The 72089-nt window shown below is 39.4% G+C and overlaps 2 protein-coding genes across 9 annotated transcripts; one reads left to right on the forward strand and one right to left on the reverse strand.

Annotated features, from left to right (window-relative positions):
- The first annotated feature begins 403 nt into the window (after nucleotides 1–403).
- Nucleotides 404–49564, forward strand: LOC148871559 (uncharacterized). Of its 8 annotated transcripts, none has more exons than XM_088967435.1 (10): nucleotides 535–725; nucleotides 804–914; nucleotides 6255–6306; nucleotides 6465–6516; nucleotides 9536–9631; nucleotides 24884–24937; nucleotides 25012–25077; nucleotides 33946–34024; nucleotides 34137–34240; nucleotides 48989–49564. In XM_088967435.1, exons 1-9 carry the CDS (start codon nucleotides 597–599, stop codon nucleotides 34212–34214), a joined length of 717 nt encoding a protein of 238 aa, XP_088823561.1. In that variant the 5' UTR covers nucleotides 535–596; the 3' UTR covers nucleotides 34215–34240; nucleotides 48989–49564. The 8 variants fall into 8 exon arrangements, with proteins under 8 accessions (XP_088823566.1, XP_088823561.1, XP_088823562.1 ...); XM_088967436.1 differs by lacking the exon at nucleotides 48989–49564 and adding an exon at nucleotides 48220–48817; XM_088967437.1 differs by lacking the exon at nucleotides 48989–49564 and adding an exon at nucleotides 48194–48710.
- LOC148871560 (uncharacterized) lies at nucleotides 48811–49747 on the reverse strand. Its single transcript, XM_088967442.1, has 3 exons — nucleotides 49518–49747; nucleotides 49143–49311; nucleotides 48811–49060 (listed from the first exon to the last, which is right to left on the reverse strand). The coding sequence occupies exons 1-3, from the start codon at nucleotides 49622–49624 to the stop codon at nucleotides 48977–48979; spliced, it is 360 nt and encodes a 119-aa protein (XP_088823568.1). The 5' UTR covers nucleotides 49625–49747; the 3' UTR covers nucleotides 48811–48976.
- Between the last annotated feature and the right edge of the window lie 22342 nt (nucleotides 49748–72089).

The raw sequence follows: 72089 nt of genomic DNA on the forward strand, positions 1-72089 counted from the left end.
GAATAACCCTATATCAGATTTTTGGATCTTATTGGATTGAATAATAGGATTTGATTGAAAATACATTTATATATTTATAAACATGTTTATTTATAAAAATATATGTATATATTAATATATTTATATTGCATTCTTGTAAATTTTTATAAAAATAATTAAAAAAGTACTTAGTTTTTGTTTTTCTTTTTATATAAACTATTACTTTTTCTTTTAATAATTTATTAACATTGTTCAGAATTTAAATCAGATAGAATCATATTCAGATATCCAGCATCATTAGCGCATTCGGATTCGAATCACCCCTTGTGAGACCCGACCGGATTTTTGGATTGAATCTTAGATTACGTACTATCGGATCGGTTTCGGATATACTATAGTTCGAAATCCTACCCGGTCCGTTTGCATCCCAACCTGGGTTGGCCCAAATTATGAGAATGGTGTAAAGTTGGTACGGCCATACGGGCATTGTAATCGGGTACGGGTATATCCGTAGGCCAATTGGATATCCATTGCCACCCGGAAGTCCGGCACCTCATTACTGGCAAGTTTGAACCTTGCAGACTCCAGAGTTCTGATACAGTTGATAACTGATACCGATGGCATTCACGCCACTATTTTGTTTGTCCAGTAACCGCTTTCCTCTTCTCGTCTTCCGTGTTCCGGCCACGCTAATGTCTTTCCCTCTAAGAATCTCCGGAAGGCAGATTCCGGCATCTCACCAAGAGGTAAGTCAATGCCACTTCTAGGTTTTTCGCCCTCTTACTCCACTCGTGTATCTGATTCTGACGAATCTGTTATCTCAGTGTCTCAAAATGTCTAGGGTTTTCACGCGCTTTTACTTTCTGCATCCGAGAAGTGCTTCAAATAAGCAGTACATACCTCAACGTCTTTGCTCAACCACCGGCAATGGCGACGTGAGTTTACTGTTTTCATTGTAAAGTTGCAAATCTTGCTCTGTAGTTTTACTTTCATTGTTAGAAAATTCTTCATTTTCGTTTGCCTGTCAGTAGTTCAATATTCGTTTCTTTTATAATGGCATATGTTCTTATAAATTAAAAGGGATTTCTGTATGAAGAGTAGCACCTGAAGTCGTTTGCTCCAATCAATACTATGGCCTATCATGAGGTGATGGCATACAAGTTACAAAAAGTGAATTATTTTGTTTTTAAATATCTTCTCTTTCTACAATTTCTCTTTTTTTCTGAGAAGTTAAAGTTGAGGTTTCATCAATCAAAATGCTATCAAGGAAAACCCATTTCATTTTATTTTATTAAAAAATATTATGATTACAATTCAGTGAACTCATATATCGATCAAAAAAAAAAAAAGGCTTTTGCAGCCCATGGATTAATAGCGGAAAACCTTGCATTTTTTTTTGCTTTCAACATAGAATTAATTCAGTAAAAGATGTCGAATACAACTAGGAGGGGAGGAAATCCATTCCCCTTCAAGACCTGAATGATAACACCAAGCAGCTAATTCATGTGGTAATATATTAAACTGCCTACGAATAAAAGAAAATGAAATTGTCCCAATTTCTGAAACTAAAGCATTTGCCACAGCCTATATTTTGCTGTATTTTTGTCTCTGTAATACCATATTTTCACATCATTCATTTAAAATAACAAGTAATCTTTCTTCATTGAAGTGCTATGCAGTCAAGACAAAGGTTCTTACATATACAATATATTAGATAGAAACATTTCTTAAGTTAGGTAAATGGCTTTCTTGCTGACCCCATATGGTTGGGACAAAGCTTATCTGGAACTGCACATGGGCTTCTGCTTTCACGAATCAACCCCTTTGCAATCAGGTCATCCCCTTCTCTTCACTTCAGCCCTAGAAGTAGGTGGCATATGGTAGGTAGGAAGATTTGGCAAGGTTGCACCTGGTACCAAATCTATAGCATGCTGCACATTGCGCAATGGAGGTAGACCACTTGATAACTCCCCAATTAACAAGCTCATCAAATTGTTCTAGTAATGGCTGCACTTCCGTAGGGATTTTTATCAACTCTTCCAGCTGGTTAGCCATTAAACTCCTAACAACCAGCATATATATCACGCCTGACTTCTTGCATTCCTCCTCAATTTACAGGCTGAAAGGTAACTTGCAACCTTGCTGTCCTTAGAAGGATTTGTAGCTTCCTCCTTCATAGGATGCAAAGTGATCTTCTTCCTCCTTCTGGTTGGTGTAATTATTGGCATCCGTAAGATGCACCATTTTGTGATCATATAACCAAGGTCTTCACAAAAGTAAATGACAAACATCCATAGGATCCACATTGCCATGCTTCATCATATATATATATATATATTTGATCCGTAACAAATGGCTTTCCATCAATAGAATTATGGATTTGGTACATGAAAGGGGAGATAAACTTTCTTAACTCTCCCATCCAAGAAGTCCACCCAACAGGTGGGAAAAACAATTACAATTAAGCCTAGAAAATGTTTCATCATCATATTTATCACCAAAAGTAAATCTTACAAGGCAATGTGAAATAATGGGAAACTCCATACCTTTTTGGAACCAAGCAACCTTGTAAGGTTGTGGATGTTTCTCCATAGGCAGCTTTATTATTTTATTATTAATTTAATAACATTTTATTATTTTATTAATGTTAAGGTTTGGGGTTTTTTGTCACGAGTTCTTTACTTCTTGACAGACTTTGGAATGGAAATTACATTCCCTAGGGGGGCCTGGAATGACCATTCCCCCATATGAGGGAATGTCGTTCCACCCAGAATGGGAATCGAAATCCCATTCCTGCCAAACAAACAATTGGAATTGGAACAGGCCATTCCGATTCTGGTTCCAGGCACCTATTCCAGGAAACAAATGGACTGTAAATCTATTTATTGTTTAATTTAAGTAAGTTGATCATGTTGATTTCATGTTAATTCAGGTTATATGCATGGTTTAGTATAGAATTGAACAAGTTAATCGTGCTAATTTGGATTATGCAGGTCATGTCATGTTATGTGTGTAATAAACAAGCCATGTTCATGTTTGAAAATTTGACATGATTAATTAATCGTGTTGTGTTGTATTAACCCCATATATTTGAATACCCCTATCTTGACACAATACGTACACAACACGGGAACACGAATTGCCCTAACAGTAATAATTTTGGTTAAAAAAACTTGTCTTACCAACATATAAACAGTTTACCATTTACTTTAAGTTTTTATTAAGGTTATATTATCAAAAATGAAGTTCCAAGTTGTTATTATTGTAGGCAATCATAGTTGTCAAGCATTGTAGGGTCAAGACTGATTATCCTGACCAATAACTGACTTCGTTTTTAGGTCTATATTATAGGACCGCTTAACAATTGGTTTGGGATTGGTCCACCCTGTCCCAAAACAGACTCGAACCATTGGCAGCTATAAGTTGTAGGATCTGCATATAGAATACTTGCTTTTGTACATTCATTTGCATAGACATGGTGTTGCGAATGGTATTTCTCTAAAGGAGTGAGTCTTGCAGATGTCAGCTGACTGCAACTATGGAAACACTACAACAGTTGTTAAATTGAAGCAGCAAAATAACACTAATCTCTAGCTTTTGCAGTGCGTCAAGGTAGTGACTTATGTCTTTACTCAAGTAGACAATGTAGGATTTTGGGGTTCTTTGTGGCTCTAAAACAAGTCCACCAAGAGAGGGAGGGAAAGAGATCGAATGCTTGAAGGCAGATAAGCATATTTGGGCTCCTCACCCTAAGGGTTTGTTTTCATGTGTTTTTTTTTTCTTCAAATATCTTTGTAATTCTTTGCCCTATCCTTTGTTTCCCTTAGTTGTAGAAGACCCCTGTAATAATTCAGAAAAGAAAAGAAAAGAGAAGAAAAGAAAAGAAGTTTCAGCAGATGGTTGTGGAAGAAGATGAGCGAAGAAGAGAAGGGAAGAGAGTAGAGAAGAGAGAAGAGAAGAGAGAAGAGGGGAGAGAAGAAAAGAGAGAAGAGAAGAGTTTGATCCCTCTCTCCACCCCCCAAAGATATCTTTTATTTCTTTAATTCTAATCTGAGTACAATTCCATGAATACCCTTAATAGGGCGGCCGGCACTAAAGAAATAATAAAAAAACAAAACAGTCCATAACTAAGGTCCACTACTTAAAAGAACATAAGCATAAACATAACTGAAATAAAAGAAAGGAACTAAGGTCCATTCTGCCCATTCTTATTACACCCTTGAAAGAGCTCTGGTGCAAACCCATTCCCCCTAAATTAAGAGCTTTTTGTTGGGAAATAGTTTATGGGAAGATTAATACTTTGGAAATGCTACAAAAGAGGAGACCCAATTTATGTCTCTCTCCAAACTGGTGTGTTTTGTGCAGATCTGATAATGAGAGTTGCTTTCACTTACTGATATCTTGTGCCTTTCTTGCAAATATTTGGAATTGGTTTTTTTCCTTGTTTGGGTGCAGGTAGTCTTTACCAACAGAGGATAACATGCTGTTTGGTCCTTCTATGTTTACATAATAAAAAAGAGGGGAACAATAATGTGGAGGTATGTAGAGCAGCCCTGGTTTGGACCATTTGGGAAGAGAGGAATGTCAGAATATTCTCTGAGAAGGAAAAAAGCAAGGAAGAGATGGGGGATTGTGTGTTGATTAGGGTGATTCACTAGATCAAATCTTTGGACCTGTTTTCAGTTTTTTCCTTGATAATATTTGGAGGAATTGGGAAGTAGTTGCAAGAAGTTCTTCAAGAAAGGAAAGAGCAAGTGTTGTATGGCTACCTCCACTTGAAGGCTATGTGAAGTTGAATTTTGATGGGAGTAGCAGGGGTAATCCAGGACCTGATGGTATAGGAGGGGTTTTGCGAGATATGGAAGGTAAACTGATAAAATTGTTTTCTCCAGTGGGGTTTGGGGACTCTCTGAAGGCAGAACTGCTTGCAGCTTTCCAAGGAGTACAAATTGTTAGTGAATTGAATATAGCCCAGTGTGGTGATTGAAGAGGACTAAGAGTTGGTGGTGGGTTGGCTAAATGATCCAGTCTGTAATATGGTGCTATAGGGGTGAGAAAATAATTTAAATGGATCATCGAGAATATGAACTTGAGGATACAATGGGTGAGGAAATCAGCAAATGGGTTAGCGGATACTCTAGCTAAGCAAGGGGTGGATAGGCTGTCTTTTCTTTGGGCTCACTTATAATGTTTTTGTTTTGGTTATAGAGAGGTAGCATCGTGTGCCTGTCTAAGGGATGCTTGTAATGGTTATACTTTTCAGCCTTAATAAAATTTAAAGTCATTTATAGAAAAAAGAATGCTTGAGGGAAAAACTCAAGCAACTGTATTCAAGAGTGATAACTAACGTACAAGTATTTGGACAGCCTTTTATACTGCTAAGCTTGAAAAGGGTTGCAACTTTTGGTGCTAAAACATCATACAAAAATGGCTAAACAACAGGTAGATAAACTTGTGATTGGTAAGTAGGTTTGGTCGGCAGGATCTGCGCTGAGGACAGAAGACCATGATCAATGTTCACTGTGCATGCTGGGTTGCTGCCGAAGCTCTCATGCGGCAAGATTGCAAAATGGAGGGATGCGATCTCACAAGCAGGCTCTGGGTAATGTTGTGGTTGTCACGAGTTTGAAATCGGTGAGATCAGGGTAGGTGGGACTGGGACCTGTGTTTGCAATCTCAGTAATGCGGGTCAACAGAGCAGCGAGTAGCGATAGGCATGCTTGTTTGATGGTTCCCGTAGCCTTATGGTGATCTAAAAGCTTCATGTGGTGGGTCCTTCTTCTTCACTGATTCTGGAGTCATGGTCTTGGATCGTGTGGGCTGCATCACATGGCAACCCCATAAATTGAGTGAAGGGTAGGGCATGGAATTTATACTAAAATTGAAGTTCCCAACATGGAAATGACACCTATTTATGAAGGCATCATGCAATGTGTGTTTTAGATGCTTTGATGCTGGCATGATGAGTTAACTTACTATCATTTTGGTTTTCTTTGTACCATGCATATATAACATTATAACTTATCTTAAATATTTATTTGGGTTGGATCTGTTCTGTTTTACCACTGCATATCTTTCTGCGTATGTATGACCCGGGTTTTTATTTCAAAGTGATTTCTTGTTTTCTTTTGCTTTTAATTTTCTTAGCTCTAAGAGTTTTTGTCATGGGAGCAATGAATTGATTTATCCATCTTATTATCCACATTAGTTTTCCTAGTTTTAAATTTATATGCTAACATCTCATGTTTATGTTCCGTCTTTTGTGTCAAGGTCAGACTTTTGATATTTTAGAAGATGGTCATTGTGGCTCTTCTTCTGATCATGAGGGTAATATTAGCTTCTACAAGTTTTTCTTCACTGCATAAATAGGACATTGCTGAGTTGCAAGCTTAAGCTAAAATCCAATTGTCATGCTCTATCTTACTAATATTTACTTATTGTTTCAGATTTTTTACTCAGAACTGACATTCTTACTTTGTTTTCAGGCATGAAGGAGAAAAGCACAAGCCAGAAAGCTAAAACCTTTACATCCAATGAGTACTTACTATTTGCCTTACCATGTAATTTTTCCAAACTACAGGCTGCTGAATTTCATTTATAATTTGGTGATGGTGAGTCTAATTATTGTCCTTTCAAATGAAGGTAAATTTTGAAACGTAACTATAAGTCTATAACATATTAAGTAGGGTTGATTACTAATAAAGAAATTGTGCTAGAAAAAGAAGAAAATAGAATTCTTGGTTTAGGAATAGCTAGATTCATTAATGCAATGGAACTCAAGATCATGAAGAATTGACCTTAGGTGGAAATAAATATTAAGGTCAGAATGTTTTTGAAGCTGCTATTACTAGCTGACTCCTTGTTGACAGCCAGAGGTTGCTGGGCTAGCTTTGCTTGCCTTTAGCCTAGTTGCCTTCTTTTTGTTCCTTTTTGCATCTTTGGCATAGAATGTGCAAATGGAATGTTGAGTGGTCTGTGTGTGGTGATCAAGAGTAGAAGACAAAGAAGTAAGGTGAAGAAGAAGAAGAGGAAAGCAAGGGCTACTGAAAAACCTTGGGCCAGCCGCTTAGGTCTATATCTCTTATAATATTACTGTACAAGTACAAGGACAAAGCTCCTCTCAGGTAAATATAAGTATACATAAACTCACGACTCTACATTTTATTAACCCCTAAATTAACTACAGGCTACAGGTGGAGGGCCAAACCTCATTTTTCTAAAACAATCCTTGGAGGGGAATGTATTACCCAAACCTATTTTCTGTCAAATCTCTCTATGTATGCTTTTATTTAATATACACAATTTGTAATTTCGGAACTCCCATCCTATCCAAACTGATCAAGTCTCTTGTATCATGTGGTAAGCTTCTCTCTTATATAAACCATCTCTGGCCTTGTTGACCTTGAACTTGGTGGTTTCTTATGAAGCCCAATATCTTTTTTTCCCACTCTAAAGCCAAGTTGTGAAACACACCTGCAGTAAATCAGAAAACTATAGAAAAAAGAAAAGAAAGAAAGAAGAAGAGAAGATTTCAGCAAAAGCTTGTGGAAGAAGAAGAGGAAGGAAGAGAGAAGAGAAGATGTTTTATCCCTTCTCAATCCCCTCAAGATGTCTTTTATTTCTCAATCTAAAACTGAGTACAATTCCTTAGGTTCCCTTAATAGGGCAGCCAGCACTAAGAACTAATAAAACAAACAAAAAGAGGTCCATGACTAAGGCCCATAACTAAAAGAACATAAGCTTAAAACATAACTTAAAAGAAATAAAACCACAAAGGCCCATTCGACCTATTCTCTCTACAGATAAATTGCAAAATTTTGCCTCTTCCAAATCCTTTACTGTACCCCCAGTCTCTCCTTTGTCATACATTTTCCATATTTAGAACAATCCTGTAAAAAATCAATGGAGCTATCTTAGGTTTTATAAGTTAAGAAAACCGAATTGTGGTCTCCTGAGAACTGTTGGAAGTTGTAACTTAGGTTTTATCATGGCACATTTATGCTACTTTATAGTTTAATTAAGAAGTTAAGTTTGATTACACTACAGATGGGGCTTGATCTTATCCCTAGAAATTCATCCATGTGGAGTCATAGTTGTCAAGGTGTCGCCTAGGCGCCCTTGGCTGGGCACCTCGCCCAAAAGCCTTGACTTTTAGCAACTAGGCGCCCTTCTAGGCGACTAGGCGCCCACCTAGGCGACAAAAATGACAAGGCGGGCACCTTTTATAATATCATTTATGTTGCTGTATCTTATTGATGTATGTGTTAATACATTTTATTATATGCTATGTATATATCAATTATACTTTGTTTTAATGTTTTACATTGAAATTTAAAAGATCAAAGGGTTTTGAGAAGAGAAAAAGAAAGAAAGAAAGAAAGAAAAGAAAGAGGAAAGAAAGAATAGAATAATAAAGTTATTTTTTCTATTCTCTCTCTCTCTCTCTAATAAAATAAAACAGAAATTCCATCCTTGTTTTTTTTTCCTATTTTACTTTCCATCTTGAATATTTATCATATAAAGTTGATAACCATCTTTAGCTGCTAATTGATATGAATATTCTCTATTAAATACTTTATTATAGTAGTATTATTTTTGAAAATAATGAAATTAATATATGTAAAAGATTTTTATCTTTTAGATGTGATGATTTGCCACATTTTTAGAGGAAATTTAATGTTCTTAATAAAGAGAATTGCTATTTTTTCAATTAACATACATGCTGAATGGTATATAAAACTAGGAAACTAGCCAAAAGTCAGATTTTTATATTATAAAATTTTTATCGCCTAGGCGCCCCAGTGTCGCCCAGAATCGCCTAGACGCCTTGAAAACTATGATGTGGACTTTTTTCCTTTTCATAGTCCTTTTGCATTTCATATGATTCTATGGCTATATTTTTAAAGGTGGAAAGTTCTGTAGAATAGGGACTTGATTGATGGTATTGGGTTGATCCATTTTCATTTACTTTACATTCAACTTTGAAACTTCACAGTTTTACCAGAATTTTACTTGTAAATACAATACTTTTATGTTATTGATAGAAAAATTGCTGGACATAATATCCTTTTGTGATGTCGGGTTAACCTAGATCTTGTAAATTTACCAAGTTATTTTTTTCTCACTTTTTTGTTCTGTATCATGTTTAATTTTTTTTATTTTATTGTACTATCATTTATGAACCTTCCAAATGTAGTTTGTCAAAACCATTTGCTTTTATTTATCTCTTTTTCTTTCTTTCCTTTGTTTGAGAACCGGAAGTGAATGGCATCCATGCTTAAATTAACTGATTACTCCTGTTTATTTCATTTTTTTTTATTATAAAGGCCATTACCCAATATTCATCCTTGCTATCTGGGGTTTGGGAGTGTGCTGGATATCAACCTAACCTTTATTGTTGACAAAGTAGTTGCTCTTAGACTTGGGCTTGCATTCTCATGTTTGTCATCCCATTGTTTTACTATTACACCAAGCATTAACCCCATGTTGGTGTATTATTATTGTTTATTGGTAAAGTAACTATGCATTAGAATTACATTGAAAACGGTTTTCTTAGGACACTGAAGAAGCTGAGGAGATATGGCATTGCTGGTATTTTGTCATATGGGCTACTGAATACTGTTTATTATCTTACGGCATTTCTCTCTGTCTGGTGAGTTGAAATTGATACCTTTATCTTAATAACTTGGTCCATTTCTTTGGCATAACAATTTGATCTTGTGGTATTTGACAATGCAAAAGAATCTACTGATTTTAGGTTTTCAGCTATGATGCCCAATTTTGGATACGGATACAGTCATGAATACGGGAAACTGGGAAAAAACTCTCCATTTCCTAGAATCCAGGACACAGATATGGGTACCATTACCTCATGTAATGTACTTATATAGTGCTTTTGTATCTCCAATGACAGTTCTGAAATCTCCTATATCATATGCCCATATTTCGAAGCACCCACTTTGTTCTTCTTACCCATGCCATTATAACCTTGGAATCTCTCTCCACCTATAAATCTTTGATATTGGGAGATTTGGCCAGCCTTAGACCCTGCTCCAATGCCTATAATTCTGCTCTCCCCAATCCCCTTTGGACCCGAGTAGATTGCTTGAATGTTTCCTCAAATTCCTTCCTAATTTCTGAAAACACCCTTATACCAGATGGCCCCTGGTTCTTCATTAATCAATATTCAGCTCAAGTCTTAATAGTGGGCAGTCACCATATCTGATTTTGCTTGGGGTTAGCTGATGAAGAGGAGGCCACAATCAACCAATTTCTACATATATCATCCATCATGAAATGGTGAAAGCATCTAAAGTTTTCAAACAATGCTTGTCTTCACCAAAATTTTTCCATAAAAACTTCTTTGGTCTACTTCTCTCTGAAACTTCTTGAGTTTCTTTTGTCCCAAATGCACAAAGAGTGGTAGTTCTGACACATCACATTATTTTGCCTTTGCCTCTTTTTCTAGGAGGCAAGTAAAAGGAGGGTGCAAGAAACTCTGTAGGTCTGAAGGGGGTATTCACCTGCATCCAAATAAAGAGAAGAAAAACTTCTAAGTACTGTTAGCAAATTGATAGTTGATTAGTAAATGGAATGACTTTCACCACTTGCCTTGCAGAAAATGCAAAATGTGTGGGGAGAAAAGGCAATAGGATTTTCTCCTTAGGAGATTCTCATAGGTATTGAGCTTATCATGCAAGACTACACAGCAAAACCTTCTAGTTTTAGGAGGGGGGATGGGACCTCTCCAAATGGGGGAAATAGGGCAAGACAAAATGGGAGAGGGGTAAAAAGTTTGGAAGGCAGTCAGGGCAACAATTGTCTGGACAAATTGGGAAGAATGAAATGAAGGAATATTGAAGGAAAGGTACATGATCCTAGAAGATGTTGTAGACAGCATAAAGACAAAAACAACTCACTTGGTAAAAGGTTTGGAAGCATTTCAAATGTTGACAGTAGCTGATATCATGATGGCGTGGTTTGAAGTAGCAAGCTCTTCCACTGCGAAAGACAAAGTAATAATGGTTTGGAAGTTCCCTCCAATTAAAATCAAACAGAACTTTGGTGGAAGTTCATTGGGAAATATAGGACTGTCAGGTGTTGGAGGTTTATTCAGGGATGCAATGGGAAAAGTGGTGGCTTTATTCTCTGGGCCAATTTGACTGGATGACTCTGTAAGAGCAGAAGTGTTAGCCTTACTCTAAGGCTTGAAGTTAGCTAAGCAATGTGGCTTCTAGCATGTGAAAATTGAGGATAATTTAAAATTGGTAATCCCATGGATGAACGACAGCAGTCCAGGTGTATGGATCCATAGACATGTTAAAGGAATTGGGGCAGCAGTTTTATGGGTAAAGAGAACAGCAAATGGGATGGCTGGTTTGGGCTGTCTAATTTGTAAAGGGGGTAATTATACTTGTAACAAAAATTCATTGTAATATTTGCTAATTCATCTTAATGAAATGAAATTATGATGAAAAAAATAAGGGTTTTGTGAAAAGCTTCAAAGGAGTTTCATATCAGTCTAAACAAGAAAAAATAGAGAAAAAATAGAGAGGGGAGAAGAGGGAAGGAGAAGAATTGATGAACATATCGTGGGTCTCAATGTGAGCCCATTACCTTCTATAGTTTCTAATAATAGTGATGGAATTACAATTCTGCCCCTAGTAGTGTCAGCATTTATAATAGTCAATCAACAAAATAAAAAATGGCCCAACCCACTAATAAAAGGCCCATAACTAATGAAAGATAAAGAACAAACATAATAGCAGCCCAGTAAGAAGTAAAACATGTAGAACATATATATTAATCACACTCAGCTTGTCAAGAGTAAACTGTAAATATGCCTTAGGAACTCCTTTAGTAAAGATATTTGCCCATTATTGATCTCAGTGTTTTAAAGGCGCAAGGCGCAAAAAATGCGCAGGGGTCAATTTGCACCTGAGGCGCAAGGCGCAAGGTAAGGCATGTGCCTTTTTGAAGCAAGGGCGCAAAATTATAAAAAAAATGTCAGAAAATTCAAAAAAATGCCAAAAAATTCAGAAAAAGGTACTAACATAAAGATCTCAACAACAATGCCTTAGACAAACCATGAGCCATGGTACTATACTTTAGCTTAGCATTGGACCTATCTATCACATTTTGGTTCTTGCTTTTCCAAGACACCATATTTCCCAACAAATGCACAATATCTGAGGCAGATCTTCAATCATCAAGTGGTTCAGTTTAGTCAGCATCATTGCAAACTTCTATTTTCATGTGATCATGTTGAGTATATAAAATGCCTCTACTAGGACTCCCTTTAGATAAGCAATGATCCTCTCAACTGTAGCTAAATGTGTAGTATGAGGGATGGACATGTGTTGTTGGCTCACCGCACTAACTGCATAAGATATGCTAGGTCGTGTCATACATAAGTAAGAAATCTTCCAACTAGCCTTTGATACATGGAGCATTCTTCTAGAAGCTCTCCCTTAGTAGCACGTCTTATGTCCTGGGTCAATGGAGAGTATCTATTGGCTTTACCCATAATTTCCTTCTATCCCTCAACAAGTCTAGCACATACTTTCTGAGAGATATACCATGCTTGGATTTGGCAGCCTCAATGCTCAAGAAGTATCTAAGTTCATTGAGATTTTCGATCTCAAACTTTGAGGCTTGGAATTGCTTAAGATGTGTAATACCATGAGCATCACTACTGGTTACTACATAGTTTTCAAGGTGCCAGGGCGAACCTAGGTAATAAAGGAGTGTTTAGTTGCCTAGTCACCCAGGTGCCCGCTTAGGCATTGCTTAATGTTCAAAAAAGGATGGAACAACAAGGGGCTGAATGCCTGAACCCCTGTTTTTGTTGTAGAAATATGAGTCAAAGAAGGGGTGGAGCCCCTGTTATTGTCATAGAAAAAGAAAGCATGAATAAAAACCTCAGAAATGATGGAGAACAAGGGGCAGAGCCCTGGTTTTTGTTCCAGAAGAAGAAGAAAAAGAAGGGGCAGAGGCCCTGTTTTTGTTCCACAAAAGAAAAAAAAAAAAAAGAAGAGGAGCCCCTGTTTTTGCTCCAGTCTTTGAATAGCTATCCTCATTTTCTTTGTTTCTTCAAAGATTTCGAAGGTTTTAATAACTATCCTCATTTCTTCAGTTTTTGAATGGCTATCAAAACCCTATCAACATAAGAAACTTGTAAAAAAATGTATTATTTTATGAAAGAAATAAAAGGAACAATTCAGTATATCATACTTATCTTAATATAATAAGCTCAAAATATTAAAATATAAGAAACATTATAAAACTTGAAGAGTTTGTATGCAAATGCCATGGCGTTTTGGGCGAGGCGAGCCCCAAGAAGTTCCTAGACACCTTGGCACCTAGGTATTGCCTTGACAACTATGAGTCATTATAATATCATCTACATACACAATATGGAAAGTAATCAAGTCACCATTCTTCTTGATAAACAATTTTTGATCACAGTGTGATTGCTTAAAGCCAATCCTTTGTAATATGTTCTCCTAAATCTATTAAACTAGACACGAGGAGATTATTTTAGGGCATATGAAGCCTTTTTAAGTTTATGGACTATACCATATCTCTCTTGATCATAAAACCTTGGAGGCAGTATCATGTAGACCTCTTCATTAAGACCTCTATTTAATTATGCATTTTTGACATCAAACTATAGTTAGGGCCACTCAAAATGCCTAACCAAAGATGATAAAACATACATATTAGGCATGTTAGCAACAGGTGAGAATGCCTTCTCATAATCCACCCTATAGGTCTGTGTGTACTCGTTTACTATTAATCTTGCCTTGTACCTTTCTGTGCTCCCATCTGATCTTTACTTCACTGTAATGACTTATTTATAGCCAACTCAGATCTTTCCTCTATGTAACTCAACCAACTCCCATGTGTTGTTCTTTATTAATGCAACCATCTTTGTTTACATCATCCCTCCATTTAGGTTGGGCCATGGCCTCTGTCAAAGGTTTGGGAATGGAAATAGAAGACAAAAAGGAAACATATGTTGGAGATACTTGATTATATTAAAGGTGGGATGAGATATTATGGATAGTGGAAGAAAAAGACACATGACTTTTTGTACGTACTAAGTGTTATAGATGTCAGGAATGCAGGTTCAGTATATTTTTAAATCCAGCCATTGGGCCGACTGCTTTATCTCTTAAGGTGTGGTTGAGGTTGAGAAGTTTAGGGTTCAGATTTGGGTGAATCAGGTTGAAAATTTGAATGAGAAGTTGAAACTCTTAAATGCTTGTCTCATTGAATCAAGTTGAAGAAAGAGCTGTTTGAAGCATGGACGAAGCTTGAATGGGGTGAAGAAAGAGTTGTGGGTGTTAGAAATCGGGTTAGTGGTCTGCCTCTGTTTATGTTTCAGAGTAGGGAAGATGCGGAGTGCGTGTTGGTTTCAAAATGGGAGAAAACGAGGGAGATTGACTTACGATTAGGTTGGTGGTTCCCAGCAGCAGGGTCGATTCTTAATTGAAGGAGAAAAAGGGTGGTGTGGATAGGCATGGTGGGAATTCCCTTGCATGCTTGGGGTCTGATGACCTTCACAATGATCAGAGAAAGATGTGAAATTTTCTAAGCTTTGATGACAAAAATAGAAGTTGGGAGACGATTGATTTTGCAAGAATCTTAGTGGAACGTGAAGATTTGGACAAAATTCAAACTTCATTGGAGTTGTTCTTTGGAGGGGAAACTTGACTTGCATGTGTTCTTAGAAGGGGAAGACTAGACATTTTGGAGGGCAGCGAAGATCTCTGTCTTGTCCACATGCAGCTTGGAGACTAGGAAAGAGAAGACGGGGGAATGGAAGGATGTTGTCCTCTCTCCTATTGTGGTCTCTGTTGGAGAGGTGAAAAGTCAGCCAGAGGTTGAAGACAATGGTCTTGAAAGGTCAAGCATCAATAAGGTAATTTTGATAGGAGGTATGAGGTCGTTTTATTTGATGATGGCCACGTGGTTGAAAATGTTGAGAGGGGAGAAGTTGAAGAGTCTAATGGGGGTTTTTTGATAGAGGGATGCGATCTTTTATTTCCTTCTCTCAAAGGGATTAGAAGGCGGCAGGTGTGAATTCGGGGTAGCCTTGCTTCTCTTTTGTTTTTTTGTTAGGCAGCAAAAATAGATTAGGGATGGTTTTGTTGAGTCAAGTGGTGGTTGTTCTCAAGGGTTGGAGGAGGGAGGTGGCTGAATTCAGGGATGGGGTGGAGGGAGAAGAGAGGGGTAAGGTAGAAGGAGAAAAGGTGGAGGGCAGGTAGGAATGTTTGGTGGTTTTTTTTTTTTTTTGAAAAATAAAAAAGAAAATCCATTAAATGAGAAGAAAGTACAGGGCATCACCCACAATTCAGCTAACTGGGATAAGACATAAAGAAGAACAAAAGAACGGACAGAAACACAAAGCCTTGCAACAATTAACAAAGACTCAAAAAGTTCAGAAATCCAAGCCAAAGTTTTCTCTCCTTTCATCTCTGAATTCTGGGAGAGTTAACATCCATTCCAATAATTCAGCACAAAGTCGTTCCTTCTCTCTTGCATTGTTGGAGAAAATTCTTCTATTTTTTTCTTTCCACACTCCCAGCACACTGCAAATGGAACACTACTCCACATGATTTAGCCTTCTTCCCCCCATTGATTCTTGGCCACTTTTCAAAGATTTCCTTAGGCGACTGAGGATCCCATCTGCCCTTGTTGAAGAGGCGAAAGTAGAATAACCAAATACAGGTCACATAGACACAGTTGACCAACAAGTGCATTACATCTTCTGAATCCATCTCACATATGAGCTTCTGTTAGCCAAAGACACCTATATTTTTCAACTGATCTTGAGTAAGGAAGCTGTTCATTGCCACCAGCCACACAAAAGCTTCAATTCTGGGGGGAATTGGGTTACCCCACACACCTCCAATGTGATGAATTTCCACCTGATTCCTGACTAAGGCTTTATAGAAAGAATTAACTGAAATCTGTCATTTTTTTTCTCTCAGAACTTTCTGGTTGGATGTTGGAGGCATTTTTTTTTAATCCAAATAATATTTAATAATTTAATAACCCAAATAAGTGGGTTGGCTAGTTTGCTAGCCAAATTATCAAAACTATAAGAAAGTATCCCATATGGGAGTTCCCTCTCTTTAAGTGGGAGGGACAGGTGTCCTTCACCTAGGAGGAGGAGGAGGTAGTTACATAACTACCCCACTCCCTGTTTAAGCTCCTTAAGGGGAAGCTATAGACAGACTCTCCAGAGAAAAATCTCTCGAGATTTTAAAGAAAAACTAAGATACAGAGAGAAGAAAAGAGAAGTGCTCAAGGGAAGGCAAGGAGGGAAAAGTCTCACTAATACAGGTAGAAAAAGGAAAGTACTCTTTGTGAATACTTCCTATATATGTCTTCTACTATGTATCCTTCTTTCTCTCTCTTTTATTTTCACTTTTGAGAAAGGAAATAGAGGGAAATAAACCATCTACAGCCAGGTGCCTCTACTTGGTTGATTATGGTCTCTCTTTCAAGACAAAGTTAGGGATTAAACCATCTACAGTCTAACTCTCAAGGGCTGATTATGGTTCCCTAATGAAAATGAAGAACAGAGGGATAAAAACCGTCTAAATAAAATATTCAGTTTGATTTACTATGGTTTTCTTTTTATATGCAAAAATCCAAGGATTTAGGCTGTCTACAGTCAGAATTTCGTCTGATTGTCTACTTATTGTGAAGAAAGGAGTTAGAATGAAAATTTCTTTGTATCAAAAAGAAAAGAGATAAATTTAATGTTGTATAGTTTCTCAATTGTATTTTCTTTTTCTTTCTTCTCATTCTTGTACACTTGATGTAAATGAAACGCAAATGAAAATTTCTTTTAAGTACCCTATTGTTCCTTTCTTTTGTTCTATGCATTCATTTCTCCAAGTCGGAATCAAAAGGTGTTCTCTACTTTCTTGTGGAGATGTAATTAAGGGGAACAATCCGTATGATTCCCTGAATGGGCTTTAACCAAAATAATAAAAAACTCAATCAAATGTTGCATGAGAATTTATTAAAATTTTCACACCAACACTGGATCTCTGTCTCTTGAAGTCTGGCCAGAAGCACTACACATTATTCCACCTCTCTATCCAGCAGAGGCCTTCTAAAAAGGGGCACCAGCACGCCTTACCCTGCCTCCATTCAAAACAATTAGGAATGGTGATATTTTTCTGCTCAGCCTATATGATCTAAGGCAGACCTCACACAGCTTCCCCACATTTAACCACTCATCCTCCCAAATCTAATAGTAGACCCATCTCCCACCTTCCATGAAACACAAGCTTTTACTGAAGCTTGGAATTTCATGATACCCTTCCAAACACTCACTCCATAAGAAGAAGATATCTCCCTTGGATCCTGACCAAAATTCACTATCCCATATTTGCTTGCAATACCTCCATAATGCCTTCCTCTCCCACCCAAACCTCTACACGCACTTCCCCAACAAGGCTATTAAAAGCTCTCATCCTTCTGATTCTCAAATCCCCTTCTTTCTTTGCCTTACAAATCCAATCCCACCTAACCAAATGAAACCTTTTTTTTGGGTACTTTTATATTACACAGAAAATCTCTTTGCATCCTTTCAATTTTTTGGCTCACTACTGCTGGAATTTTCAATAGAGATAAATAGTAGATGGGTATATTTGACAAGACACTTTTAATGATTGTGATCTTCCTCTCAAATGAGAGATACCTCCCCTTCCAACCTGCCAGTCTCTTAGGGCTGCAAACAGATTGGATCGGATTTGGTATAGGGTATATCTGATCCTATCCGATAAGAAATCTGACTGATCTGAATCCAATAATAACTTGTCGGATTTTCAAGAGTATGATTCGAATTCAAATTCAAATATCTTATCAGATATCTGCTTTGAATCCGATTCAATTTTAATGGTAATTAAAAAAACTGGATGATAGGATATAAATAATATATCATAATATAATGATATATTATAGTAACTAATGGATCGGATTTAATCGGGGTATATTCAAATTTAATCCATTAACTAAATGGGTCGACTTTCTGGATCTGATCTGATTTGTTATGATCAAGGGAGGTATCCAAATCTGGCTTTTACCGGATAAAATTTGGATTTGAATTGGATCTGATCCATTTTATTTGCACCCCTAGAGTCTTTGGTCAATTCTATCTAACACTGGTTGCCAAGTAGAAAGTGCTGAAGCTTTCACACCAATAGGCAAGCCCAAATAAGTGAAAGGAAGCTCCCCTCTTTGGCAATCCAAAGAGGCGTCACACTCTTCTATAACATCTTGCAGCACATTCCCTATTCCAATCATAATACTTTTGTTTAAATTAATCTTCAAGCCTGAAAGCACTTCAAACCCTTTAAGGTTTCCCCTTAAATTCAGTACTTGCACTGATGATGCATAACAAAAATCCAAGTGTCATCTGCGTATTGAAGATGAGAAATCATCAAGATTTCTCTTCCCACCTTAAAGCCTCTAGCTCTAGGCAGTCCATTCTCCACTCCCTTATTAATTAATTTGCTTAGCACCTCCACCATTAAGAAAGGAAATTAAGGGTCCCCCTGTCTAAACCCCCTTGAAGACTCAAAGAATTCAGTAGAGATCCCATTCACCAGCACCAAGAATGACACTGGTGAAATGCATGCAAACACTCTACTCCTCCACTTTTCTCCAAAATCCATTAGTCTCATCACCTCCTCTAGGAATCCCCACTCCACATGATCATAAGCTTTTTCCATGTCTATCTTACAAACCACCCCCAAAAAACCACTCCTCATTCTTGCATTCATACATTCACTTGCAATTACTACTCCATCCAATATTTGTCTCCCTTTTATTGATGCCATTTGTGTTGGACCCAACACCAAATGTAACACCATCTTTAATCTTATGGAAAATGCCTTTGCTAAAATTTTATATGGGCTAGAAATAAGACTTACAGGTTTGAAATCTTTTGCTAAAATTTTATATGGGCTAAAATTTTATGGAAAATACCTTTGCTAAATTTTTTTTTTCCCGATCAATAAAGAGAAATTTTATTGGAATAGGTGGTATGCTTATGCAACAACATCCTATAGCTTTTCACAGTGAAAAGCTTAATGAAGCTAGACAAATATACTCCACATATGACAAGGAATTCTATGCTGTTGTGCAATGTTTTTGACATTGGCGTCATTATTTAATTTCCCAAGAATTTGTTTTGTATTCAGATCATGAGGCATTCGGATATCTCAAATCTCAGAAGCATCTTAGTAGTCAACTTCAGAAATGGGCTGAGAATATAGCTTTGTGATTAAGCATACAGCTGGTGCCGAGAACCAAGTAGTCAATGCATTGAGCCGAGTGGTGTATATACTTCATTCTATGTCTGTACAGGTTGTGGGGTTGAATCAGTTGAAGCAAGACTATGCTAGTTGCAAGGATTTCAGCATCATTTATGGTTCTTTACAGGCTGGACGATATGAATATCCTAGCTTTTCTATTCACGATGGTTATTTATTCAAGGGAACTTGTGTGTGTGTTCCTAACACTTCACTACGTGATTATGTTATTTGGGAGTGTTACATAGGTGGAATTGTTGGGTATTTTAGTTGAGACAAGACCATTGCTATGGTAGAAGATCACTTTTATTGGCCTAGCCTTAGGGCTGATGTTGATCGTGTGATCAAATTATGCAGAATTTGTCAATTGGCAAAAGGGAGAAAGAAAAATACAGGGTTGTACACCCCTTTACCAATTCCACATGAGCCTTGTCAAGACCTTTAACCTCTTTATGGATTTTGTCCTAGGTCTGTCCAAGACAGTAAGGGGTCATGATTCAATTTATGTTGTGGTATGTAGGTTCTAAAAGATGGTCCACTTTATTTCTTGCAGCAGGACATCAGATGCCTTAAATGTGGCAAACCTATTCTTTAGGGAAATTGTTCACTTACATGGTGTTCCTGTTACTATTGTTTCTGGTTGCGATGCTAAGTTCATGAGTTACTTTTGGAAGACACTTTAGAAACTCCTCAGTACAAAACTGAAGTTCTTATCTTTCCATCCTCGGACCAATGGTCAAACTAAAGTAGTTAATACGAGTCTCAGTGATTTGCTATGTTGCTTAGTTGGTGACCATAATTCCAGGTGGGATCTCATCCTATCTATGGCCGAATTTGCTTAAAACAGTTTAGTTAACAGGTCAAATGGAAGAAGTCCCTTTGACATAGTTACTGGAATTCAGCCTATGAGGCTTATTGATTTAATGTCATTGCCACAAGACGTTAGGACCAAGGTTCAAAATATCAATACGCCCGATACGCTGGTAGGGGCATATCGGGCGAATCGATACCCTTTTTTTTACTTTTTTTTTTATTTTTTTTCGAAATTGGTTCAGGGGGCTGGTTTAGGTCTCTTCCACCCCCCTGAACCGGTGGAGGCGAATTGGAGGGGTCCCGGAACGATACGTATCGGCCGATATGGGCTGATACTTTGAACCTTGGTTAGGACTAGCATAGAGGCTGAAGGCTTTGCTCACCATATGAGAGAAATCCATGATGAAGTTCGACGCAAGATTGCTCTTAGCAATGATGCATACAAAGCCAAAGCTGATTTACTTAGGTGCCTAGATGATTTTCAGGAGGGTGATATGGTTATGGTGCGTGTACATCCTGAGCACTTTCCTAAGGGTTATAAGAAGCCTCACTCCAAGAGTGCAGGTCCCTACAAGATCACTAAGAAAATCAGTTCTCTTGCTTATGTCCTAAAGCTGCCAAGCGGCATGGGAATGAGCCCAATCTTCAATGTTGAAGACCTAAGTGCATATTGTGGCCATAGTGATTGTCCCATAGTTCCATTGCCTAAGATGCCATTGGTTCCATCTACTAATGTGCCTGAAGACATCCTTGATGAGAAGTTGATTTCTACAGAAAGTGGAGGTTATCAAGAGTTTCTTGTAAAGAGGAAGAATCTACCTCTTGTAGCATGTTCATGGATTATAGCTGAAGACTTGTATGATCTTAATCCAGAACTTTGTGAGCAATATCATGCCTTTAACCCACCAGGGTCGAGTTCTTTCAAGCCGGGGAGAGATGATGGGGATCGGTCCAGGCATTATAAGACCTATTCTTGTAAAAAGAAGGCCAACAAACAGGTTCTGATTTGGCATGGGGAAGACTCTTGGGACTTGGAGTGGTCTGGTCAGGGGTATATTCGTCATTTTGACCAGTCCCATGTTGGCTTGGGCTATACCATCTTGTTCCACTAGCTTAGTATTACTTTTCTTTCAAATTTCAGTTTATTTGCATTAGTAGGTAGAAAGTTATTATGTTTCTTGATGCACAAGACATGGAGTGGTGTTTTTGAAGCTATTGAAGATTTCCTTAGAACTCTCTTGCAAGTTTTCTGTATGGAGTGATTCTAGGACCCCTTGGAGTGATTCCTTGGGATTTCTCTCTCTCTCTCTCTCTCTCTTTCTCCCTCTCTCTTTCTGTCTTGTGATAGTTTGTTCCAGCCCTACTGCATCACACCTCATGCATGTTCTCCAGCTCAATCCACAACCCCTCCCTTTCACTATCCAGTTTGGTCCATATACAATAGACACTAACGCTCTTCCCCCCCCCCCCCCCCCCCCCAATTAACTCTCTCCAACACCATTGATAAAGAAAAGCTTCCCTTCAAAGTTCCCACCTTCGTCACCACCCCTGTTTCCCAAATTAACAACAAGCTTCCTGAAAGATACTCAGATTCCAAAGCCATCCAATCCCCTTATTTGAACCTCGTATCTCCCACACCAGCTGCTCATTCATCCCTTCTAATTTTGCTTGTTGCAGCAACAGCACCTCTGCTCTGTCGCACCTAACCAAATTCCTAACTGCTTCTCTTTTTCTCCTATCCCCTAAACCTCTTATTTTCCAATAACAGACTCATTGTCACCCTATTACCAGGGGAGCCCCAGAATATTCCTTTATCTATTTTCTTTTTTTCCTTCTTTTTTCTTCCTTTTTTTTCCCAATATATCTTCTGCCACTACTATCTGCCTTTCTTCTCTTCATCCTTCTTTCTGAACTGGGCAATTTTGTTCCCTCTTTCTTCCACTTCTCTTAAAATTCTCCTCGCAAACTCCTTACCCCCAATGAAATAAATTCCCAAAGTTTTTACTAACCTGGACTTCCGTTTCCACCACCTTATCTAGATCAACCTTCCTTTCTACCTTGAATGTCTTGTACTCTTGTCCACTTACACCTCCTCAGAGTCACTTTTTTCCCCCTCAATGTCCCCTTCCTCTCCTTCTATCTATACTACCAAGAATTTTTCCACTGCAATTTTGACTTACCTGAGTCTCTTCCTCTATTTTTCTCACTTGTAAAAATAGGTGTCTGCAGAACCTCTAAAGCTTCAATACCTTTGCTGGCTTCTTGATTAACTAGGGCTCACCTTCCTCTGTCAATTGGTTTTCTTCCCCCTCTTCACTTATCTTTGCATCTGCCTCATTGATGAGTCCCTCTATCGTTTCAATAGAAATGATGGATTCCACATCTCTTCCTAGTTCCTCCTTCCCTTTATTTGGTCCTTGTTTTGCCTTCCCTCGGATCCACAAACAGCCTTCTTTCCTTCAGCTCCAAGTCTATCTGGTCTAGTACCCATTGTGCTTCCATTTTGTCCCTTGTACTTGTATCTTGTTATGCACCAGATGAATCCATCCTTGTCTTTTGTAGTCTCTTGCTAACTCCTGACCATTGAAACCTCCTTTTGATTTTTTTCTTGTGTCTTCTCCCTCATATCGTTGTTTGCCAGTCTTCTGCCGACTCTTCTCCTCCTTTCCTTGAACTCCTTTCCTTTGGCCTTCTGTCTTCCAATCCTTCTAGGTTCCTGGGTTCCTTGCTCCTTTCTTTTGTTGAGACCCACCCCTAAAGTTTGATTGACTGGGCCCCATCCCCCCACGTGATGCTCTTAAATCTCATCTTTTACTTTTTCCTCCCTATTATTTTCTAAATTTACACCACCCCTCACCTGATTCCGCCTCTTTGTCTTCCCAAACTCTATTGTTCACCTTCTTCTCCTCTCTCCTTCATGCCTTCTCCCCACTTTGGATCCTCCTCCAACCATTTTCCTTGATGAATTCTTCCTCCTTCAACTTGTAATCTATTTCCTGTCACTGTCCTGTAACTCTTCTATCTCTACCGACTACCCTAGGTCTTCATCAAATCCAAAATCACAATTAGTGTGTACTGACAGTCAGGTGTTCCCCTTCAATAACCAACCTTAATTCATATACTTATCCTGCAAAAAAGAGATCCAGATTGTATGGAACCAAACAAACCTCTTCAACTTCCTCCAGTATTCTTACAAATTGCAGTTTTTTCCAATGTCTATTTCTAAAGTCATAATGTGTGAGTTTCCCAAATGCCTCTCCAACAGCCCTGAATGTCTGGACACACCAAGAGTGCAACGGTATTGCCTAGATGTGAATCCAGATAAAGTACCGTTCAGGTGAGTTCCTTACCTGTCCAACCAGTGGTGTTCATGGTCCCAATGTTACTTCTGGGTAATGATACTTCGCTTTTGCTTCTTCCCTCAAAATCTTGTCCCTAATTTCACTACTCTTGAACATGAAGATGAACAAACCTGCATTGAGTTTCCTTGCTGCCTAAAAACCCCTCCCCTTCATTCATTCTCCACCCAGCATTCCACATCTCTTTCATTTGGATGTGTCAAAAAATCTTTTGACTAAACTTGCCTGTAATACATACCTCTAACTGATTCTTTAGTTTTCCAACATCCTTTACCACCACTCCTGAAACTGCTTGGGCCATCCTATAATGCCTCTTGGGATAAGTTTATCAACCTCTTTGTCTCTAAGTTCAAACCCAAGGAAGAATCAAATCTGGATTTTTTCTGATTTTTTTCAGACGAAAACCTCAAAAAATATGAACCCTCCCACAAATGAACATGAAATCACCACTAAAAAACATCTAAGCTCAAACCCATTTACAAACTAGGGTTTTCAACAATAGGATGATGCTCCAAGTGTATAGTCTACTAATGTCAACAATTGGCAGTGATGACATTAGTAGTCAACCATGGTTAATGTAGTTAAACCTTCTTTCGCAGGTTCATTTGGTGGTTTCTCTAGAGCTGATTGTGCCTACCCTGCTCTGGACATGATTGAGCCTTAAAAAAGAGGGGATGAGCTTTTAGTTGTTGAAGTGGTTGTGGGGAAGTTAGGTATTGATTTGGGTTGTAGGAGGAAGAACCAGAAGATGTGCGAGTCGGTGGCTTCAACGTCTGATTCGAAGAAGACAAGATTGTCGAACAAAACTTACAGAACCGAAAAATCAGTCATCTTGAACCCTTAGTTTAGGGAACTTCCACTTGTCATATTGAGATGAAAATCTACAAAATTTTTTTAATGAATAAAATCTACAAATTTTAAGTACTATAAATGTGCTCTCATGCTGTCAAATTTCAGCTAAATTGACCAGGATTTAACTGGACAAACAGCCATTCTTTCTTTTCAATGATGCATTCTGCAGCTTTTATAATTCCACCCTTCAATTTTTTTCCTTTCCTTTCAGACATACTCAGAGCCTTCTTTTAACCACTTGCATAATTGGACAGGTTTAGTTGGGTTGTGTGGGTCAATATGAAGTGGTCTAAGAAAGGAAAAAAATCTATGATTATCCTACTCCTACATATTTCTTTTCCTTGGTATTTGGTCATTGCAATTTATTGGTCATATATAAGCAAGGTTTTTGATTTTCACGAAACAAAATAATATTATATGCATCAGCAACTTCCAAGCAGTTTCCACCTAAAAATTTCCTAACCATTATTGGAAGTTTCTTTGCATGCTTATAAATATCAAGGAATTCTCATCACTATAATGCTTTTGTTCTGTTTCTAGGCTCTTTGTTTTGCCATCTAGTGGAAAGATGGGTTATGTTGCAGCTGTTGAAAGGTAATTATTGCATTTTCTTGGGAGGCTGAAGCATCTAAAATATTTCCCTCATTTATTTATTTTTTGAACTGCAGATTTCTCAAAATAATGGCAATGGTGTGGGCAGGGAGCCAAGTTACTAAGGTTGTCAGAGCTGGCGGGTGCGTCATAATCCTTTTTTTTCGCATGCCTGGTTTAGTATTAATAAGTAGTAAAGGTTATAAATCTTCCTACTTTTCTAATTTTAAAACTTCCCAAAATTGCTTCTTACTAGAAACTTATAGTCGTATATATATATGCAGGTGCGTCATAATCCTTTTTTTTCGCATGCCTAGTTTAGTATTAATAAGTAGTAAAGGTTATAAATCTTCCTACTTTTCTAATTTTAAAACTTCCCAAAATTGCTTCTTACTAGAACCTTATAGTTGTATATATATATATATAGTCAATTACTTGCAACAAAGTACATTATTTCAACAAAGAATATATATACACACACACACACACACACACACACACACTAAAATGCAATGTTCCAAGCTGGCACTTTCCTGCTCTATGGTTTACTATTCGATTACTTGCAACAAAGTACATTACATTATATATATACACACACACACTAAAATGCAATGTGCCAAGCTGGCACTTTCCTGCTCTATGGTTTATTCTAAAAGCCACTTATCTCTTTTCTGGTTTCTTCTTAAAGGTATCTATCTTTTTTCCGTTTTTTCTGAATTCTCTAATTTTAAAATTTACTAAAATAACTCAAGTGACCAATCACCTTTAAGAATTTTAACACTCTTCATTAAAACACCATTAACTATCTCTCTCTCTCCCCTCTTTCCCATTAACTCTTTTAATAATCTCCCATTAATTACGCCATTAACTCCTTCAATAACTCATGCCCCTAATTCTCTCTCATCTCCATTACTTCATTAAATTGCATAAAATTCATTAACTTTATCTATATATCATTTCAATTTAACTATATATAAGTACTCAAACTTTAACTATTAGTAAAGATTAATTATATTGAAATTGAGATATTCAAGGATATATTATTGCACTAAATAATCTATTCCTTTTAAAATTATAATTCATTTGAAAATAATAAAAATAAATTATTAAGTTACTTAAAGAAAATAAAAATAATTATTAATTATTGTTAATAATAAAAATATCTTTATTAATATAATAAAAAAAAATTAAATTAATAAAAGGAATAAAATAAATTAAAAATGAAGATCAAATAAAAATTAATATAAAACTAATACAAAATTATCTAACAATTATTAGTTTTATAATTAAATTTTATTAATTTAAAACCAACTATTTTAAATTCCTTATGAAATTTAATTGAATATCTCAATTATTTAAATTTAATTAAATTTAAGTAAATTTATAATTGAATTCATTTAAGTTCCTATCGAAAAAAGTATATTATCTAACAATTATTGAATTTATTAAATTTATTAATTATCAGTAACTTTAATGTCTTTGTTATCGAAGAGTCAAGGGAAAGGAGGTATTTGCACTTTTTTCCCAAAACTATAGGGGAGGCCTTTGCTAGGGTCAAAACATAAAGGTGAATTATAGAATTGTTACAAGATGTTTCTTTTTATAATTTTACCTAAAAATAATACAAAAATAATAATAAACCAATAAAAATAATAAAAAATCTTTTCCAAAAAATTAATAAAAATCAGCATTAAGATACAAATAACCCCAAAAAATAATACTTAAATTGAACTTAGATGGACACCATTTAATTGAAAATGTCATAAAATTCCATCTATGTAGATATAGTTGACTACTTGCAATAAAGTACATTATTTCAACAATAACCAACAAAAATTAATAAAAATTTGCATTAAGATACCAAAAAAAAATACAAATTTATCTAGAGAATAGGAAAATAATACTTGAATTGAACTGAGATGGACTGATCTTCAATTTTGTTTATAAATAAAGCCTGTGCGTTGCACGGGTCCTGGCTAGTTAAAATTAATAAGAAAAGGTGACTCAACCAAAGCTATTGGTTGTTATAATGCCGTTGCAAGCACTTTGTTCTTTGAAATCGATTGCTAAGGCTTAATGGTTGACTCTCACGCACATCTAATCCTTTTCTCTGGTAGTCAACTATGAGATTCTAGTAATCTGGCTACTTAGTGCTACCAGGTCGGCCGTATGACAACTATCTTTCTAGTAATCAACTACTAAGGACAGTCTTACCTGGATTGCTTTAGTAGTCACTCCTTAGGTTCTGAAACATGATTTTTCTTTTTTTGTTCAATCACTTAAATGTGATTGGCCACAGTTTGTTCAATTTTAGAACTAGAAAAATTCACACGCACACGCACACACACACACACCAGCTTGTGGGGCAGAGAGCTTCTAATAAAACTGCCACATAAGCAAACTACTTAACAAACATAAGATGACTAAACTACCCCTATTCGACTCACTTTAACACTCCCCCTCAAGCTGGTGAATATATGACATATAATCCCGGCTTGTTACATAGATAGTTCACTTTCCCTGAGCTTAGAGCTTTTGTAAACAAATCTGCCCACTGATCATTCGAGCCCACATGTTTTGTATTTATCTCCAGCAAGAACCTTCTCCCTCACAAAGTGGCAATCAACCTCTATGTGCTTTGTTCTCTCATGAAAGATAGGGTTGGATGAGATATGGATTGCAACTTGATTGTCACAATACAAGCTCATAGGTTTATCCATGTGAAACCCAATTTCTTGTAGGAGATTCCTCAACCACACTAATTCACAAGTAGTGTGAGCCATGGCCCTATACTCGGCTTCAGCACTGCTTCTGGCCACAACCGTCTGCTTTTTACTCTTCCATGTCACAAGATTTCCTCCAAGAAATGTGCAATAGCCTGTAGTAGATCTTCTGTCATTCATTGAGCCTTCTTAGTTTGCATTTGTATACCCAACTACTTCAAGTTTTCCTCCTGGTTTATACAATAGCCCATGGCCTGGAGCTCCTTTCAGATACCTTACAATTCTAAGAACTGCATCCCAGTGAGGCATACGAGGATTCTGCATGAATTGGCTCACCGCACTGACTGCAAAGGAGATGTCGGGTCTCATGATAGTCAGATAGTTCAGCTTTCCCACTAGTCGTCTATACCTTCCAAGATCTTCAAATATTTCTCCTGTATCACTGTTCAACTTGACATTTGGTTCCATAGGGGTCTCAACCGGTTTTGCACCTAACAATCCTGTTTCTTCCAGTAGATCAAGAACATATTTCCTTTGGCACATATTTACACCTTGTTTTGACCTGACAACTTCTATTCCCAAGAAATACTTTAATGTTCCAAGGTCTTCTGTTTGAAAATGATTTTGCAGAAATACCTTTAGTTTGCCAATCCCCAATTTATCACTGCCAGTAATGACAATCTCATCCACATAGACCACTAATAAGATCTTCCCAACTTCTGAGTCATAACTGAACACTGAGTGATCAACTTGACATTGCTTCATTCCAAAACTCTTCACCACTTCGCTGAATTTCCCGAACCAAACACGTGGTGATTGCTTCAACCCATAAATTGCCTTCTTCAGTCTGCACACCTTACCATCCTCCCCCTGAGCAACAAACCCAGGTGGTTGCTCCATATATACCTCCACCAGATCACCATGGAGGAAGGCATTTTTTATGTCAAGCTGAAACAGAGGCCAATCATACATAACTGCCAGGGAAATTAGTACACGAACAGAACCAATCTTAGCCACCGGAGAGAATGTCTCCATGTAGTCCACTCCATACAACTGTGAGTAACCTTTAGCAACAAGTCTGGCCTTTAGACGCTCCACACTACCATCTGGCAAGTATTTCACAGTATACACCCATTTATAGCCCACAACATGCTTACCAGGTGGGAGAGTAGTAAGTTCCCACGTTTGAGTATGTTGAAGAGCAGAAAGTTCCTCCTCCATTGCTCGCCGCCATCCAGGTGAACTGAGAGCTTCTTGAACATTATTAGGTATGGAAATAGATGACAAAAGCGAAACAAACTAGCGATGTGAAGTAGAAAGACGAGATAATGAAACAAAATTGGAAATGGGATGGAGGGTAGAATCGCGTTTACCTTTCCGTAAGGCAATGGGTAGGTCAGGGTCTGAAGGTTGAGCAATAGGAGCCATGAGAGGATCCGTAGATGAGGTAGAAGCTGGAGGAGGGGCCGGTGTCGTTCAACGTGTGTACACTTGTCGGATCGGTGGTTGTTCAGTGGTGATCTGCACTGAATGAGGTGATGAGTCAACTCCAACAACAACATCTGGAACTGGATCACTGACAGGAAGAGGAAGAGGAAGAGGAAGTAAGGGTGGAGATGAAGGTGCTTCAGGACTTGAGAAGAAGGGTTCAAACTCAAAAAATGTGACATCAGGGCAGACATAGCACTTTTAGGTAATGGGATTATACCACTTGTACCCTTTTTGAGTCCGAGAGTAGCCAAGGAAGACACATTTAATTGAGCGTGCATCTAGCTTGCCTATTTCAGGACTCAAATTGTGGACAAAGTACACACAACCGAAGACACGAGGAGTTAATGGAAATGGAGATAAAGTGGAAAACAAGATAGAGAAGGGGGACCGACCATGAAGAATGAAAGAGGGCATCCGATTAACGAGGAAACATGCAGTGAGTACAACATCATTCCAAAACCGTTTAGGAACATTCATGTGGTGAAGAATAGATCGAGCAGTTTCAAGAAGCTGGCGGTTCTTCCGTTCAGCTACCCCATTTTGTTGAGGGGTGAATGCACATGAGGTTTGATGAATAATGCCATGCTGTTCTAAATACTGTTGAAATGAAGTAAGAAAGTATTCACGACCATTATCTGAACGGAGAACTTTGATTGGAACACCAAATTGTGTGCGTATTTCAGCATGGAATTTTTGAAAAATAGAAAATAATTCACTTCTTTCTTTCATTAAGTAAATCCATATCATTCTTGAACAATCATCAATAAAGGAGACAAAATACTTGTACCCACCCGAAACATTTGAATGAACCAAAGAAAAAGGACTCAACATACGACTCTCAATTCTTGGATTGAAGGACACACAATGATGTTTCCCAAACTGACATGACTCGCATTGCAAAACTGACAAATGACTCAATGACGGAACCAATATCTTGAGAGCCTTGAGAGATGGATGTTCCAGTCGGCAATGCCATTGTAGAGGAGTAAGTGAAGTCTGAAGAGCAATTGAAGATCCACCACCGTCAAGATAATACAATCCACCAGTTTCATGCCCCCCACCAATCTTCTTCCTCGTCTTGAGATCCTGAAAAACACAAGTGGAAGGAAAGAAGGTAACAGAACAGTTAAGAGCTTTGGTTATTTTACTAACAAACATAAGATTGAATGGAAACTTAGGTACATATAAAACAGATGATAAGGGCACAAAAGCCATGTCAACATTACCAACACCATAGATGGGAGATGAGGACCCATTGGCAAGTGTAACAGTTTGTGATGTGGAGGTTTCAGAAAGAGAAGAGAACACACCTGGAGTCCCGGTCATATGATCTGAGGCTCCAGAGTCAATAATGTAGGGAGAGGTTTTAGATGACATGCAAGCAATACCTGAGTGGGCAAGTGTGGCAGTGGTATGTTGTGAAGTAGTTTGAAGGAACCGTTCATACTCATCACGCGGTACACTCACCATCTCCCTCCCAGAAGTAGAAGTAGATGTAGATGTGGGAGGAGTTCGGTCTGCCTGTTTACTGTCACTGATGTCAACCTCACCTACTATAGCATGATTAGCCCATTTAGAGGGAGGGCCATGTAGGTTATAAAAGAAATTCACTGTGTCCTTCCCTGCCACAATGAGTACACTTCTTTGCAGAGTTATTCTTCCCTCTACCACGGCCTCCCCCTGAGTCACGACCACCCCGACCAATCATGGAACTGCCATGGTCTCCTCGGGAGGCATGTCCTCCCCCTCTTATACTGTGTCCACCTCCTCTAGCTGTCACAAGTGCTGATCTATCAGACGTGTGGGATTCTTTGTCTGTCCCAAAGAAATTCTACGACTAATATTTGGGCTTTAACTGGTTCATACTCTGATTTTAGCCCCACCAAGAATCTTGTAACATCTAGTTGTTCCCTTTGCTGTTGCTGAACTTTAATATCTGGAGTGAGGGGATGATAGACATTGAGTTCATTCCTTATATTCTTCATGTAGGCATAACACTCTTCTAGTGTTTTGTTTCCTTATTGCAAATCAAAGTACTCCTGATAAAGTTGATATACTCTTGTTGTATTATTTTGTCCAGAATACAACTTCTTAGCATGTTCCCATATATCCTTAGCCGTATCAAGAAACATGAAGTTGGCACTAATTTTGGGTTCCATATTGTTCCATAGCCAAGTCATGATTTGAGCATCTTTTTGTTCCCAATCATCAAACCCTGGGGAGTCGGCCGATGGTTTCTCATCTTTTATGTGCTTCACTTTCCTCTTTGCCTTGAGGAAAACTTCCACTGTTTTAGCCCATGGAACATAGTTGTCCCCATTCAGTTTAATTGAGGTCATCTGTACACCTAGGTAGTTAGGGGAAACCACTACACTAGGTTTCTGATCATTAAACCCATCTCCTATTGCTGCCATTGTACTCTTTCACAGTTGCCTCAAACCTGAATTCTCAGCAACAAGTTGACTGCTGTAATTCAAAATTTGATGATCCAGCACCTATAGCAACCCCTAAACACAACAGTGGGTACACACGCCTTGTTCTTATTCACACTACTGCTGATTTCACAACACCACGGACCACATAAGCATCAATTTAACACTCACTAATCACATGTAAGCCCTCATACAACCACTCAATAAGGCAACACAAGCACCACAACATAGTCAAGCCTGTTACACCCAGTTCAGACTAGTTTAACATTTTTAAGAGGGCACTACACAACCACAAAAACTTAGCTATGTCACAGCATTACACCTTACACCACTCGGCCACTTACAGCCACCCTAACACCACTCAACAACTTACAACAGCCCCTACACCATTCGGCTACTGTACACACAGCCCGTTCTAGGGCAACAATGAACCTAGTTCTCTAGGTTCTGATCAGTACTAACAACTTCTTGAAGGGTTTCTACCAAGAAATACCAGCAACACAAGAAGAAGAGATAACCGACCTTCCTTTGAGAGTCTCAACCAACCATTCATTGCTGAAGTCACTTTTCTTGATGAAGAAGATTATGCGCAGCAGAGAGAGACGAGCTGTGATGTTTTAGACCTAGGACGAACCAGTTCTCTCCATTGACTGATCAGAAACGAAGGAAGAAGAGTCACAAACACTGCTGAGGTGCTTTACCAACTGAAGTGGGTCAGGAACATGGCTCTGATACCATGTTTCGAATGCTGCTACAGTAACCCGAACCAGGAAGAGAAGAAAGAAGAAGAGGAAGAAGAAGAGAAGAAGAAGAAAGAAAATAAGGGTCTGTCGAAATCTGATGGACTTCCCATACAGTCAACCCCCTTAATTTTTATTAGATTCTAATGACCTTTACAAAAACTAAACTACCCTTAAGTGTGGGGCAGAGAGCTTCTAATAAAACTGCCACATAAGCAAACTACTTAACAAACATAAGATGACTAAACTACCCCTAATCGGCTCACTTTAACATATATGATAATCCTTTAATGTTGTACTGTGATACCAGGCTACAATTAACATAACTCACAATCCAGTTCAACATGATAGAACAAAACATATTGAGGTAGACCCGACATTTTATAAGAGAATGAGTGGGTTCTAGAGAAGTTTGTCTTCCTTTTAGTGCCTCAGAGCAACAGTTAGCAGATGTTTTGACCAAGGGTGTCCGTAAGGAAAAGTTACAGCACTATGTAAGCAAGCTGTGCATGATTGATATCCATGCTCAGCTTGAGGGGGAGTGTAGAGATGATGGCAGAATGAGCCATAAGACATTATTATTTTATTTATTTTTGTCCATGTATTTCTTAGTTAGTGGGCCTGTTTTATTTCTTTTATTACTGTTTTTAGTGCTGGCTGCTAGACCTGTTCATGGGCCGGGCTTCGGGCTGAGCCCCATTCAAATTTTGGCAAAAGCCAAGCCCGTGCCCGGTCTATGAACAGGTCTACTTGCCGCCCTATTAAGGGTATACATATAATTGTGCCTCTTCCTCCCCTTTTCTTCCATCTTCTTTCTCCATTGTTTCTCACTCTTCCATCTTCTTCTTTCCTTCTATTTTCTATTTTATTTCAGATTATTTTAGGTGGGATCTACGTCTGCCTATAATCCAATTCAACATAGAATGAAGCATATTGAAGTTGACAAACACTAAAAGAGAGTAATTTTTAGTGAAGTGTACCTTCCATTCATTGCTTTTTTATTAGTAGATATACTCAAAAGGAGTCCCTAAATCTAGGTTGTGGCATTATGTAATGCAAACTGGGCAGAATTAATATCTATGCTCAGTTGGAGGGGGAATGTTATGAAGTTCTTTCTATGTTTATTTCTTTGTTTATTTGTTTATACTGATGTGTCATACTAGTGTTTTTCTTTTTTATGTCTCACTTGTACACTCATTAGTATTTGGTAGGGGTATTTTTGTCATTGTGTATAATAAAGAATGGGGCTGCACACATACATCGCTAAGAGGATTCTCTTCTCATTCTTTCTTCTGTCTTGGTACTGGTATTCATCAACCATTTACAGGTTCTATTTAGATTAAAAACTCTAATCTGATCAAGTTTTCCAAGTATTCTGCATTCCAAAAATCAATCTGTATTGGAAATGACAAGTAGGACCTGTTTACAGGCCAGGCTTCAGGCTTGGATTTACACAATTCTGGGCTTGGGCTTCAGGTTAGGCCCATTCATATTTTGGCAAAAGCTGAGCCCACCCTGTCCGTGAACAAGTCTAATGATAAGTTTACATGTCTTGTTTGCAATTGATGGTGTATGTCTATATAATGCCTTCTGTCCACTTATTTTAAGACATGCTTCTTGTGCAGGGCCCTTGCTCTTGCTCCTTTTGTCGATAAAGGATTGTCATGGTTCACCGTAACATTCAAGTTTGAATCTCAAGGAAAGGTAATCTGAATCCCAAATCTCCCCATTTATATATAAAAGAAATACCTACATTTGTCTTATCAACCGTAGGTTTAAAACTACCTTACTTTTCTCCTTTCTGTTTCCACTCCAGGCATTTATGGCAATCGTGAGTCTCTGTTTTATGCTGGCTCTTCTACTTTTCTTTGTGGTTACACTGCTTTGGGCATGATTCTTTTGCCTTTTTAGTGGTTTCTTGTAAGTCTTCTTGGCAGCTTATTTTCTCTCAACGCCAAACTTATAGGCAATATTGACATAGATAAAGTTTTAGTTTTGCAGTGAAGTAATTTTCCCTTCCAGTTTAATTTTAGTTCAGTTTGCTTCCAGTTCACATTTGGCTCTTCGATGATTCGATCATTTCCATTTTGGCACCAAGTTGAAGGCCCTCCTTTACAACATGGCTTTCTGTTTTTTGAGCATTCTTTTAAACTCTTTTGTTACTTTATTCTGGGAGTAGGTTCTCTATGATTTTTTTTTTTTGGCGGGCGGGGGGTTTGCCAAGAGAAAGTTTGTGGCTGTCTAGAGGATATTGGTGAGGTTTTGAAAGTTTCAAAGGAAGTAGACAGTATTTCTATTGAAGTGATGAAGTCAGAAGTCAGGTTAAAACTAGGGCTTAGTAGGCTGAAAGAGTTTATGGTTAGTATTCTTATTGGAGTTTGAGTGTTTAGTTGTTATCGTAATAAATGGTTTGAGATATGGAGTTTTAAGAATTTCATCTTTTTGTGTTTGTAGTTAATTAAATAATATTTAAATCTATTAATTCAAAACAGTATTTTAGGAACTTCATGAAAAAGTTACTTTGCCAAATTTAAGCTTACAGATGTTTTGGACGATTCAAGGGCTTAGGGCGATTGATCTAGGAGCCAAGGATAAGGGCTGTGACACATGTAGCCTAGCCTTTAATAAGGTTCAATTTGAATGTGAACACTGTAGAAAGTTTCTGCACTTAAGCTAGAGTTTAACAGGTATCGCTAGTTTCAGCTGAGCAGAAAGCTCTTGATTTCCTAGATGATATCGGTGGGGGTTTTGAAAGTTTCAATGGAAGAAGTTAGTCTTTCTATTGAAGTGATGAAGTCAAGGTCAGGTCAAAACTAGGGCTTTACTAGGCTGAATGAGTTGACGGTTAGTATTCTTATAGGAGTTTGAGGGTTTAGTTTTTATCATAACAAATAGTTTGAAATATGGAGTTTTATGAATTTCATCTTTTTGTATCTTCATAGAGTACACGTATTTTGATCAGTTATTTGAAGTTTCAAGAGCTTAGGGCAATTGATCAAGGAGCCAAAGATAAGGGTTCTGACACCTATAGCCTAGCTTTAAATAAGGTTCAATTGGACAGGTATGAGAGTTTCTGCACTTGTGGAAGCTAGAGTTTCACCTGATTAATTGAACTAATTATTTAGGGTTCTTTGTGGGAATCCTTCTTGAGCAAGGGGATTGTCTCTTATGAAGAGCATATCAAATTAGGTAGATAGAATTTTAAGAAAATTCAAATCTGTCGTATTGTTCTCTAAATATGGGTCAGTGCTTGGTTAATGGTAAAATCTCGGGCTGGAAAGCGTGAGAACACAGGTAAAAGTCTGAAAGTGGCCAAAAATGCATGAGGTTATGACTCTATCTAGTTTATCCCTCCCAAGACCCCAGATCAAGGTTCAAAATATTGGTACAGGCCAATGTGCCGGTAGGGGCATATTGGCCTGTGTCGAGGCTCACTTCTCCATCTTTTTCTAGTATTTTTTTATTTTTTCAATCTGGTTCAGAGGGGTCGGTTTAACCCGTCTACCCCTTGAACCATGGTCTGACCCAAAACACCTACTGTAGGGGCATATCGAGAAGCCCCCGATTTGATACGTATCAGTCGATACGGCTAGATACGTATTGTAACTTTGAACCCTGCCGTAGATAACTTGGACCAACATTGGGTAAGGGTAAAATGTCAACACAAGAAGTATGTGCACATACAATCCTGTGAGTGTCCTGTTTGTGTACAAATAAAATAATTAAAAAGTAAAACGACAAAGCCACAAAGGTTAGTTTTGTGTCCAGTCCACCCCTCCTAGGATCCCAGATAGTTGCGACTAACATTGGGTAATGGCCTTATGTTATTGCTTATGGTAAGTTACTCTCATAAACCTTATAGTGATTCTAGGTTCCCCATTGAATAATATCTTCTTTCTAATTTTACTAGAAGCCACTATGACTGTCAATAATTTACAATTCTTCGTCAAAAGAGTTCATTCAACAACTCTAAAGAATTGAAACTGATTTTTCTTTTACATACTAAGAATCAAAACTGATAAAAGGTATGCTTTCTTTAGTTTATATCAAAGTTTTGAATTTCTTCATTTTAGTCATTTTCATCCTTTTGTACCCAAATAGTCTCTACTTGCTTTTATATTTGGGTTCCCACATAGTTCTTAATCATCCTTCATCCTACAAATTATAATTCAACACCTTAGTTTTGGGAATTTTGGCTATTTCTTTCATGAGAGCAAGGTTCAAAATATCGATACAGGTTGATACGTCGATAGGGGCATATCGGCCTGTATTAAGGATTGCTTCTCCATTTTTTATTTTAGTTTTTTTCTCAATCTGGTTCAGAGGGGTCGGTTTAAGGTCCCGTCTACCCCCTGAACCATGGTCTGACCCGAAACACCCACTGTAGGGGCATATCGGGAAGCCCCCGATATGATACATATCAGCCGATACGGTCCAATACATATCAAAACTTTGAACCTTGCATGAGAGGATTTTTGTCCTTTTGTAGAAAAGCTACTTAGAAGGCTTTAAAATTAAATCACCCTATGGAATCCATCATTCTAAACATTTTTATGATGTTTAATTAAAATTTTATTTCTAGACCTAGTTTATTTATTCTCATTTTCCACATCATATAGAGAATCTATAATTCTTAGAAGGCTAGAACCTTCTATATCCCTTTTTGTGTTTGGGTCCTTGAATCTTTCCTAAAACCTATTCTAACTAATCAATATCTTCCTATTTTTACACTAAGGTCATTGCCATCTTAGATTATTTGGTATTAGAGTTATTTGGTTCTACATCATTTGGTGTTGGAGTTGTTGGTCTCACATCACAGAATTAGTGTGTGATTTAGTTAAGTGGAGATCACTAATTGCAGATTTAGTCAAGTTTCTTGTGAAGGAAAGAGGGGGAAGATGAAGATTTCAACAATAGAGAAGAAAGGAGAAGAAGAAGAGAGTAGGAAGTCAACCAGGATTGTGAAATCTACCCTAGTCACCCCCTCTCATTATATTTATAGTTAACTTAAAAAGATGAGATATTACAAGGATGCCCTTAGTAGGGCGCCTACTAAAAGCTGAATAGTCACAACTTAAAAAAACATAAACTAATGGGCCTAAAGCCCAACAACTTCTTAACTAAATAAAAACAAATCGGACCAACTCAACACTCCCCCTCAAGTTGGGAGTAAATGTCACACATTCCCAACTTGCGTAGATCATGCTCCAGCTTGTTCTTTGTAACACCTTTTGTTAGAACATCAGCAAACTGCATATCAGTAATTTCTCCAAAAGTTACCCTTTCTCTGATAAAATGTTTATCCACTTCAATGTGCTTAGTTCGGTCATGCTGGATTGGGTTATGGGCAATGTTAATTGCTGCTTGGTTATCATAGTATAGCATCATAGGTTCTTCTGCCTGTACACCAATTTCTTCTAACAGGGAACGGATCCAGAGTTCTGAAACTCCATGTGCCATTGCCCTGTATTTGGCTTCAGCACTTGATCTTGCCACCACTCTTTGTTTCTTACTCTTCTATGAGACAAGGTTATCCCCAACTAGGGTGCACACTCCTGAAGTTGATCTCCTGTCATCAAGGCATCTTGCCCAATCTGCATGTGTATAAGCCTCTAGTTTTAACTGTCCATGATCAGTAAACAATATGCCTCTGCTTGGGTGTCCCTTCAGATAAGCAAGAATCCTGTCAACTGCCTCCCAATGTTGGACTCGTGGAGCATGCATGTATTGATTTACTACACTTACTGCATAGGAGATGTCTGGTCTTGTCATACAGAAGTATAGCAGTCAACCCACAAGTCTCTGATATCTCCCTATGTCCTTTACTGGTTCACGTTCTAATGCATTGGTTTTATGGTTCTGATCAATAGGGGTACTGATTACTTTTGTTCCAAGTTTCCTTGTTTCTTGAAGAAGATTCAAGACATACTTCCTTTGTGAGATAAAAATTCCATGTTTTGATCTTGCAACTTCAATGCCTAAGAAGTATTTTAGTTCTTCAAGATCATTAATTTCAAATTCTTTATGTAGGTTCTTTTTCAGACCATCAATCTCACTCAAATCATTCCCGGTGACAACAATATCATCCACAAACAATTAGGACTGACACCAAAGATCCCCTTCGCTTCACAAACAAGTTGTGGTCGGATTGAGTCTAAGTGTAGCCAAGAGCAATCAAGGCCTGTCTAAATCTGTCAAACCATGCTCTGGGAGATTGTTTCAAGCCATAAAGTGATTTCTTAAGCCTGCATACATTTTCCTTTTCAGTATCATTGTAAAAACCAACAGGAAGATCGATATACAGTTCTTCTTGCAAATCCCCATTTAGGAAAGCATTCTTCACATTAAGTTGAAACAAAGGGCCAAGAGTATGAGGCAGCGAGAGAAAGAAGTATCCGAATGGAGGTCATCTTTGCAATTGGCGCAAATGTCTCTAAGTAATCAATGCCATAGGTTTGTGTGTACCCTTTTGCAACAAGTCTTGCCTTGTACCTTTCTATACTTCCACCTGCCTTATATTTTACTATGTAAATCCATTTACATCCAATTGTCTCATTGCCTTCTGTTAGATCCACAATGTCCCATGTCTGATTCTTAATCAAAGTTGCCATCTCTTCTTGCATAGCTGTCTTCCACTCAGGTTTGGAGAGAGCCTCACTAACACCCTTGGGTATAGACACTGAATCAAGAGAGGAGAGAAAAACACGGTAGGAAGGAGAAAGTCCACTATAGGTTAAGTACTGTGAAATACAATGAGCAGAGGAATAGGATCAATGGGAATTGAAACAGTAGCGGGATCAAGAGGAATACCTGAATCCATGGCAATCGAATATGGAGTCTCCAAGGAATCGACAGGAAGTGATGTGAGTTTTGCCGTAGTGGAATCAACCAACTTGTGAAGTCTTTGTTGTAAGTAATGCTGAGAAGCAGAACGCCAAGGAGGTGGCAAAGTAGGTGCCACAGGGTGGTGGTCAAGCACAGGAGTAGACATAGGGACTGGAACTGGGAGAGGAATAGATTGCTGACTCACTTCCCCAAAATACTCCCCCTGAGAATGATTCATTGAGAAGAAGTACGTGGATTCAAAAAAGGTGACATCCATGGTAACATACCGGCTCCTAGAGACTGGATCATAGCAGTAGTACCCTTTCTGATTCATTGCATATCCAAGGAAGACACTTCTTTGCCTTGGGATTAAGCTTCGAGCGGTGAGGACCAAGGATATGTGCAAAGCAGACACACCCAAACACCCTGAGAGGAATATGAAACATCTCCCCTTGAGGAAAAAGAAGACTGAATGGGGTGCTGAATCCAAGTATACGAGAGGGCACCCTATTAATCAGATATACTGTTGTGAGAACTGCATCACCCCAAAACTAAATTAGAACTATAGATGTGATCATCATGCTTCTTGTAGTCTCAACAACGTGTATGTTATTCCTTTCTGCAGCAACATTCTGTTGTGGACTGTAGGGGCAACTGCTTTAATGGACAACACCATATTCTAACAGATATGAGGCAAGATGTCTTTCAAAATATTCCCTGGCATTGTCAGATTTGAACACCTTTATTCTTGTTCCAAACTGTGTTAGTACCATCTGATGAAATTGCCTCACTAAAGATGGTACCTCATCGCGGGATCTCATTAGGTAAATCCAAGAGTATCGTGAGAAATCATCCACAAATAAGAGAAAATAGCGATAATCTCCAATAGAAGGATCATGGTAAGGGCCCCACACATCCGAATGAATAACATCAAAAGAAGAACATCTTTTATTACTAGGTTTAAATGAATGTCTACAATGCTTTCCAAGTTGACAACCTTTACTCTCTAGACTTGACAAACTAACAGACTCAAAGTTTTGGAAACAAAAAACTTAAAGAAGAAAATGATAAATAACCCAAACGATTATGCCAAAGCATAATTTGACTCACAGACCCTGACTCACTATCCCTGTTGACATGATGACTCTGATGAGAAGGAAGTACATCCATGAGGTAGATTCCATTCATTTCACGACCACTCCCAATCGTCCTCTTTGAATCTAGATCCTACAAAATACAACGACCAAGAGAAAATTACTAAGCAGTTCAAGTTCTTAGCTAAACTACTAACAGATAACAAATTAATGCTCAATCTAGGAACATGAAGGACAAAGGGTAGAGGAATAGAATCACTAATCTTGACAAATCCCTTCCCAGCAATAGGAACATGGGATCCATTAGCTGTGGAGACCCTATCTCTGCCATAACAGAGTTGGTGAGTTGAAAAAATAGTAGAGCTCTGGGTCATGTGCTTTGATTATCTAGAATCTATAATCCAAGGAGGTCCCTCCTTACCTGAAGTGGAAACATAATTTGCAGTGACGTGTGAACTACCTGTGTGAGCAAAGGAAGTAGAGTGGACTCCACCAGTGCCACCTGTACCTTGTTGTCTGCTTGCGGCTGAACTAAAACTGGTTGTATCCCGCTGGTTTAGAAGTAGCCCATGCCTCTCAAGTTTGGCCCTTATTGCAGCAGTTGCAACATACTCTAGAGCAGCTGTAGTAGGAAGGGCCAGAATGTCACCAGTAACTTCCATGTGCACATTTCCCTTCTTATTTTTCAATCTAGTCGGCACAAGATGTGGGTCGAGCTTCCAGCAAGTATCTCTTGTATATGTAGGTTTCTTACAGTAGTCACAGATCATATCTCTTTTATCTTCCTTCTTGATGTCACTGCCACTTTGTTTAGGTTTCACAACACTTACCATGGAAGACTGATCAGAAATATGGTTTTTCATCATCACATCTCTCATGCACTCCTCCCTTGACACAAAGGCATATGCTTGGGAGAAAGTAACACTGTCCCTGGAAAGAAGGTGCTATCGTGCAATATCATACTCATGATTAAGGCCAGCAAGGAATTCAGACACCCTATATTTCTCTAGATGTTTCTGATAGGTAGTTGCATCCTTAGTGGTTTCCCAAGCAAATGTCTCTAAATGGTCAATCACCTGCCACAGGGTTTTAAGGACTGAAAAATAGGCTGTAACAGATCTATCTCCTTGCCTTGTAGCAATAATCTAATTTCTCAATTGATAAGCCCTAGCAACATTCTCCCTCTGTGAATAGGTTTCCGCAACCCCATCCCATATTTCCTTAGCTGTATTTGCTCATAAATTTTTTTTACTTATATGTGGCAACATGGAATTACACAACAAAGTCATCACCATATAATTCTCCTATACCCACTGGGAGTTGCTAGTTTCGGGTTTCACCTATTCACCAGTGATATACCCTAATTTCCCACGAGCACCAATGGCCAACCTAACTGTAATAATGGTCTCAGCCCCGAAAGGGTCTCCAACACCTCCTCCCACTAGTCCCATTTCACTCTCGGGCTTATTTTCAACTCCGTGGCCCTCCATGCTTCTCAAAAAGATGTAAAGAAAATAACTGAAATTTGCAGCAAGATCAAACAAAACACCTTTTGGAACCAACAACACCTTTTTGGTGTCCTAGACTTTCTTCTCACAAAAGATTCATTTTTTGTGGGACGGGAGAAGAGAGAGAAGAGGCAGCTGCCATCTCTAGAAGCCTCTAAATCAGGCAGGACTTGAATCGCCCCTTACAAAAAACTCCAAGGAACCCTAAAAAATTAGGGCGCCACTTCCTAGGTCAAAATTGAAGAGTCCAACAAAAACAAGACTCTTCCCCTTTCTTCAGTTTTCCCTGATTTTGATGAGAAACCCTAGACCAGCTGCAAGGCACATAGATCCACCAAAAAAATAAAAAAACTGGGCTTACCTGAGAGCTTCGATCAGCCTCTTAAATCACCATGCAGTTGGCCGATCTAGGGCTGCATGAGAGAACAATTTCAAGGAACCTTCAGCCTGTTCTGATATTAAGTAGAGATCACTAATTGCAGATTTAGTCGAGTTTCTTGTGAAGGAAAGGGGGGGGGGGGAAGATAAAGATTTCAGTAGTAGAGAAGAAAGGAGAAGAAGAAGAGAGTAGGAAGTCAACCGGGATTGTGAAATCCACCTTATCCGTCCCCCTCTCATTATATTTATACTTAACTTAAAAAGATGAGATATTACAAGGATGCCCTTAGTAGGGTGGCTACTGAACAGTCACAACTTAAATAAACATAAACTAATGGGCCTAAAGCCCAACAACTTCCTAACTAAATAAAAACAAACCGGACCAATTCAACAAGTTAAAAAAAAAATACCTAATTGGAGCTTTGTAATGCCACAATGAGGAATTACCAGGTTCTTTGGTGAGGGGCATCGGCATTTTTGTTTTGGAACACATGTTCTTGAAAGGACAATAGCTGGCTGTTAGTAAATTGTCTCATTTTTTTCTACCCACAAGTGCTCCAGTTTAAATTAAAATGTAAAAAAGTACCAAAAAAAGACCATGCAAGCTTGGTAAAAGTTGAGTATAATACAGCAATAACGGGAGGATGTTCTTAGGCGTCCCACAGCCGGGGGGGGGGGGAACTTTGGCTGTTGGGGGCCAACAACCTACTGTTGAGAGCGTTTTTGGGAATGCCACGTTACCATGAGAGTGGGTAAATTAGTAATTTCCGCATGCCATGTTACCATGGGCGTGAAATAGGTGAATGTGCCCAGCCCAAAAACGCTTTCAACATCATAGGCTGTCGGGGACCAATAACCAAAGTTATCCCATAGTCGGCCGCCCTAGGCACCACAAACAATTGCATGCGGCCATCTGTCTTGCACGAATTTGCACCCCTAACGTGTGTGGAGCTAATCGGTCGGATGGACATTAGCTCTACCCAACTAAACATTGTCAAGAAGTCCACTCACTATTTTGTTGTTTTAATTCTTAATAAACCGGTTTCATTTCCCTGGTATTTGGTTTGTATGTATGGGCACCCCAATGTGAACCAAAAAAAGAGAGTTTGGGATGAAGTGTTTGAATTATGTTCCCAGTTATAGCACGAGTGGTGTATAGTTGGTGACCTGAATGACCTTGTTGAAGGGAACAAAAAAGGAGGGCGACAGCTATTGGTTAACAATACAAATGGTCTGCAAAATTTCATTACCAGTCTTCAGCTTTGCGGTCTGGGCTTTCAGGGGCCTCGTTTCACAGGGACTAATGGAAGGGGTGGATAACGGTCTGATTAAAGAGAGATTGGATTTTGTTATTTGCACTAGGGGCTGGTTTGATTTCTTTCGGAATGCATGGGTGTGTCATCTCCCAATCATTGGGAGTGACCACGGGCCGCTTGTCCTATCAACCACAAAAAAATAGAAAGAGAAGACAGAAACCCACTAATTTTGAAGCAAATTGGACTATGAAGTGTGGGTATCATGAGGAGTTGAAAGAGGATCTTCAAAGATGTCTCGAACATGAAGAAATTTATTGGCGGCAAAGAGCAAGATGCAATTAGTTGGATGGTGGGGGCCAAAACACAATTTTTTTCACCAGTTTGCATCTAACAATAAAAGAAAAAAATCCATCAGATGGCTTGAAAACAGTAATGGAGTTTGGACCTCAGATCCAAAGGAAATTGAAGATATTCTTGTAATTATTTTAAATCTCTCTCTTCTTCATCGAACCTCATAATGCAGGATGAGATTAAGAAGTTTAGTCCTTATGATGTGACCCACGAAGACAGACTTATGCTTGATCAATTACCGACCAATGAGGAAGTAAGGAATGCCCTCTTTGACATTGGCCCATTTAAGGCCGTAGGCCCAGATGGGTTATGATGGAGGGTGATTTGGCCCGACCTCATAATAAGGGGACACGTGGACGTGACTCGATATAAGTGACAATTCAGCATAACGAGTTTGCTTCAACTCAGCATAATGAGCTCGCTTCAACTCAACGTAACGAGCTCGCTATGACCCAGCCTGACAGCTCGTTACAAGATAATATTCCGTTGCCCCGAGCTAAGAATTTCCCAAGTATGGAGCACCCCGAGCTAAGACTCTCCCAAGTAGAGAGCATTCCGAGCTAAGATGCTCCCAAGTAGGGAGCATTCCGAACTAAAGACACTTCGGGTTAAGCTCGTCTTCCCAGCTAGAATAAGCTCGCTCCTGTCCAAACCTAAGTAGGCCACCTCGGAGACCTGCCTTGGATAAAAGCACCTCGGCATATCACCAGCAGCTCGGTGTAAGGTAGCTCGTTGTAGAGCAGCTCAGCGTATTGCAAGGGGTTTTTTGCCTGACAACTGTACCTGCCAAATCTGGAGACTGCGCCCACGTCTCTTGCATGGTGGCGTCGTGCCTGCCAACCCTAGAGGTTGTTTCTTGTCTGGCAGAACCGTACTCTGCAACGATCACTTTTGCCCGACATTTCATCTCTGACAAATAACGGCTAGCCACTCCAAACCGTTATTTGACAGCAGATCGCCGCAGTAGAGATTCGGATGTGGTTGCACCTTACATGTCAGGATACTAGTATATAAGGACCCTAACCCCCAGAGGCGAAGGTATGCGTGATCATCACTCTAGCTCTTTGATTTCTCTGCAACTCTCTCTCTCTCTCTCTTAGCTTTCAATCCCATTACTGACTTGACCATCGGAGTGTTCCCGTCGAGTGAGCCCCCTGGGTTCCTTCATCTTCTTCCTTGCAGGTATCTCTCGTCCGACGCCAGATAGGAGCGTAGCCACTTCCAGCTAGGAGTGACCAGATCACGCACCATCAAGTTACATGCATTATTGTACCAGAAATCTTGGAATTTACTAAGGCTATGTTTGGTTTGAAGGAAAAGGTAGGGAAATGTAGGGAAACTTTTACAAACCTTGTATAGGTTTCCTTGCTTTTCCCTTCCTTTCCCTACTTTTACTTCAAACCAAAGACAACCTAAAGGATGAATTTGTTGCTTTTGTTCAATCTCTTTGGCAGCACCCTAAAGACTTGGCGCATATCAACTCTACCAATATTGTTCTCATACCCAAAAAGCTGGGCATGGAATCTGCAGCTGATTTTCGTCCTATCGGGTGCAACAACATTCCGTACAAGGAGATTGCTAAAAGTATCTCTAAAAGATTAAGAAATTTACTACCTCATATTCTTTCTCCTCTCTAAAATGCTTCCGTGCCAGGACTACAGATCTTGGACAATAGGATAATTGCTAACTATCATTAACTCTATGAAGAAGAAAAAAGACTGAAATTGGATCTTTTTAAGCATATGGCCTGGAATGGAATTTCATTTTGCATGTGCTTCATCTGGGAGGTTTCTCTAACAACTTTTCTGAGATTGTCAAACACTGCATTTCTTCAGTATCTCTTCGTGTTCTGATCAATGGCTACCCATCTAAGCCTTTCTTGCTTGAGAGTGGCCTTCGTCAAGGTTGTCCTTTATCCCCTAACTATTTATAATTGCCATGGATGTGTTATTTCAAATCCTCCAAGAAAAATTACATAATAATACTCTCCATGGAATTACATTTGGTAATCAAGGATGCAAACTCAACCATTTGATGTTTGCTGATGACATCCTCCTTGTTGGTCGTTCAGCAGGTGGTTGGGTCAGCAGGTGAACTATGATAAATCATCCATCTTTTTCAGTCCAAATACTCATCGTAGAGTAAGGAAAAGAATTTTAAACAAATTGGGGGGGGGGGTGTGAGAACTATGGACGACAAAGAGAAGTATTTGGGTGGTTTCCTTATCTCAGATCATTATGGGAAGAAAGAGGAAAACCTGATTATTAAGAAACTGAGATCTAGACTCCAAGGCTGGAAAGCACATTACCTTTCTCATGCGGGGAAGACCATTCTTTTGAAGAGTTACAGCTGCTGCTATTCCATCATATCATATGGCTACTTGCCTTTCTCCAAAAAGTTATTGTGGTGTAAGTCAGAGTTTAGAAAGCGACTTTTGGCGGGGTGACAAAGTAGAGAAGAAGTCCATTCACCGCAGCGATCAAAATCTGATGGGGGTTTGAACATTTGTAACCCTTACAGAAAAATAAAGGGGTTTCTTCGGTCAGCTCCCCCTCAGAAGTTTCGATTGGGAACGTACGGAAATCGAAACCCATGCCAGCCCTAGCCAACAAATCGAATTTGTTTCGGCTCCTCCCCCGTCAGTTGACCATTGAAAGCACACTCAAAACTGGTTTTAGTGGCCGTTGGAAGGTTTCTCAGGCCCTTGCATTCAATCGCCGTGGAGGTGGTTTGCTCCATGTTTCTAGCACGCCCCCTATGTTTCTGGTTCATTCTGGTGGTTTAACATTCTGTTGGCCGCCCATTTGTTAATGCTGCTCGACCATAGGAAATTTATTTTATTACATTTTTTTCCTTGGTTGATTGTCGTAAGGACCTCTATAAATGAATATTTGAATGTTGCTTAGTTCAATGCTAATGAAAATGAAGTGTTTAATGTTGACTAAGATATGTATGCCGTTATCGTGGGCTATTGAACATTTGTATGTATGAATAGCCAACAGAGTGTCGGGAATCAATCTTCGAGTAATTTGCAGTATGATACTAAGTATTTCTATTGCAAACGGAAATGCACCTTTCAAATTTTAACAACTCGGAATAACTGTAGAAGTTGTTTTATAGTTGTCGATTAAAATCTGAGGTAATATTTTTAGTGGGACGATATTATTTGTTAGCATTGATATAAGGCATGTATATTGCGAGTGACATGTGTTGCACTTGCAGGAGCAGGTGTTGGATAACCCAACGACTGAAAGCGATTCTATTGGTTGTTGCAAATTTTTTGAATGGGCGATTCCTCGAGATTGGTTGGATGAGGTTACATTAGGAAATAGTCATGGTGATGTTTAAGAAAGCCTTGGAAATGTGGAGAGAGCAGTTGATGTTTGCATAAGGCAGATTGAGTCCATGAGTTAGCTATTGAAGGGATGACTACAGTTTGGCGACTTGTTTTTCTTCTTTTTGTTATTATTCTCCTTGCTTAAAAGATGTTTTTTTTGTTGACTAAGAAAAAATTGTAAATCCAACGAAGATACATTCCGATAGGAGGTAGGGAAGCCTAGGCTCACAGGTGATTCTGCCATTTTCGAGAAATAGTCCCAAAGGGGGGGGGGGCATGGGGGTAGACGGGTGGTGGGACCATCTCCACAGGGTAGGGAGAGGTCTCATGGAAATTCCCAGATGAGGTGGAGATGCCCCAGGCCAACGGTAGGAAACCATATCCCCCCTCTGGAACCGCTTCTCGGAAATTGCAGAATTACCCAGAGGCTGCTCCGACTAATGTGGAGGGGTTTGATGGCAAGGAAACTACCCTCATATATACATAGTTCACCCTCCCTAGGGGAGTAAGTTCTTTCGCTCAGCCTAGGTAACCTAATCCTAAACTCATTAGGAATATGATATAGTCTTTAGAGTATGGGGATATCATTAGCTGATGGGAAACACCTAAAACCAACAAAATTAACTAGAACAAGCTCCTCATGGCACCTGAAGGTTGAATTCTTAGACCCCAACTTCTAGCTAGAGTTGCCATTTTTTTTTTTTGGATTTGTTGGCATTTATTCTAGTTTCCATAAAAAAACAAATACCAGGCTTTTGGACTCTACTGAGTTCCTTGAATTCTTAGACCCCAACTTCTAGCTAGAGTTGCCATTTTTTTTTTTTGGATTTGTCGGCATTTATTCTAGTTTCTATAAAAAAACAAATACCAGGCTTATGGACTCTACTGAGTTCCTTGACCTGTCTTTGTAAAGATGGTCTCCCTGCCCCTCTCATGTTCCAACTAATTAACCTTATCATTAACAACGTTGGATTTCAGACCTATGTTGTCCATTTTTTAATGTTGGGTTAAATTATCATTAAGCACGATAATAATTGGATCAGGAATCAAATCCCTGAAGTTCTCATCTATTTCTTGAAGTTATTGATAGTCATTTCCCTCTTCTACATCTCCCCTTCTTACAGGGAAACCAATAACTTAAGTCTATCAGGTACAGATTGCTCGGATTGTAACTCTTCGTATTCTTCACCTCAACACTGTTGTGTGTCATGAATTGAAGAGGCTTATTTGAGATCACCTCGGAAGATGAAATGATGCCAATATTCTTGCTTAAAGGCCTTAAACAAGTTTGTCTCTTGGATGCCCAAGAGATCGCACCTCCACCAAGGATGAAAATCCATCAAGAAGTGGACTTGTTATCTCCATTACCGGTAATCCAATTTGCACCAGTGTACCATTCTAGTACAACTGGATAATCACAGTAAAACAAGCCAAGTTCTAAGGTTCTTTTGAGATACTCAAGAACTCTCACAATTGCCTTCTAGTGCTCTGTACCAAGTTTTTTGTAAATCGATTGAGTTAGTTACTGCAAATGCAATATCATGTTTGGTACAAAGCATAGCATATATGAAGCTTCCTACTGCACTAGTATACTCAAGTTGTGCAATTGCTCTACCAGTATTTTTTACTAGTTTTATACTAGAATCATATGGTGTACTATATTTTTTTTAATCCTAAATGCTTAAATTTCTCAAGTACTTTCTCAATATAATGTGATTGGCTTAATGCATAATCCCTATTATGCTTTTTAACTTTTATTCTCAAGGTGATATTTATTTTTCTTAAATCTTTCATCTTGAAGACAGATGATAAATAATTTTTAGTTTTATTTATGCTAACCATATTTGTACCCACAATAATAAGGAAGATAATGAATTTAGGAAGGATCTACAGTTCTAATTATCCTCCTAAATCTGCAGCCAAATTTTCACATCAGGGGCTCCCTCTGCAGATCCACCAAAGTAAGCAACCAAAAAGTGATCTCTTGCAACCTAAACAAATAAAATACAAAAAAATCAGACAAAATTGATTGAAATTTAAAGGAAGATAAGAATAAGGGCATCTGTCTATCACCTCAACAATTGTAGAAGCATGGCAGCTACTGAAAGGAGCTGAATCAGCAGGAAAGGTGAACTCCTCCATCACTGGTCGACCAAATCCGTGACCTTTCACCACACTATGATTTGTTACTGATCCCTCCATCTTCTTAGCGTTGGAAATTGCAAATCCTCCACCAACTCTCCTGTTGAGTTTGATTATTTACGCACTCACTTTTTAGTTTCTTTCTCTCCCTCGAAAGATCTATTGTGTGTTAATTTGTACGTGTCTCTGTCTCTGTCTGTGCGCATATGGTGTGTGTGTGTGTTTGAGGGAGAGAGAGAGAAGAAAAGAGAGTAATTCTGATACTTGTTTTTTCCTCTGTAACTGTAAATGCTATTGGGTACTCACAGTGAAGCAAATGTAGCAAAAATGAGAACTTTTAACTTGGTGCTGGAGCAGGAGCCACTGATGCGACTGATTCTGCTACTATTAAAGCTGGACCCTTTTCTGGGCATCAAAAGATCCCATCAGCGAGCGTCAACAACAGAAGCAACAAAACCACCACCGTCAAAATAATCTCGCTCCGGAACCCCAACTAACAGTGAAGTATAGAGAGGGGGAGAGGGAAATTGGGTCACTATTAAATAAAACAAAAAAAAAAAAATTAATTATTGTGACGGATAATAACTGGATATACAAGGTTAGAGAGACCAGCAGCGACTCAAGCTTTTGTGTGCTGTTTTAATGTTGCCAGTTGCTACCACCTCACGATGAATGAAGTTAGGCCTACAAAAAGTAAGCTTTAACTTTTGTATCTGAACCACCCACCACCTGGTTTTAGTCTGTCTTTTGAAGCGGTGCTTTGTATTCTCTCTGCTTCGTTCATATTATATTATTAAAATATTATTAAAATATTTAAATAACAAATTATTAAAAATAACTAAATAATTATATACCAAAATATTTAATATTGTAGATACATACAATTTTTATGCCATGTGTCAATATTTTAAATAGGCTAAATTGATATCCAAGATGAAAACCTAAATTTAGAAGAAATGCAATTCTAAATTAAGTGGGTCTTGGCCAAACCCAACTTTACAAAAACAAAGTTTCATGTTCAATTGACTCAAGTGGAACCTATTAAAAGAGTCCCTTAACTCCCAATATTCAAGAGGGTTATTCTAGCCCCACAAGTTAAAGGTAATTGGTGGAAACCCCAATAAATAAGTTTTTACCAAGAAGGTTAAGACCAACTAAGACTCTTTTAACCCACCTCTACAAAAAGGTTGTCATTTACAAAGAAATGACCTTTTCTCCAACTCACAAGAGATCTTTGGGAAAATAAGAAGAAAGCTCTAGAGACCATCTACAAAAGACTTCTAAAGTTTTTCATCAACAGAAGCCAAAGAATTCTTCAGACCTTTTTCAAACACATAAGAGATCTTTAGGAGAATAAAGAAGAAAGCTCCAGAGACCTCCATCTACAAAAAACCTCTAGAGTTCTTCATTAATAGAAGCCTCAGAGTTCTTCATATCTTTTTCTAACACATAAGAGATATTTGGGAGAATGAAGAAGAAAGCTCGAAAGACCTCCATGTATAGAAGACCTCTAGAGTTCTTCACTAGTAAAAGGTTCAAAGTTCTTCACCAACTCAAAAAATCCTTTGTGCTTTTCTACAAGAGATCTCTAAGGTACAACTACTACAAGATCTACAAGTATTGATTAGGAGGAAGTTTCATCAATTCTAGGATCATGCACATTTCCAGATTCATCCAATAACAAGCTTTTTAAGACCTCAAAGTGCATCTTTAAAGAAAAGAATCAAAGGATTTTTCATTGTACAAAGATTAAATCTAAGAGATTTGTATTCTATTTTATTAAATACCAAAGATTTGATATTTGTCATCATTTTTCTATCATTGGATTTTTAGACAAGAAATTTGTATTGATAATATAATAACTTTAAAATAAGTAAATTTTAAATGTAAAACATTTTAAATATTATTTAAATATTGAAATAAATAAATATTTTAAATAACAAAAAATTAAGACAACTAAAATTTTAAGTAGTTAAAGCAATGAAATTATGTAATAAAAGTATACATTTTAATTTTATGGATTGTTAAATTTAAGAAATAGTTAATATTTTAAAATTTTAAATAACTAAATAATATTTTAAATATTATTTAAAAAATAGATTAAAGAAGCAAATTATATAATAGCTTTGAAAAAGTTATCAAAAACACAAAAATAGTTATAATGGATTTAACAATATTTGATATTAATAATATAAATTATAAATAATAAAAAAAATTATAATATTACTGAAATAATGAAAAATAGATTAAATAATTTAGAGGTATTGAATCTTACAAATAATAAAAATATGTAATAACATTCAAAAAAACATTTGTTAATAGATATTTAATAATAGAATTATGATTGCAATTATTAATGTATTAATAATAAAAACTTTATTTCACTTATATCAATAAATAATTCCAGAAAATAATTTTCATAATGTTTACTAATAATAGTTTTAAAATATTTATCTATATTTATTATATATATTTATATATACTAAATTTAATATTTATTGTATTTTTTTGATAAATATATTTTATATGATTATTAGAGATTAAACTATTGTTATATAAGTTTTTGAAATTTAATTTATTGTACTTATTGGATTTATTGCATTTTTGTTATAAATTTATTTTTAGTAATTATATATTTTTATTATATTTTATTGATTAATATTTATTAGAGGTTAAACTTTTATTGGAGATTACACTATTTATTTGTTAATCTAATATATTTTCAGTATTTATTGTATATTTATTAGTTATTTATTTTATTATTGTTATAAATTTATTTTCAATAATTGTGTATTTCACTATAGATTTTCAATAATTACTGAAGATTAAACTATTGCTATTTATTAGAGATTAGACTGTTAATTTAGTAGAAATTAATTATTGTTATTTTCATATTGTAAAAAATTATCAAAAGTAGTATATAAACAAATATTAATATTTTAAAAGTGAAAATATAAAATTGTCTACTCTTATGTGTTTCTATTGTTTAAATTTCACTTAACAAAGCATGTGCATCACACAGATCCCCATTAGTAACATTCTATGGCTCTTCTGTCCTACTCACATCCTTTATGCCCAAGGTGTGGAAAAATTTATGCAATTTCTAATTACAAAAGCCATGCCATTTTTCTTTAAAATCTATTAGTTACTTAACGTTTGGACTCCAAAAAATTTTAACTTTTAATACATACCCCCTACTCTTTTGAACTCTCTTCTCAACTTGTGTTCTCTCTCTCTCTCTCTCTCTCTCTCTCTCTTCAACCTCACCCCTTCCATCATGGCCATGCCAATAAATTCCTCATACTCTGACTTTAGTAAAATCCCATTGTTCCTAACTACCAAACAAGAAGTATATGATCGGTCTGAATCAACGAAGCCATAGTCATTCAAGAGGCCATTTTACCAAGCTAATCAACTCTAATGTGATCTCTAGTTGATAGCACTTGTTCTTAGATAAATCATAGAGGACTCTCCAGAAATCCAACCAAAGTTCGTAATACTTTGGACCCTCAAAATCTCCACCATCCAAAAAAGAAAAACAAATTAGATTACCATAAACCCTCAACTTATAGCAACCCAAATGGTAGAACAAGTATGTGTTTTCATGACTAGAACCTTAAAGTAGGAACCTTTCCATTTCTTCACAATCCAACCAGATTGTAGATGGGGCAATCTATAACTCCAAAAAAAAGAAACCGGCATAAGCTTTAGGGGTTGAGTTCTTTAGTTGGAGCCCAGAGCAAAAAGATAGGTAGTTAAGCTTCTCTTCAAACTTGTAATTTCAGAGTTAGAAGGAGAGAAATGAGGGTTTTAAGGAAATTAGTACATAATTCCCGATAGCATCCTCTCAAAATCAAGATTAAAAGATGTTGGAATTTCACAAGATTTTAGAATTTCATCTCTTTTAAACTGAAATTTTTGAAGTTGAGAACCTAAACAACTCCCATATTGGGTTGTAATTTATAGTTTGGAAAGAGGGGTGCCTAACACCTTTCTTCTCTTAATCCAAATGATTTTAGAGTCCATTGGTTGAGTGTCTTTCCTGTGGAAAAATGGAGTCACTATCAAGAAAGAAAAATTAATTCTCAAAGCTGAAATGATGGCCCATTTCCTTTAAAAAATAGTTGACAACTCTTTGTTTTTAGCTGCCCATAAACTTTTTGGAGCTCACAATGGCACCCCTAAAGGCACCGTCATTACGAAGAAAGGTAGGGGAGTAATAGGAACACAGTAAAAGGTAAGTTAAAAGGATCTTACAATGGCACCCAAGTAGAGGATCCATTTGCATGGGAATAGTTGAAGATGTTGGGGTTTCATCTTTAATAAACACAACTGAACAAATCCCAATGACAGGGGGGAAGTGGTCAAGTTTATTTCCTTTAATAGTGAGAGGGTTAGAGACATGGGAGGCAGTGTAGTTGAGACCAACATTGGAGAGGTCTATCTATGATGGGGGAAGTGTTAGAAAAGAAGTTACATTTAGGCTTAGATCTTTTAGTGTGCCAATAGTTAGAAGCAATAGAGTTGCACAACAACCCAAACAGAAGATGTCATCATGCACTTACTCTACAAAGGTAAAATTCTAACTTTAAAAGTTGTACTTTTATTAGCGACCATGGGAGTATTGTAAGTATTAGTGTAATGCAGATGAAAGATAATTCTATTGACCCAATGTGTTTTGGTGATAACAAATTCATTAAGAGAACTAATGGTTTACTAAGTATGCAACTAACTTTAGTAAGACTCTCTGAACTATAATTATGTTAAGAAAACTTGCTAATCAAGATGAAGAAGTGGAAGCATTGCTTGATTTAAATGTATGAGCTTCACATTTCCAACACCATCCCCAATCTCTCTAATGAGGATGCTCTAAGCAAATTCAAACATAGAAATTCTATGAAAAGAATCCAAAGGCTTTAGATAGAGCTACTCAAGATTTCATTACTATAATAACTCAATAAGGAGGAAGACTACATCAGGTAAGTTATGTTTTAAAGAGTTATATCATTAAGTTCTTGATGTAATTAGCTTCTTGAGATGCACTTTCTATGATGATCAACAAGATTTAATTTGGTTTAATCAACCTTAGACCAATAGTTAGAATAGTTTTTAGAATTTTGAAAATCAGTATTGAAAGTAAAAGAAGACTCCCTAAACCTTTGGATAAATATTTTCAGGGTTTCGAAGTGTTGGGTTATCAATGAGGTATAAATTTCCTAGCCTTGATAGTACAATTAACTACTTGAAAATGCATAGTTGATTAATTGTAATAGTCAATGCATGAAATGTCTAACTGTAAGTTATAATCAATTAAATGTGACAACCAAAGTATAGGAATTCCCTGTTTGGGAGGAGTAGTCAACTACCATAAAATGCATAGTTGATTAACTCTAATTAATCGAGTTAAAACAAGTATTAGTTGGTTGAATAGGAGTCGATCAACTAAGGGATAAAAAAGATTATTCACTTCGAAGAAATTTGACCATTTGAATGCTTAAATGTTTATTTTTATCTTTGGCAAGTTTTTTAACATGCTGGAGGTATTAGTGTACAGTGTTATGTTGCTTTTGTAGAAAAAAGTTAGAAAGATTTGTTATTTCCTTTCAAGAGATTTCTAAATTTGATAGTTTTTAGAGATGAGAAAAGCTGAGAAATCATAGGGCTGATACAATATTACCCATCTATTGTGATTCTTTTCATTAAGTTGAGCATCTTTAGTTATACTCTTGCAACTGAACAGTTTCCATGTTGTGTCTTGTTATATCTTTCTATTTGAGAGGCTTTAAGTACTATTATCTGTGCTATACATATAATCTTTTTGAGTACTGTAGGAAGTGTTCTACGTTAAACACCATTTAGGGTTTGGTAGATACCTTGAAGATATACTAAGTTAGGTTTGGTAAGCATTGGTAAAGTTTTGTTGAGTTTGGGTAGCATTCGAAAGCCTATCCAAGGTTGTAGGAGCTATGAAAAACCTAAGGTTGTAAGTCTTTATTGGTATCCAAGAAGTCCAATTGGTTTGGTTAGTGAAAATCCTTAGAAGGTGTCTGAGATAAAGGACGTAGGCAGAGGTTTCTATTGAACCTCTAAAAATCTTATGTACATTTCTTTGTGCTTTCTTTGCTTTATATTCTCTCTACTTTTCAAGTTTTAGTAGTTACTTTGCTACTAAAAGTCTTACAGTTATTGCATATCACTTTGCTTATTTTCTTTTTAACTACAAGACATATATATCTTGGTGTAGTTACTGAGCTATTAAGTTTACTAAACCTACTAACTGCACTAACATCTTTGATTAGTAGTTTGAGTGCATTATTTTTAACTAACTTTCACCAACTAGTAACTACTAACATTTAACTACATTGCTTCTACATTTCTGCAATTGTTTACATTTATTGCTTTATATACTAGTCAACTATACTATTTATTTTTAGCACTTAAATTGCTCTTAAGATTTTTGTAGCGGTTCATTTTATTTTGTTTATCATTCAACCACTTAAATCTCAACCTTTCATTTTCTAATAGTTGGTTCTTATAGTTACCAACTTATGGCTGGTCCTTATTCTTCAGCTACAAAACTTGCCAGATACATCTTGTACAACCGCCATTACATTTTAATTCATTTACTTCTTAGTTGCCTTACAATTTAGCATTTAGTTGAATTTATTATTGAATCTTTATTTAACTACTCATTCTACTAACTTATTTAATACCGTTTATATTTAAATTATTCTACTTACTTTTACTCGTTATTTACTTACTAGTAGTTAATTGTATTTATTGTTCTATGTTATTTAACTAACCTTCCAGCCCTTGTAATTACTTTGTCATTTTCTTTGAAGTTGTAATTCATCATTCAGTAGTAGGCTAATCATATTGATCAATCACTTGATTAATTGCTGAATATTCTGATTAAACCATTGTTCCATTGCATTTTCATCTTGAATTTTCAAGAAGGCTCAGTTTCTTATTTGGAGGAAGATATAGGCTTAAACTAAACAAGCTTTTATGCTATATCCAATTCAATCCCTCTTGGGTAATGTTATTGACTAGAAACAATGTTGTATGTAAAAGAATATATTAAAATTGAGTTTTTAAGCTATAGGTTGACGTCAAGGCTATGTATGTGATGCGATGCACTATTACTAATGGCGTCATGATTGTATAGGTACTTGATGTATAAAGGATGTTGGCCACAAATGTCCCTCACATACAAGTTCAGACTCTAGCGATGACAACATTAATGGTGTAACTTATATTACCACTACTATGATGGGAATGTCGGTGGTTATGATAAGTACACCTATGACATTAATTCTAAAGATTGTGACAATTGTACTAATAAAAAGCATTATGACAAACTACGGATAGGAGGGAGGAGGGTAACTCCATTGGGAATAGCACTATATCCCAAAGACCTTGGCGGTTAATCTCATTTTGGCAATCCCGGAAGCTTAATCCAACTATGACATGGAACTTCGGTTATAAAGAGGTATTCCCCACTCAAGGTAAGGGATTTCAACTTCTAGCACCCACACTGTTATTCTGCTTGGACCAGCACTCTCATTGCTCAACCCGACCATCCACCACCTCCTACTGGTTTGAGCATCGGAGTGCCTACCTGGGGATAACTCCTTGGGCCTCTGACATCTTTTCTTGATCACAAGTCTTGAAGTGGGGTTTCATCCTTCCACCTCAGCTCCACCCTGTTGGCAAGGACTATCTGACTGTCTTCCTCGATTCGTGCACCACCTCGTATCGAGCAGCATCAGATTGGCATTGTTTGTGGAAATCACACAAAAAGCATTCCTAAAATCTTTTCTTCCTTTATGCACAACCAAGAAAGTGATCAAAATGCCCAAGAACCAGTTCGAACAATCAACATGTCGATCCCCATCCCGGGAGTTTCGACGTCATAGCCCTCCACACCAAGAAACCCCATAGCCTCTAGTCGTGGTTGATCTTGCACAGTTCCGGGCAATGCAAGAGAAGGTCGATAAGATCTTCGAGATAATGCATACGCTAGGATCCATGGCACCGCCTAGCCAGGCCATCCCTCCTCATGCTCCAACGCGTACAAAGGACGATCCTTGCCCCAAGGACCCCAAAACGCGTCATCCAGACAAAAGGGGAGCGCGGTCTGACCATGAGAAGTAAGACACAGCAAGGAAGTCTACATCCATATCTCGCTCTTGCAAGCCTCACAACCGTAGTAGGATGCATCAAACTACATGAATCCCCGCGAAAGAGAAGCTCAGCAAGCGGACACCACCTCGTGTGGTCTCCGTCGCTGAGTCTAACTCGGTGAAAGATCGCTCCGCATGGCTCAAGAAGGAGAGAGCTACGCGTATAGTGGTCCCGGACAATAGGGACATCAAGATCAGGGAGCTTTGACAATGCTTAGAGGAATTGGAGTGCAACCAAATTCAGAGAAGCATGGCACCGCCTGTAGATTAGCTCGTGCAGCTAGCTGTACCAACCACCAAGGAACCATTGCTCGTCCAAGAGATCGTGGATGAGGTGCCTCCCACAGGGTGGCGAGCACCTCGGCTTGATAAGTATGACGGAAATACCAACCCCGCCGACCACATCGAAGCACTGAAGGCTCAACTGATGTTGCATGGATCCTTGAAGGGCTTGATGTGCAAAGCCTAGTGGCCACCCTCACGGGCCCAACCCTAACTTGGTATTCCTCTTTACCTCCGCATTCCATAGTGTTGTGGGAGTAGTTGGAGACCCAAATCCGCACACAGTTCTTGGAAAGCTAGAAGCATCAGAAGAGTTCGACCAGCCTTATGCAAGTGTGGTAGAGGAAGTCAGAATCTCTTAGATACTACTTGGCGAGATTCAACAAAGAAGCACTACAAGCCAGGAACCTGAACTAGTGTGTGGTCGTCACTACTATTCAGCATGGGCTTCACCCCTTGCCTTTCAACTTCTTCATCTCTAAGAACCCTTCGTAAACACTAGTTGCGCTGATGAGCCATGCCCAGAAGTACATCAACGCGGAAGAAGCACAGGTGCAACTATGGGATGTGGAAGAAAGGCCCGACAAGAAGAGGAGAGACACAGAAGAGTGGAAGTCAGAGAGATCATATCAGGACCATAAGAGGCAAGATCGTTGGCCCAACCATAGACCACAGACACTGTCGCCAACATATAGAAACTTCATGCCATTGAACACACTGCGTTCTGAAGTTCAGATGCAAATCCGTGACCACAATTACATCCGGTGGCCTAAAAAGATGAAAAGACAAGGCAAAAAGAGGAATTGTAACAAATATTGTGAATTCCACAGGGACCATGGCCATGACACGGACAATTGTTTCGACCTCCACAACCACATCGAGGACCTGATCAGGCATGGGTACCTCGATGGATTCGTTGACAAGAATGAGAAGCCAGCATAGGAAGAACCACGCGCAGAGAATGCTCGGACACCTCCCCGAGCTCCTCCTATCGGCGTGATCCATTTGATATCAGGAGGGATCACTACGGGAAGGGAGAGCAGCTAGGGGCACAAAAAATATGCGCAGTTGTGCAAGGTTGACAATCGAGGATAGAAGAAGAGGCGAGATGATCCAATCACCTTCACAGAGGATGACCTCCCGGGGGTGCGGACCCCACACGATGATGCCTTGGTAATCACGGCTGAGGTAGCCAACTTTGAGTGTGAAGCATCCTGGTTGATACAGGCAACTCAGCCGATGTCCTCTTCGAAGAAGCATTCGACAAGCTCGGCATCAACAGGAGTCGTCTTACCCCATCAACACTCCCTGATGGACTTCTCTAGGGAGTCCCTCATACCAACCGGAAGGATAGCCCTTCCCCTTCTAATCGGAGATGGTGATATCACCGCAATGGCCATGGTAGACTTCATCGTGGTCTGCTACCCAACTTCTTACAATGCCATCCTCAGCAGGCCGACCCTCAATGCTTTGCAAGCCTATCTCAACCTTCCACCTCGTGGTAAAATTCCCGACCTAGTATGGCGTGGGAATAGCACGTGGGGACCAGAGGACTGTAGAGCAATGTTACCTGACCTCTTGGTGAGGACCGTGCCCAATCACGGAAACACTGATGGCCGAAGCCTATGATTTGCGGGATAAGGTGAAGATACAGAACAACCAACTTGTTGAAGACCTCATCCAGGTGCCGCTCAATGAGGAAGACCCCGAGAGGATGGTCCAAGTTGGCTCACTCCTAGACGATCATCTCCGGGAGGAACTAGTATAACTACTAAGGGACCACGTCGACGTGTTCGCTTGGTTGGCTATAGACATGCCGGGGATTGACCCAAGGTAATCATGCACCGCTTGAATGCCGATCCACACTGTTGACCCATCAAGCAGAAGAAAAAGAGTTTCGCTACAGAACCTTGGCAAGTGATCGCTGACGAAGTGAAAAAGTTGCTTGACGCCAGCTTCATTCGGGAAGTAAAATACCCTAACTAGCTGACCAACGTGGTGATGGTGAAGAAGGCCAATGGGAAGTGGAGGATATGTATCGACTTCATCAACCTAAACAAAGCCTGCCCCAAGGACCACTTTCCTCTACCAGGGATCATTGACCAGCTCGTTGAGGCAACGTAGGGCATGAACTCTTGAGTTTCATGGATGCCTTCTCAAGATACAACCAGATTCGAATGCACCCAGATGACTAGGAGAAAACGGCCTTCATCATCGACCATGGACTATACTACTACAAGGTGATGCCTTTCGGCCTCAAGAACGCCGGTGCTACCTATCAGCGGCTGGTGAATGAGGTCTTCAAGGATCAGCTCGGCCAAAACATAGAATCTTGCATCGACGACATGCTCATGAAGAGCAAGAAGGCCAAGCATCACCTTGCCGACCTGATGTAGTGCGATTTGACTACTTCCAACTGGAGGATGATCTGGCTTTCAATCGAGTAGTGAGCTAGGTGAATTTGCAAGACAATGGATCAAAGAACCCAGGATGACTAACCCAACGAGGTTGCTCCGATGCTTAAGTCAGTACTAGGTTGTGCGAGCTAAAAGTTTGTATGCTAGTGAGCAAATAATCGCGCATGCCCTGTGTTATTGGGGTTGGTGCCTTTATATTGGCATTGTTTGGCGTAGGCTTCACGCACCGCATTTGAGATTTCCAAGAGGTCATGCCTTACCGGTCCGAAATCCTCGGAGGTAACCGCTATGCACGTTGACCATCCTCTAGAACATTCGGTACACAGGTCAACTTCAGAGAAACCTGTGAGTGTCGGGGTATGCATGTCGAATTTGTCGATGAGCACAACTCGTAGGTCACTACCTGGTCCTCAGTTAAGTCGGCAAGCCCTCAAGAGAGGTCGTGCCTCGCGTCGAGTTTACTTCAGCCAGTGACGATGTGCTACAGGTCGGCCCCGGACGAGATGCTACAAGCCGACCTAAGTTGTGGTCGAGGTCGCCAGGTCAACAATAAAGGCAGCTCGCTAGGTCAGGGCAAAGACAGACTACGATCTGGGACTCCAAATCATCACTCAGGTGGCATCTGGATGTCGTCTAGTTGTTTCGGGATGCCATGTGTCATGAGGTTATTGGAGGGCCAAATCCACCCTCATCACATCCTAAAAGAAGTCTTTGGCACCCTCAGGAAGTAAAAGATGAAGTTGAACCTGACCAAATGCTCCTTTGGTGTTGGGTCCAAAAAATTCCTGGGGTTTATGGTGACACAAAGGTGAATCGAGGCCAATCTAGAGAAAAAATAGGCCATCCTCGATATGCAATCACCTTAGACTCACAAGGAAGTGCAATGCCTCACTGGGAGATTAGCCGCACTTAGCAGATCCATGTCCAAATCCGCGGACCGATGCCTGCCCTTCTTCAAAACCTTCAAATGTTCGAAGGACATCCAATGGACCGAGGAATGTGAATGGTCCTTTCAAGAACTAAAACAGTATCTGAGCTCGCTGCCTCTCCTCACCAAACCAAGCCCAGGGGACGAGTTATTGCTCTACCTCTCGGTCGGGGATGAGGTCGTCAGCTCGGTGCTGGTCAAAAAGGAAGATCGGGTGCAGCGGCCGATCTACCACACCAGCAAGGTCCTCGGCTACGCGGAAACTCGATACTCCAACCTAGAGAAAATGGATTTGGCATGGTCACCTTGGCCAGAAAGCTCATGCTGTACTTCCAAGCCCACACCATTCGGGTGCTCACCAACCAACCCCTCAAGAAGATTCTCTAGAGGTTAAAAGCATCTGGATGCCTAATCAAGTGGAGTGTAGAGCTGAGTGAGTTCGACATGAATTACACACCTCGGCCCGCGATCAAGGCTCAGTTCCTAGCTGACTTCATCATCGAATGCACCTTCACCACCGAGGACTCGGCCCTACCACCACAAGTATGGACTTTGCATGTGGATGACTCATCAAATGAGCAAGGCAATGTGGCTGGCATCATCCTCCTCAGCCCGGACAACATGGTGTTGGACCATGCCCTCAGGTTCAAGTTTAAAGCATCCAACAATGAAGTCGAGTAAGAGGCCCTGATCGTTGAACTTCGCCTCAACCTAGAACTAGGAGCTCGGAGAATTGAAGCCTTCAGCGACTCCCAACTAGTAGTCAACCAGATCCTCGACTAGTTCAAGACGTGGACGCCCACAATGGTGAGCTATCTATAGAAGGTGTTGGAGCTCATTCAGCGGTTTGAACTGTTCAACATCTAGCAGATTCATTGACCCAAAATCATATGAGCCAATGCGCTGTCAAAGTTAGCGAGCTCTCCAAAAATTGACCTCAACACAACAGTGCGGTTGGACACATTGGCCCTATTGAGCATTGCACTAATGGCTCTCCTCATCCTTCCAATACAACATGACCCATCTTGGATGGACCCCATCACACAGTACCTTCAAGAGGGCACACTTCCGGAAGATTGGTCCAAAGCAAAGAGGCTCCAGCATATATCAGCCCAGTACTGCCTTATCCAAGGACAACTCTACTGTCGCTCGCATACTCTCCCCTACCTAAAGTGTCTTTCTCCAGCCGAGGCGGATTATGTCTTCAAAGAGATCCATGAAGGCATCAACAGAGACCACCCCAACACGTGCACCCTAGCACATAAGGCAGTTCGACAATGTTACTTCTGGCCGAACATGAAGCAAGATGCAGCCTAGCTTGTGAGGAAATGCAACAGTTGTTAGCGAAATTCCAACCGCCATCATTAGTCCGTGGTTCCCTTGAATCCGACTACTATCCCGTGGCCATTTTCACAGTGGGGCATGGACATCTCAGTTATTTCTCTACTACGGTTGCATAGAAAAAGTTTCTCTTAGTGGTAGTGGATTACTTCACCAAACGGGTGGAAGCTGAAGCACTGGTGTGCATTACCGCGCACAATGCCCATAACTTTTTTTGGCAAGGTATTGCCTGTCGGTTCAGTATTCCATGGGTGCTCATCACAGACAACGGGACGCAGTTCACTGGCTGAAAATTCAAAACTCTCTGCACCAATCTAAGGATTGACCACCGAACCACTGCCGTACATCAACCCCAGAGCAATAGGCAGACCGAGGTGACCAACCAGACCTTATTGCACGGCCTGAAAACTCAATTGGACTAGGCCAAGGGAAGGTGGGTCAAGGAGCTGCCGAGCATACTCTAGGCATATAGGACTACTCCGCGGACAACTATCGGAGAGACACCCTTTAGCCTGACCTATTGGGCCGAACTAGGAAGGGCTATATAGAATCACTAGAGTTCTTGGACATGACACCTACTGGCTCAAAGACCTCGATGGCTAACCAATTTTAAGAAGTTGGAACACTAGGAATCTCCAAATGTACTATTGGAGATTCTGTGTTAATGAACACTTAATTTAAGCCATATGTTGATTGCTCGGCACACCGCACTCACACGCACCACACGCGATGCTACATTGCACACACATCACGTAAGTTGCGTAGTACAAGTCGCACAACACCCACCGTAAAATACGGGCCACACAACACTCGTCGTGCAACACACGTTGTGCATCATACGCGTTGCTCGACAAATAACACAAACTTATCTGATCTTCGAACAGCCTGAGCCCACGATGCGTAGCTCGATAGCATATTGCCGACCAAGTAAACCACTTCGGTTGTCCATGGCCCGAGCCTAAAGTGGAGAAGAATGCCCCCACCCATCAAGGCCTGAGGGCAGTCATTGAACTCCATACACCCACTGGCTAATAGTCATACCAGAGTTGGCTGAGCAATGGCCAATCCTTGAAGAGCCAAAAAGCTCCCGAGACCAATAACCGAGCATCCTAAAGATGAGAGCTCAGAACAAACTTCGGCCCCACTAATTGGAGAATGAAGATCTTGGCCAACCCCAGACCTCGGCCACGACGAGACCGAGGAACCTTACTGGAAAAAAAAGAGAGAGGGAGAGAGAAGTGGCATGCAAGTTTAGAACAAAAGGTGTATTTTCATTAAGTTAACATTGTTAGTACAAGCTTCAAAGCTTGGCATACTGAGCCATTACAAAGACAATAGAAACAAAAGAAACCCCGCAACAACTTACTCCTCATCGGGATCAACAGCCTCATCTCCCTCCCCATCCTCATCCCCATTGCCCTCCTCATCAACAAGGTTGTCCGAGGCAGGTGATTGCCCTCCTCAGCGGGATCAGCAGTCTCATTGTCGTACGTGGCCCAAGTCTGTGCAATTTCAACCAGTTTCGGACAATGGCACAACGCCCTTCGCCGAAAGACTTTGAACCTTGCCTTGTAGGAGCTCGAGGTGTACTGATCCATCTCTTGTCGGTATTCCACCAAGTCCTTGTATTGGGTCACCGTGTTAGGAACCTACCTAACTCAGGGCTCTTCGAGGGGACAACCTCCTAAATTCTTGGAAGGAGAGGGGGAGAGAGAGGGAGAGAGAGAGTGAGAGTTTATTGCTAAAAGAGTGTTTACTTCTGAAAGAGTCCTCTCTTATTCCTTTTTGGCTCTATTACTTATAGCGTTACAATCTTGACTATTACAGCTGTTACAAGTGAATGGCAGTTGTGACAAGTGGATGCTAATGTGGCCTCTTCTTGTAATTGACTAACTGCCTTTTGTTGGTCTGTTCCAACAGTCTTGACAGTCCAATTGGATGGCAGTTGTTACAAGTGGATGGCAGTTATTACAAGTGGTTGGTTAGTTGAGCTGATGTGGCCTCCTCTTGTAAAACTAACTAACTGCCTTCTGTTGGTCTGTTCCAACAGTCTTGACAATCCCCCCTTCCTTTAGAGCGACCATGCCCTCAAGGTCTAATGTAGGAAATTTGATTGCAAATCTAAGTAGGAAAATTTGAGTCCATGTGCATGAATATGGGCTGATCGGGGTCTCCTCTTTGCTTTGTCAGTGTTGCAAGACTGATGGGCCTTGGGCCCTTGCATGTCTTCCCTTGTAGATGGATTGTAGAGTTTTCTAATGTGAAGTCCATGGTGAGATAGGCCCAGTCACAAACCAAGGGTCTTAGCTGCCTTAAAAATTGAATGCCTAGCACCACGTCTGCTCCATTGAGATGGAGAGGATATAGATGCACCGCAAACTGATGACCCTGAATCTTTAGTGGTAGGGTCATGCAAATGCTATTGCAAGAGAGGCTATTACCATTGGCCACATGAACTGTAAAGGCTGTTGTTGGCTGAACCGAAAGTCCCATTTTATCTACCAAGACTTGGGTTATGAAGTTAAGGGAGCTACCACTGTCTATGAGGATTGACACTTGGCACCCTAGAATCAGCCCTGCAGCTCTCATTGTTTTAGGGGACGCAAGTCCCGTAGGGCTTGTAAGGATATTTCAAGCATGCCATTGGATTGTATTTTCCAACCTAAGTTAGATTCTCCACAACCGGGGATGTCATCTTCCTCTTCGGCATCTGTTTGGAGGCGAAGCGCTTGTTATTTCTTACAGCGATGGCCTGGCCCAAATTTCTCTTCACAGTTGTAACAGAGACCTTTGTCTCTACGGGTTTACATCTCTGCCCAAGTCAGCCGTTTGAAAGGAACCAGTGGGCCTGGGCTCAGTACTCCTTCCTTGTCTAGTGTTGTTGTCTTTTCTTGCTCCCTTCTTGCTTCTGGACCCCATGGTCGCTGCACCTTTCTTGCTAGGTTGAACTTTTCCTCATACAATCTTGCTAGTGTTGCCACATTGATGATTGCATTGCCTTCACTTCCAGTCGCAATTCTTCCTTTAGGCCGCTGGCAAAGCTTCCCACCAGTGCCTTCTCAGTCCATCCTTGGACTCTCATGGCCAGCCTTTTGAACTCCATCTGGTATTCTTTTACTGATCTCACCTGTCGCAGTTCTCCAAGTTTTCATCAAGATCTTCGAACCCAGATGATCCAAAACGGACAATCATGGCGTCCATGAAGTCTGCCCAGGTTTGACAGGGGTGCCCCCTTCAGTACCATTGAAACCAAAGGATAGCTTCCCTTTCAAGATACACAGAAGCTAGAGCTACCCTATCCTATCCCGATGTTTCATGGTAATCGAAATACCTTTCTACTCTGAGAATCCAGGGGGTTGGGTCGCCGCTTGAGAATATAGGGAAGTCGATTTTGGCTATTCATGTTGTCGCCCCTATTCTGCGACTGTTTTCATTGTTGCGCTCTTCGGGGCTTCCTCTGTCAATGTTTGTTGTGCCCTGCTCCAGTCAATGGAGGAGAGCAGTGAAGCTTTCCTTCATTTCTTTGAGATTTGAAGACATTCGATGGATCTCGACTTCCATCTGATCCACTTGGGTGTTTCTTGTGTTGGTCATGCTAGCTCTGATACCAAATTGTTAGGAACCTACCTAACTCAGGGCTCTTCGAGGGGCCAACCTCCTGAATTCTTGGAAGGAGAGGGGGGAGAGAGAGGGAGAGAGTGAGAGAGAGTTTATTGCTGAAAGAGTGTTTAATTCTGAAAGAGTTCTCTCTTATTCCTTTTTGGCTCTACTACTTATAGTGTTACAATCTTGATTGTTATAGCTGTTACAAGTGAATGGCAGTTGTGAAAAGTGGCTGCTGATGTGGCATCTTCTTGAAATTGACTAACTGCCTTCTGTTGGTCTGTTCCAACAGTCTTGACAGTCCAATTGGATGGCAGTTGTTACAAGTGGGTGGCAGTTATTACAAGTGGCTAGTTAGTTGAGCTAATGTGGCCTTCTCTTGTAAAACTAACAAACTGCCTTCTATTGGTCTGTTCCAATAGTCTTGATACACCGCCGCTTCGACGGCTTCTTGCTTCAGCTACTCCCTGTCTGCCTTCAGCTTGGTGATCTACTATTTCAAGCTACGCACGACATTCGCCTACTCAACTATCTAGGCCTTCTGCTCGGCCACCTCCTCTTCCAGTGTGACTGTCCATTTCCCAACAGCTCGAAGCTCGACCAATTGGGCCTTCAGGTTCAGATACACGAAGTGCTCTCTCTCATACATCCCCTACAAGTTTCGGAGTTGGTCAACCAAAGGAGTTGCCAAGCACACATTTTGTAGATAAGAAACGATGTTAGCACGAAGGAACCTACTTAAAACAATGAAAGCAAGTACAAATTACCTAAGTTGTTTCTCGGATGAGTGAGCATTCCAAGGTGCCACTTCCAATGCCCCTGGCCTCCCGAGCAATGGATGCCATCATCATCCTGTGAAGTAGCTGTTCAAGCACCCCGGGCATCTCAAGTCCGTCCTCGCTATGGGCCGACCAACGTGGCACATGGATGGTCGAGCTATTGCTCCTGACTTCAGTATGCAAAGGAATGGCAATTCGGTGAATGTTCTCCGGTCCACCACTACCATGTCCTCGTCATCATTCCCCTGCTACTGAACCCTTTTTTGGCAATAGGACGCCCTCTTAGAAGATCTCGGCAGAGGGACCACCTCTGGGCGAACCTGCGACTGCGCACTAGCCCGGTTCTACCTCTGTTGATTCTCTTTCATTCAGCGGACAACCATTTCCTCACTTGCCATCTCCACACCTGCACCCTGGAATTATAACAATAAGCACAAGATTAAAAGGGGGGGGGGGGAAGAGGATTTGACAAGTAAATCGAAGCGACAAAAACACACCAGCCACCCTGTGCATCAATCTAGCGAGCATCAACATCTCAGAGCATGTGTACGCCACCACGTCTATCTCACTGATCATGCTCAGGGTCAACCTCTCCTCCTAGGTAAGAATGAGCCACTTGGACTATGACACCTTCATCCTCAGCAACTGCAACACAGTTGGGAAGGGGAGGCCCCCGGAACAGTGCACGAAGAAGAAGGTCTCTTTCCAATGCTTCACAGAGGTGGGGGCCCTGACCAACACCTTGACGCTATTCCTGGCTAAGAAATAATAGTAGCCCTGCTGGTGAAGCTTCAGCTGGAGGAGGTAGCTCACCATACCCAGGGTCAACTCGATGTCACGGACCACGCAATAAGATACAAGGCCGAACAAAAGCCTAAAGGAGTTCGACATTAGCTACACCGGCAATACTCGTACCATCCAAACACCTCGGCTACCCCGTCGTTCAGGAGAAACCTTAGCCCATCTTACAAGTTGCTCTTGTACATACACACCTCGCCCGGCTAAGCATTCGTTGGCCTTTCGATGACCTATGGACTCCTCATCCTGAACTCCTTGGGGATGTCATACATAGCCCGGATCCGAGCCATGTCTCCAGGGGTCAAAGCGTAGGGGGTGGTCCCGAACCAACAACCAGCCCACGCTGGAAGCTCTACTTCCACTCTAGAAGGGCCGACCTCGGCCTCCTCGACTTCGACAACCTCAAAGTCCCTGACCTCAAACTCATAGTTAGAGCCACTAGAACTAGAAGAGGAACCATAAGAAGAAGAAGAGGAATAGGAAGGTAGGGAAGACATCTTACTGGACTTGAAGCCGTTGAATGAAAATGAAAGCCGAGCAATGTTGACAACCCCAGACCAAGCTATCTTAGCAAGTTCCTCTCGCAAATGGTGAAGGAGAAATGCCCTTCCACCCTTTCTTATAACCTCCAAAAACGTGAATCGGAGCCAGATCAACAATGGAGATCACACACCGCTCTGACGAAGCTCAGGAAGACCAGTCGATGCAATTGTCACCGCACGTGCGAGGCCTCGGGAACTGAAGCGACAACCTTGACATGAAATGGTAAAGACATTAATTATCCCGGTTCGTCCAGGACCGCCAGTTCAATTTGCCTCTCGGGTCACTTCAAGACACCCAATGATGAGCCCTGACCAATGGAGGCTGTGTTGCACCCCAACTAGGCACTCCACTCATCGACTTTGAAACTGGGGGAGTGGTGTTCGGATTTTGAAATTTCAAGCACAAGTTCATCAACCGAAGAGAGAAGAGCCCTTCCGTGGTGCAACACCATCGCGCATCAGGGAGGTCTAGACTTTAGAGCTTAACTCGACTCCTCGATGCTTGGCCAGACTAAATGACCACGCAACACCTCGGCCGAGCACTCCCCCTCCTCGGCTTCAGAACTTGGGGAGTGGTGTTTGGATTCTGAAGCTAGAATTCTCGAAGTTCCATAGTTGACGATCAAAGGACTCCTCTGCCACAACCCACATTGTGCGGATCCCAAATTTTGGCAAGCACCGAGGAAAACTTAGACTAGACGCTCGACTAGACTTTAACTTAGAGTTCCTTAGCCGAGGAACAAAGCATTCTATCGTGCTACACCTCGACCAAACACTTCATTCCTCAACTTCAGAAATGGTGGAGGGGTGTCTGGGTCATGGTTGAGCTGGCCTTAGGAGACACGTGGCCACCTAGTCATCGCCCGGTCACCTCGGCCACATCGGCACAGCCCCGGCCGCGTTACGCTATTACTATAGCCCCCCATCTTATCCTCCCAGCCACATTAGCCACACGTCACATGGATAAGAACAACTACGGATAAGAGGAAGGAGGAGGACAACTCCATTGGGGAATAGGACTCTATCCCAAAGATCTCGGCGGTTAGCCTCATCTCGGCAACCCCAGAAGCCCAATTTGACAAGGACACGGAACTTCAGTTATAAAGAGGTATTCCTTGCTCAAGGTAAGGGATTCCAACTTTTAACACCCATATTGTTACTATGCTTAGACCTACACTCTCATTGCTTGGCCTGACCATCCACCACCTCCTACTGGCTTCAGCGTCGAAGTGCCTACCTAGGGATAACTCCTCGGGCCTCTGACATCTTTTCTTGATCACAGGTCTTGAAGCACGGTCTCGTCCTTCCACCTTGGCTCCACCCTGTAGGCAATGACTATCTGACTGCCTTCCTCAATTCGTGCACCACCTTGGATTGAGCAACATCAATATATATATATATGTATATGGGATTTATCCAAGAATTCTATTTTGATTGGGAAACCTCCTGAATATGTCAAACTTGTTGAGAAACACTTTTAAAAGAACTACTAGCACATAATAACCATGGTCAATCAAGGTTTAATTCCCTAATCAATTATGATATTGAAGTATAAGACCTAAAAATATCCTATGACTTCTACTACTACTAGGATTCTCCCCAACAATTCTAGTTTGATTAGGATTTCTTGATTGTAACACTTTTCCCTTATATGAGGGTGTAGACTTATTGGAATCCTTAGAACTACAATATCACTTTTAGCCTCCCAACATTAGAAATGGAAATGGGGCGGGTTTGGGGAGGGGACCATATTCTCCATCCCCAACTTCAATCCCTATGAGGATAAAAGTTGCCCTTCATCCCCAATGGGTTTCCTATGGGAACCGAATCCTCAAAACTTTTTTAATTAAAAGTATTGTTTAGAAAATAAATTTACTTAAAATAAAGGAAAGTATTAAATTATAAATAATTCTTAATGTATTTTGATTTGTATATAATATATATTTAATGCAAATAATATTTAATATATATAATTGGGGTCAGGTGGGGTAAGGACTTCACTTCCCATCCCATATGCTTGTCCCCAATCGAGGATCCCTATTAATCCCCATTCCCATCCCTGCCCCTGCCAAGACAATCTCCATCCTTGGCTCGGTGGAGTCGGGGAGGTTGAGTACTTGGCGGGGATGGGAAAATTGTCATCCCTACCCAACATAGAGACTATGGCAATCACAATTGGATAGTGATCTCACCCATAGTACATCAAAGTGATTGATCATCATATAGTAACACTAAGGATTCCTTAGGTCCAAGGGCAAGAAAGTCTTTGCATTTGAGTAACCATATTCAGTGATAGTGACCAAAGGATCCTATGATGGATCAAACTCAATTGGATCAGGAAATTGTAGTTGAAATATCACTATTAACTTTCTATGTGCCAACCATAAAGTGAAGTGCCCAATTCCACCCTCGGTTGGGAAATTCTAGGTTTACAAGGAAGTGAGTCATCCAAATCTACAATGATGAGTCTTTCTCCTTACTTGAATGCTATACAATGTAACCTCTAAACTACATAACAATGAACACAAACAAGCAATTTAAAAGATTCCTCTAACAAAAAGTCTCACTTCATTGTTCAAGAAATTGCGCAAAGATAAAAATGACTTTAAACGAGCACATGGAAATAATATTTCAAACAATTGAAAGTGCTTAATTATTGAACAAATAAAAAAATCTCTACATGACTTTTTAAGCAAAGTGGGAAGAGCATAAAACTTGTTTGCAAGAAGAAAAATCCAAGTGAATCGACTATAGCCATCCAAAAATTAAATATAGTATTGAAATCCATTATGAGAAGCAATAGAAGGATCCCAAATAAATCCAAAGGTGCATGAGAAGAAACATGTAAATGCAAACAACATAATTTATGACTTTTTGATACTTGACAATCATGAAAAATTGAAGATAAGGACTCATGACAATGAACTAGTAAATTGAAATCATTAAGGCTCAGTTTGGAAGGAGTACAACAAAACCTTATATTTTGTATTATTTTATATGTATTTGTACTGTACGTATTTGCATTTGTACTCCTTCCAAACTGAGCCTAATGACTTTATAAACAACTATGAATGCTGTTAGATGACCTAGTCTAAAATGTCAAATGTGAATTGAAGATTCTTCACCAACATAAGCTAAGAAAAGGGCAAATTGGAGCACTAGAAGCAGGAAGCTAATAGAGACTACCTTTACTAAAGCCTTGAAGAGAGATGCTCCTTAACAAGAAAATAAGAGGGATGGAATTGTAATTGTGGGTGAGAACTATGTGATTAAGTTGAGGTTGCTCCCACATTGTATAATAGATCAAATTGTCTACTGTGGGTGAGAACCATGTGATTAAGTTTATTTCATAATTGGCACATAACTTCTGGACCTTGAGGTCATTAGGAATTATTATAGTTTCCACGACCTCGACCTCGACCTTAACCTTCTGTGTCCTTGCCCTCTATCCCTGTAATTTCTCTTGTGATTATTATTAAGAAAATTCTTTGATTAAGAATTGTTACCTTTTCTGATTGGGAGGGGTGACATTGCTGTGTATTTTAATGATGATGGTATTTAAATAAGTAATATAAAGGTGACTAGAAAAGTGTCTGAATTTCCATTATTCATTGATGTGTAGTGAATAGAACCTATTCAAGGACCTCACTTAACATCTTAAGCTTTTAGTTTGAATGGTTCTCTTAGATGGTATCAGAGATAATCTCTTCTCCTAAAAATTAAAAATTATTTAAATATTCTAACAAAATTATATAATAACTTTAAAATATTTATTAAATACACAAAAGTAATTTTATATTTTACAAAATATATCACAAAATTATGTACTATCAATTTAAATTATGTTTTTTCGGATTATCAATTTAAATGTTTTTCAAATATTTAATAATATATAATAGCTTTAAATAAATAAAATTCAAATAACAAAAATTTTTAAATATTTTATAGATTATTTAAATATTTAAATAACTAAATATTTATCATAACTAGATTTTAAATAGT

The sequence above is a fragment of the Nelumbo lutea genome, chromosome 2 (genome assembly GCF_056320005.1).
Source record: "Nelumbo lutea isolate HS-2025 chromosome 2, American lotus-T2T, whole genome shotgun sequence".
NCBI lineage: Eukaryota > Viridiplantae > Streptophyta > Magnoliopsida > Proteales > Nelumbonaceae > Nelumbo > Nelumbo lutea.

Excerpts from the sequence above, each read along its gene's own strand:
- LOC148871559 (XM_088967435.1), top strand. The coding sequence starts at position 597 with ATGGCATTCACGCCACTATTTTGTTTGTCCAGTAACCGCTTTCCTCTT. Across the intron at positions 726-803 it reads TTCCGGCATCTCACCAAGAG|TGTCTCAAAATGTCTAGGGT; the intron begins GTAAGTCAATGC and ends CTGTTATCTCAG. Across the intron at positions 915-6,254 it reads CAACCACCGGCAATGGCGAC|ACTTTTGATATTTTAGAAGA; the intron begins GTGAGTTTACTG and ends TGTCAAGGTCAG.
- LOC148871560 (XM_088967442.1), bottom strand. The coding sequence starts at position 49,624 with ATGCCCAGAAAAGGGTCCAGCTTTAATAGTAGCAGAATCAGTCGCATC. Across the intron at positions 49,312-49,517 it reads TTTGCTACATTTGCTTCACT|GAGAGTTGGTGGAGGATTTG; the intron begins GTGAGTACCCAA and ends CAAACTCAACAG. Across the intron at positions 49,061-49,142 it reads ATGCTTCTACAATTGTTGAG|GTTGCAAGAGATCACTTTTT; the intron begins GTGATAGACAGA and ends TTATTTGTTTAG.